Source organism: Ascaphus truei, chromosome 4 (genome assembly GCF_040206685.1).
Source record: "Ascaphus truei isolate aAscTru1 chromosome 4, aAscTru1.hap1, whole genome shotgun sequence".
Taxonomy (NCBI): Eukaryota; Metazoa; Chordata; class Amphibia; order Anura; family Ascaphidae; genus Ascaphus; species Ascaphus truei.
The window spans coordinates 405,543,229-405,615,317 of record NC_134486.1 but is presented as its reverse complement, the minus strand read 5'-3'; the positions used below and the strand labels follow the sequence as shown (position 1 = coordinate 405,615,317).

Below are 72,089 nucleotides of genomic sequence, written 5' to 3'. Positions count from 1 at the left end.
ACGCTGTCACCAGACAATCCAGGTACATCCCAGGCTCCAAGCAACGGAGGTTCAGGCCTCCTGTGAGCCGCAGGTAAAGCACCACACATACTTACCCGCCATATCTCCCCTAGGGTGGGGGAAACTGCGCCACATGTATTTAACTAGTGTTTGTCTGTTGGTGTAACTCAGGGGAGCACAAACATTTGCAGCTGCGCCCTTCTGCCTTCCCTCCGCTGGTGTTCGCGCCCCCTCCCTTACCTTGATGCGGCGTCAAATGACGTCGCGGGCTCGTGTGATATTATGTCACCCGTAGCGTCATTTGATGCTGGTGACGTCACGTCACATTACCCCGCGGCGTCATTTGATGCCGCGTTGCCATGGACACAATTGACGCCAGCAGAGTCAAGGTAAGTAATAGCGTTGCAGAGGCCTCATGTGATCCCCCGGCATTTAATTTTAATGCTTCGGGGAAGAGCGCGGGGCCCCTGCAATGGTCTGCGCCCCCCCCCCCCGAAAAATCTCCTGCCCCCCACTTTGCGCACCCCTAGTTTAACTAACCATACGGATTTGTATATATAATTTTCCCCTGCTGGATGCTGGATAACATGGATATAGTCAGAATCTCAATGTTGGTATAACTACATAGGGATTTGTATAAGCTTGTGTAATAAGTGAATGTTATAATGTGTATGTTTTTTGTATATTTTATATAACATTTTCTATTTCATGTATACATATTTCTATTATATACCGAGATACACTCTTTATACGTTTGTGTAATCTCTCTACAGTACCACTCTGTGTAAATATGTGTAGTGTATTTCGAGACACACTTAACTTGTTATATAATATGAAAAAGAGAGGAGAGAGCGCACGCCCCATAGTGTAAAATCGTATATTTAATGTTGGGAAGGGGGGGGGGGGGGGGAAGGGGAAGAAAATCACTCACAAGGGTAAATGAATAAAAGGCAATTTGTGAATTATCACCACCATCCGGTGTCCGTAACAGGATCCGCAATCCAACAGCCTCAAAGATGTAGAGGGGCAGTGATCCGTCAGGAATCCAAAGGTGCCTCGGATATTTCACAAATAACGTCCTAGAAGTCCCAGAGAATGTCTCCTATGCTGGATGGCCGCTTTGCTGTTCCGCGCTCGATCGGGCCTGTTCTCGCACATGCCATCCAGTATAGGAGACATATATAGTATGTATAGGTTTGGTTTATCCCCTGATATTAATATTTTATTTATAATTTGTAAGTACAATCACTTAGGCGCTACTTTATTTCCCCCTTGTTATATAATATACCTTGTACAATTTATTTATAGTACTACTCTGCAGACATTATATATATATATTATGCTCCTTATAAAATGCCTATATGCTACACACAGACCTACTAGGTACATATTACGGTAGTGGCATCGTTATATGGGTATATATATATTTATATATATCTATATGTATAGATACTGTGTGTGGTGGGTGTATATATAAATATATATATATATATATATATATATATATATATATATATATATATATATATATATATATATATATATGAGCCTTAGATACCATACGTGAGAGCCTATGAGGAAGCTAATTGTTTAGTGAAACGCGTAGGGCGGACGATCGCCTCGGGGTTTTGTAAACTGTACTCCTATGCTTATACTTTCATCTTTTCACTTGCATGGAAAAATCTATTTCTGCGAGCTCAGAAAAGGATGGCTGGCATTATAACAAGGCTTGTGTGGAGTAGTGTAATGAATCAAAGAGACAGTGGTGCTGCTCCCAGTTAGACCCACATAGACAGGTAGCTCAGCAAACAAACAGAAGAGCTGCAGGGTCAGTTTGGATGAAAAATGTATATCTTTTCTCATCAAAAAGAAGGGCAGCTCTTGGTTAAAGTTCACGCGAATAGCCTGTGAGAAACGCATTAAATTTATCAACTGTTTTTTTCTTTTGACAATGCTTTTCTGTCACTCTCTGGTGACAAACATACTAAAAAAAATAAAAATTAAAAAGTTGTGAATTATGTTAAAAATATACTTGAGACGTGGCCAGCAATGAACAGGACAACACATGTAACGCCAGAGCTCTGGGCAACAGAAACATAAAAACACACATTATTAAGAAAAAGGGATAGAAAATAAACCCCAAACATTGTCTGCGAGCTGCTGAGCAAGAATATAAAATAAAATCCTGAATAAAAAGAGGAAACCAGGTGGCCAGGACCGTGAAGAGAAGCTGATGGCCTGGACAGCCAGGAACCAAAATGGCGCAGACCAGCTCCTGATACAGTAAGCCCTCACAGCAAGCGAGAAAGAAACGGGCAAAAAACTGGACCCACGATCGACAACGGGGAGGAAGCGAAAGATCACCGGAGTAAGCCGAGGCAAGCACGAACCATGGCGGAGCAGCGGCCGCGGGGTCGAGAGACTGGATTACGGTAACAGATGGAGAACTGCCACGGATTGTTGAGAACCATAGCGCCCCCTCCCCCCCCCCCCCGGGTGACAAAATGGTCGACTCAGCCAAGACCACCTAAAGCGGCAATGGGTCTTCCCCTTCTCAGCTCCCCCCATTTGCCTGAAGGCAGTGAGTCCAAGATGGCCGCTGAGTAGCTGAGGCCTGCAACCCAGCAGAGGGGAAGCAGGTGAGCTGCAACAGGGAGAGACAGTAACCTGAGACACCACAGCGGGAAGCTAAATAACCCTAGAAACCCACGTAAATCAGGGCACACATTAAACAATAAAAACTGTGGACTGGGAGGGGTGAGTAAAATTAGGAGGACATCAAAGATCAAGGAGACCTGTACTTTCTACCTATGGGAGGCCCTCTGAGAAAATAGGCAAAAGAATAGCCAAGAATAGCTAGAATTCTCATAGAGAAACAAGATTTTCACAACGTGCAAATCCAAAACAAATTTGGAACTGGAAGGCAATTAAACCCTGATCCTCCAGGATAATTCAGTGTAGGGGGCGAGAAAAAGGAAGGAGTTTTCCAATGTCTGTACCCAGCTCTACCACAAAGGCATCAAATTTGCCCTGACGTATCCGGCAAAGCTGGGAGAACCGGTGTTCTTGATCACAATATCGGATATTTAATCAGATGGCTGACATGATACTTCATTTCTAGACACGCAGATACATTCAAGTTTTTTGAAAATAAGTAACAAAATATATCAATGACAGATTGGGAATGGACCTAGAGACCATCCCGCTTCTTTTTGACAATGTGGATAAGTGGCAGCAGGGGGGGGGGGGGGGCAAACAAAAATATCAGAAATAGTGGACATAATCCTAATGGCTGCAATAAAATGCACAACGATCCCTTGGAGAGAAAACAGGGCCCCAACAATTCAAACCCAGGAATCCAAGTTAGTACAGTAGAATTTTTCAAAATAGACAGACTGGATACAGGCATACCCCGGTTTAAGGACACTCGCGAGTAAGTACATCTTGCTCAATAGGCAAACGGCAGCTCGCATATGCGCCTGTCAGCACGTTCTGAACAGGAATACCGGCTCCCTACCTGTACCGAAGCTGTGCGCAAGCGGGGAGACTATAGAGCCTGTTACACATGGGTTATTTACATCAGTTATGCCTGTATATGACGATTGCAGTACAGTACATGCATCGATAAGTGGAAAAAAGTAGTCCTTCACTTTAAGTACATTTTCGCTTTACATACATGCTCCGGTCCCATTGCGTACGTTAATGCGGGGTATGCCTGTACTGTTCTAGGGAATGAGAAACTCAGAGCCACGTGTGGGAAGGTTGTCCCCACTGTTTTCAAGACTGCCATGAAGCTCACGGGAGGAGTGAGAACAGAGCCTTAAAACACATTCTTAAACAAAAGAAGGAACGATCCAATGGAGACAGTAAATAGCTGCATATTTATTTATTTTGGCTACTTTTGCAATCCGAGAGCGTTAGTAGATGTTAGATAATTACTATACTTCCTTGTGCAGCTCTCGTATGGATGTAAAGTCACACAGTGAGAACTACTCTTCAATGCTTAAAAAAAGAATAGTAGGTTTGAAGTTATATAAGAGGTGTTCAACTGTCAAATGTATGGTAATTCCTGTGAATATTTGTAAAAAAAAGAAATAACAAAAAAAAAAACAATTGTAACGCAAAAAGGAAAGTCTATTATTATGACAAGTAAAACCTGAAAAAAAACAATAAATATATATTAAAAATACATACTTGCAAACGTCAGCAATGGCGTGTGCCAGACACTCTGGGCCAGACACTCTAAGCTCCACTAAATCAGGGCAAATAACATCAGGTTACCTAAATTAGTGACAGATGGTATTTCCCCCGGGTTTAACGGAAATCCACAAAGCGAATTATATGCACATGATTTTCAGAGCTTCACAACACACAAAGTAGGCTAATTAACACAGGGTACAAAAGGATGAGTAACTAAGTGCCATGAAGAATCGAATCCATGGCATGAATCCAGCAGTAGTCTGTATGGAGGGGTACACAATGACAGTCTGTTGGAACCCTCCCCAAGAACAGCAGCAGGTCGGAAGGAAGGCACACATGACATGTAAGTAAAGATGTGACATCATAGAACAAATGGCAAACATATGGCTAAAAGGAGGACTTTCACTAACGGTGCTTGTCACGGGAGAGCAGGACAATTACACCAGGGATCAGTACACTTGACAGAACTACAGAGAAGAACAAACGTGAATTTATTGGAAAAAGATTCCACAAACTTCCAGTACATAAGACAAACACACAAATGCACGTAACTGGGAGAACGACCTAAAGTCATACGTGCCGGGACCACTCTCCGAAAGCTTAGCCCGATACACGTTCCCAACTTGCGCCGCTGTCCTGTTAGCCAGCAGTTTTAAATTCCTCACCGTTGCTTCACTCCAAACAGCTCAGGCCAACGCCGCACACACAGACTGCAGCTCAACCGGATGCCCAGACCCTTGCACTGGGTCTCCTTGATTCCCTTCTGCTGACTCCATGTCAGCACTTTCAGCTCTGTTAGCATACAGCCTTCACAAAGGCAATCAGGTCAAGAATGACTCAGTTTAGGCTGGGGAGAAGGAATCCCAATCAGGGAGATGCCAGCCAGCCTGGGTAGGAACAATTGTCCTGGCCTGTGCCTCTGGCCCTAGACCAGGTTGATGAGGTTACTGGGGTAGAAGGTGGGCCAGGAAGCCCAAAATGGCATGCCCAAATATGGTTATCTTATCCTTAATATAGTCCGCAGGGTATAGGCAGGCATAGGACAATGCCCATACAATCTCCTTCCACAGGCCTACAATATAGATCCAGTCCCAGGTCTAAGGTGGTTGACCTCTCCCTGGTTCCTCAAGAATGGGCCTAATCCCATCACAGTGTCCAGGCCTACAATACCAAACTCTGATGTCATTACAGCTCATTTTGCAAGACAGAATTAACCCCTGCAGGTCCATCCTTTTGGACAGTGCTGTACATCACTGTTTTACATACTTTAAGAATAACATATATAGGACTGGTACAATAAACTGTGCATACATAAATAAATACATTGCATCATTGACAGGTAGGGGTAATGGCGGGGTTAACCTATATTTAAAAGCAGCCAATCGTCTATTTTGGACACTTGCAGGACTTATTCTATATCTACCAAAGCAGCCGATCAGGCCACCTTTAGGTAAAATTCCCCCCATCGACTACAATGGGAATTTCCACTGAAATTGGTCGCTTCAGCAGATATGGAATAAGCCTCTTTATATTTCAACTATTCATCTCCCGAACAAAGCATTAGATTTTTAAAATAAATACATCGACTGAAAAGACCATTTAATAATAATAGTTGTTTTTTTCTTGTATAGCGCTGACAGTGTACTCAGCGCTGTACATAGAATTTTTGCAGGCACAAGTCCCTGCTCTGTAGAGTTTATAATCTATTTGTTGTGCCTGAGGCACAGGGAGATAAAGTGAGTTGCCCAACATCACAAGGAGCAGACACCAGGAATTGAACCAACTTCCCCTGCTTCAAACTCAGTGTCGTTGTCATCAGAGTCAGTGTCATTCAGGGTTTCCACCTCTCCGGGTTTGACCCGGAGTCTCCATTTTTGACCCAGAGACTCCGGGTTTCAGGCCCTTACCTCCGGGCTGCCGGTTGCCGTCGTCAATCTCCAGTTTGAGGGGTGCGGTGTGATGCGGCGGCGTCATCTCTGGCATTCTCCAGCATCCTGCTGCAATTTCCCCCTCCAATTGCAGTGAAGTTGGCTGCGCGGCGTCACATGGCTTTGCAGTGGAGGTGAGAGGGACCACCACCTCCTTGTCACAAGGGTTGACAACATACTGTATTGCTGTCTCTCCAGAAATGGAAGGGGTGGAGGCATCGCAATATAAAGCCCAGCACCCAGCTGAGAGCAGCGTTTGCTGCAACATGTAGTTCTGAGCCGTGCCCGCCTGCAGCAATATTGAATGAGTGTGTGTTTGACAGGTGAGGCATTCAGTCGCTCTCAGTTTATTGATTCCTTTTTAGGAGACTGCAGACTGTGATCCCAGTGAAGCCTCTGGGGGCAGCTGAAGTGTGTAAAACTGATACTTTTCGGAGGATTATATAATTTAAATCTATGGCGGCAGGGGATGTTTGTCAGATTGTGTGCGTGGAAGGCGACACTATTAAAGTCTTAAAGGAACAGTTCCACGTTGCAGGCAGAAAAAAAAGAAATCATTTGTAAACAACACGTGGCTCGAGGAAATAGGTACATTTTAGCTCCTCTGTCTAATTCCTAGACAGGGAGAACGTCCTATGGAGACATTTTAACCTACTTGTCATGAATGCTACACCTGTGTGCACCTGGCTTGCGTATGTGAAAGGGGTTAAAACATCCAGCTATCCAACCGAGTCATTTACCTCCCCGTAGGGCAGTAAAAATGAGCAATTTCTCCCCAAAAACTGCCATACTGCACCCCAATTATACTGACAACGACAAGAATAATTGAAGGACTTCACCTCAGGAGTTCCTGGTCCTGTTACTGGAAAAAGATGTAATTAACATAAAACCGTAATGCAGCCAAATGTGTTTCCAAAAATACGGTTAATCTCTTGAAGATGGCACTGGGTTCAATTGGAGCCGAAAGACAGTGTTTATTACATTTTAGATTTAATGTACATGTAACACTGTCCCCCCCCCCCCCCCCAATCTCATATAGGGACCATTACTGGGGACTCTACCTGTGTTACTAATGTATGTGTGTATGGTGCTGAGGCTGGTTCAGGAGAGCGGAGTAAAGCCGCCATGGTAAGGGGCAACAGGACAGGCTTTTGGGGTTCTCTGGTTCTTTTGATCGTCAGTGCTTCAGCGCCTCCAGCTGTGATGGGTTCCTGGGATGCAGGACGTCAGCTCCCACCAAAACACTCCTTACCCCTCCTACCCAGGAACTGACACCCAGGCAGCGGTATAGTGAACAGATAGCTTTATTGTGCATCACTGCAGCTCTTTATTGCAGCATAGGTGTTGATGTCCAAAGTCCCAGGACTTCTGGATGGTGCCTACCCTGATAGTATGGGGCCTTGAGTCTTGATGGTCCCCAGGCCTTTCGGCCTGGGGTGGGCATGCTTTCCCCCGATGGGGACTGATGACCCCTGTGCTCTCTTCTCTTCCCAGGACAAGACTGACTGATTTTGCTACTCTCACTTGGAAGTCTCTGGTAGGGGCGGGCTCATGGACTGTACCCATGTCTGATAGGCTATACACAGGCCATGAGTCACCACCTTACTTCCTTCACTTACAAGTGAAGCTCAAGGGGTGGGTCACAGGCCCATAGATTAACCTGCTCCTGCCTGGAGTTAACAGGACTTACATAACAGATACACTATGTGGGGAAAGAAAGGTATTATGGGACATACCCTGTAACATACAAAAAGAGGTACCGGCCTTTTTTACAGAAAAGGAATGTTACAAAGACATATAATATATAAATGCAGACATGGCATGTTAAGAGACCACTTATCCCCCTCAAATAACGAGACACATTATTTGGGGAAAATCAGGGCTACAGCTTTCTTTATATTTTTAAAAATGGAGAAGGGCAGTGCATTGCCAGAAAAACAGGAGGAGGCTCACAGTAAAATAAATCCTTTATTCTTGAAATGGATCCAACATAGCCCCTAGAGAGCTCAAAAAATCCCCACACCTACGTGTTTCGGGCCGTGTGCCCTTTATCAAGTTGTGTATATACGCGAAACGCGTAGGTGTGGTGACTTTTTGTGCTCTCTAGGGGCTATGTTGGATCCGTCGTTGGAGCTTCTCCGCAGTGGATGTTGGTGAAGGAGGGGTGCCTTCACATTACAGCAGCAGTAAAAGGAGAGAGTAGATCTACTTCAAGATCTTCATTTTAGGAAGCATGAGCGCGGATTGACTGACTGTTACTGCTATGTTGGATCCATTTCACGAATAAAGGATTAATTTTATTGTGAGCCTACTCCTGTTTTTCTGGCAGTGCGCTGCCCTTCTCCATTTTTTCTCCTGTTCATCCTTCTGGTGGATCTGCACGCCGTCTGAAGCCGCATTTGGACTGCACTGAGGACCTGGGAACTACAACAGTGAGTTACCCCTGTGGGTTTATATATTCATCAGCTTTGTATGGGACATTATCTGTACTACATGTGTGTGCTAGTGAGCACTAGGTAATAGTCCCCTATCCCCTGCCAGGGATGCTGTACTAATACCCTATACAGTTGAATGGTCCAAGCGGAGACTTATACTTTTATGAAAAGGATTCAATCCATTTCTGATGCACTGGTCATCTATATTTATTTATATTTTTAACCTGAGTTTTAGCAACTCTTTTTTACCAGGCAGCCCTATTGTTGTTCAGAGCCCACAATGGCATCACCGTGGCTCCCACTCCTACCCTTACTAAGGCGTAGCAAAATTATTCCAACAAGCCCCAATGAGGGCGTCATTATATCCGCTATCCTTATACCTCTTGGGCTCTCAACATTTATTCCCTAAATTGTTCTGGGCACCGCCATGGCGACAGCCTGATCTACGCCCTCCTGCAGGTCTATGTTAACCACATAATTCCCTCTATCTGACATTCTGTACCCCATCTTTCCAAAACAATCCTGGTATAGCCTCTCGTAACTCTGAGTGCCTTACCGGGTATCCACCCAGCCCTTTTATAAATGTTACCATGGCCTTGTTGATCTTGTACCTGTACTGACCAATTGCCCAATGGTTCTTGTCATCATGCCACAACGGCCTCGGAATAAATTCCATCCAGACATAATATCAGGCTGAAATAAATTATTCCATCCTTCTGTTATTGCCACCATGGTTCATAAAACATGATTGCTATTTATTAAATAAACTGTGGACATAGTTTTAGATGTATAGATATGTGATCAATGAAAGAGTCCTGAGTATGAATCCTGCTGCATTAATGCCACAGAAGTGACCCCCATATCTCTCATATTCAGATGATATAACAACTACATTATTCTTCTGTCAGATTTCAAGTAATGAACAGTAATACTTAGGATAGGTTCAGGGGACCACGACCAGGTTTTTACATATGAATTGAAGATTAAATCAAATAGATTTGGAAGAAGGAGTATTGTGCAGACTAGTTGGCCAAAGCCTCCTAATTCCCTTCCGCCATGCGGCCCCAGCCCAAGAGCATGGGCCAGCTATACAAACTATTTTTTAACCTTTCAAAATATGTGAGTGGTACAAAGCTATTTTATTATAAAATAATTGCTGTATGCAATGATGTATTTCGGGAATGAGGCAACACAGCTCAACCAGGGCAGAGGCCTCTTGTTAGTCAGAAAACTAATTTTAGTTTGCCAAGATACAAGCTTCATGTAATGTTGCCAAGATACAAGCCCCATGAAGAGGTGCTCCTTCCTTCCTCATGACTATCTACTACTTTCCAAGCCTGCCCAACTCATACATTTACTTAGTAATTATAACGCCTTTCTAAGAGAAGTTCCAGGTTAACCGCCGAGTGTCCACAACTTCCCAAACATCCCTGTATTAAACATTTTAACATACATAAATACAAAGGCATCAGCCCTGTGCCCAATCTTAAACCCTTGGCTGCCCACATAGAAACTGTTGAGAATGGGCAGCAGGACAGGGCTCAGCCTTTATTTTGGGAGCCCTGATGCTCATTAAACATATCGTATGTCATCAGTTTCCATCTACTTCAATGACTGTAGCTGAAGGTTCTGAGTATCAACCCATGTGTGCAGGAGAAGCTAGCACCTGCTTTCTCTCACTGGCCGAGGTAGGTACCATACGGTAGGTACATCTGGTCTTTGATTGGACCAGTCCAATATGTACGTTCGGAGGCTGTGTATAATTTGCTTCCTTATAAACACCATTCGACCTGTACTTTTCTACCTTTAACTATGTGTGGAACCATCTATAAATATATTGTGACCCCACAGGACCCCATTTCTACATTACAAAATATCAATGAATTGTGTACTGAATTTCTAAGGTTAAAAATAATTTGGTATCTTTACTTTTATACATGTCATTATAAAATGTGTGCCTGGTCTCTCCTCCTACATCTCTCCCCCCGAAGCACAAGCCGAGTCACACAGGAAGAACGTGGTGAAAATGACCTGATTACAATTTTACTCAGACGCATGGTTGGAATAAGTCTCTAAGCGCCAATTTTCCGGCAAACCGTTTACCTGCATCCCTTGTTATATGACCCCCATGGCCTGCTTAGATATCTCTGCTGAAACATTGATGCAATAGCCAAATAGGCCTTTTCATCAGCCTTAACTAGTTAAATAGACCATATGAATGCGTAATGCTAAAGACCACAACAGTGAGATGGGTAAATGGATGAATAACCAGATAATCGTGGGGGGACCCCTAAATATAAACTTGATAGAAGACAGGTACTGGGTTACAAATCCTGGATAATGAGCTCACTAATAAGTGACGCTGATGTAAACAATAAAACCAGGAGCGATGAGCATAATCACACCCTATGATGTACCAAGTGTCAGAATAAAGTCCTGAACAGGAAAACATGTAGCAAGCAGTTAACTCACTCCGAGTGCAGCAACGTCCATGCGATCCGCAGGTAAGGGGTCCCCAGGTGTGCCTCCATCCAAAAGGTAAGCTGGTATGAGAAAGCGCTCTGAGAAGCGTGAAACGTTGGTGCGGCTTTCCTTTGCCCTTTTTTCCTTGTCCAATAAATAGTTTTTTATGGGATACGCACCTTCTTCTCTTCTATTTTCTGGATACTTATAGTAGTGCTCTGCCAGTTTTCGTCCTTTCTACCAACTTAACTAGTTAAATAAATGGGATAATCTCAGCCCTTGGGAGTTTATTGAGTAATGTGCAAGTGATCAATTTTTGAAGATGACTCATTAGCGAGTACATGCTCATTATAATAACCAAAAACCTTTTTTTCTGCATTTATTAACAATGCAGTTTTGCATACTGTATCTTTTCACCAATTGTACAGGGGAATGGGCTTTCGCACAAACATTTTTAACACCTACGTTTAACCTATCAAAAATATCCTTACCATAAACTCCTTTGTGGTCCCTGGTGGCTCTGCTTTTAAAGATTCAACGGTTGAGGGGTGTGTTGAAATATAGGTTGACAACCTCACATAAGGGCGATTTATGTATTTTTGTATAGCATCACCATTGTTCACAGCCCTTTACAGAGTTAGAATACAGACATTACAGTACTAAGAAGTGCTAAGATTTAAAACAGTTTACGGCATCATGTACAGTATGTATGTATGGCTTTATTTATATAGCGCCATTAATGTACATAGCACTGCACAGCAGTAATACACGTGACAATCATATAAATAACAAATAATATAAACAACACATGAAGGAGAGAAGTGCTTTAGACATAAAAGTAACATGCCCATCATACTCATAATCCTCTGGGCTTCACGATTACAGTTACTCGTTACGATGAGATAAGTGTACAGCATAAGCCTATTCTCTCCAGTAAGAAAAGAATACAGCTCATGCGCTGCACATCATACTGAGGTGAGATGATTCGACTTCACTGTCATTTTCATACAATCTTTTACGTTGGACACGATGTTCCCGTTTGGATTTCCAATGGTTGGTTGGTTGGTTGTTTCAGATTTTGCCCTATAGAAATGTACCTTTCTCTTCCCACAACTCTTCCCAGACATGAGTGTAAATGTGAAATAGCTCTTGTATAATTATCTATCATCTCACATTAGGCACAGTTTCTTTTCATATATATGTTGTAATGTTTTCCATTCACTGCAGTATGTTCTTAATTGTAGATATGTTTAGAAACTGCTGTTCTAAATTCCTTCGAATAGCTTCACATAGCTGACCAAAACCTAATTGTACAACTTATCAGTGTAATTGATTTAATCGCCCTTAAAATAACTATTTTACCTACAGTGTTTGTGTCCTGTGAAAAGTAATGATTTTCTTCTTTTTTTCCCCCGGGTGCGTGGAATTGATGCTGATAATGTTTATCTGTTTAACTAAGGATACAGCTGCATCATAATTACTTTACAACCGGAGAACAAACAAAAACAAACTAGCTACAGATTTGAAGCTTGACAAGCGGAGATTAGATACCAACTGTGAAAATCCTCAAAAGCCTTTGGTTAACATGGAAATACATTTTACATTTCAGTTGGTAAAACAACATGGAGGTTAGTGACCCCTCCTCCCTGTTTCCATGCTCACTCATCCCACTTTCTTTATTGCAGTATTTGCTAAGCACCTATAAATGACCAGTCTATTACAGACATCTCTCCCTCCATTAGAGAGGTTATGAGAGCTTTTGGCAGGTGCAGCATTGTTAGAACCTACAGATGGGCCGAACCGTGAAGTGGTTGTAAGCTTAACATACATTAGCCAAAGAATTGAACTAAATAGCTTATGAGAAGATAAACATATTTTAATATATCTTACTATATATTTCTGAAAGCGTCCTATGTGTCTGTGTCTGTACAGTATGTGTCTCCCTGTGTCCCTAGCGGCAATCACATTGGACCTTGGGCCAGGCCAATGAGATTGCTCCCTTGGCCCGCCCGCCCCCGCACACCTCTCATTGGTCTGAGGCAGAGTGACGGGCCAAAGGACACACACACACACACACACACCCTCTGTCCCTCCCCGTCCCCCCCATCACGTGCGCCGCCCTGCACCGGCTCCCGGACGGAGGGTAAGCGCGGCCCTCCTACCCCAGCCGCCAACGCTCCCTTACCTCCCCGGCGCTACCTCCCCGGCGCTAACTCCCCAGCCGCTAACTCCCCGGCGCTTCCTCCCCGGCCGCTAACTCCCCGGCCGCTAACTCCCCGGCGCTACCTCCCCGCCGCTACCTCCCCGGCCGCTAACTCCCCGGCCGCTAACTCACCGGCGCTACCTCCCCGCCGCTAACTCCCTGGTGCTACCTCCCCGGCTGCTGGGGGCCAAGCAGCCTCCTCGGATCTGCGCCAGGCCCACTCTCCACCACCTCTCACTCCCGTCGTGTGTGTGTGTGTGTGTGTGTGTGTGGGTGTGTGTGGAGAGGGACATTTTACTCCTGCCAACAATTTGTGCCTCACTTTCACCCCTACCCCTGCCCTTCACCCCCCCTACCCCTGCCCTTCAGCCCCCTACCCCTGCCCTTCACCCCCCCCTACCCCTGCCCTTCCACACACACACACTGACTGACTGCCGCACGCACGCACACACTGACTGACGCGCACACACACACTGACTGACTGAGGCACACACACACACTGACTGTGTGTGTGTGTGTGCATCAGTCAGTCTGTCTGTGTGTGTGTTTGTGTTTCTGCATCAGACTCACTGACGCGTGCGCACACACACACACACACACAGTGACTGACTGACGCACACACAATGACTGACGCACACACACACTGCATGAAGCTGTAAAGGGGGGACAAACAGAGCTGTAAAGGAGGGAGGGGGGGAACTGGATTGATGTGAATGGGGGACAAACAGAGAGAGGGGGAAGGGGAGAGGAGAGAGAGAGGAGCGGGAACATTACATCCCGGGCAACGCCGGGTCTCTCAGCTAGTATATATATATAATAATATGTCAAGTTAGATGTAGCTCTAGGCCATTTTGTCCTTTAAAACAAATACATAGGCATAAAACTGATGCAATGCTATTGAGCTTAGATGCCAAAAAAGCGTTCAATCAGATAAAGTAACAACTTTTGAATGGAGAATTGGATCTAGAGGCCTGATTCACCAGGGAATTCAGGCTCCATACCAATCACCCAAAGCCACCTTGAAACTACCAAGAAGAGAGAATTAAGTTATTGACATATCTAATGGAACGAGTCAAGGCTGCCCATTATCGCCTTTGTTATTTGCTCTAATGATTGAACCCATGGCCTGTACATAAGGCAGCATTTTATTATAAAGGAGATACAAATTGGTAAATTGACATAAATTATCACTCTTCACAGACGTCATCCAGACACTATCAAACCCAGACGCATAAATACAGTATATGTTAAGCTGGGAGAAAGATGTACAAATGGAAATTATGGCAGATGACTGGCAGATATTTGTGAGAACACCTCTAAAACATCCATGTGCACACTAATAAAATTAAATATATATAAAATCCTATTTGGATGGTAACTTACACCCAAAAAATTGAGTAAATCTACTCGGATTGTACAGACAGATGCTGGAGGGAATGTGGGGAGTGGGCGATTTGGTCTATGTATGGTGGTCATGCCCTAAGATTGGTAGATTTTGGAGGGGTAATCAGGACCTAATAGAGGAGACAGTGGAGGTGAAAATACTTCTGGATACGCTGGTCCTAATCCTAGCTAAGCCTAAGGGCTGGGACCCGCTGCGCTCGGCGGCACGGGCGGCGGGTCGGGCGTTCCCCACCAGCAGGGGAATCCCCACCGAGCCGATCCCGGTCCTTCCTGGCTGCACAGCTCGCTACAGGCTGTGGCGTGTCAGCCGCTACGGGATACAAGAGAATTGTATTCCCTAGCGTCGATGCGTCACGTCGTGTGGCTGTGAGCCAATGAGGAGGGGAGGCTTCGGGAGGAGGAGAGGCTTCGGGGAGCGGGGAGGGAAAGCAGTCTGTGTTTGTGTTTGTCTATGTGTGTCTGAGTGCCTGTCTGTGTTTTGTGTGTGCCCGAGTGCCTATCTGTGTTTGTGTATGTGTGTGCCTGAGTGCGTGAGTGCCTGCCTCTGTCTGTGTGTGTGTGTGTGAGAGTGCCTGTGTGTGTATGAGTGCCTGCGTGTGTGTATGAGTGTGTGTGTGTGTTGCTTGTCAGCTCCAGCCCGAGCCCGTGGAGGAGGGGGGGGGAAGAGTAGCGGGTCCCTCCGGTCAAGCCACGCCCGCCCTCCCGCTCAAGCCTCCCACTCCCGCCCACCTCCCGCTCCCTACAGACCGCATATCGCGGTCTGTGTATGTCAGCGCCCCGCCTGTCTGCAGCGCGGGAGCGCTGACTCTGGGAGCGGGGCCTTAGCCTAATGGGGGAGGTAGCTCACACAAACACAGGCTTATCTCCCATATACGAACGTCAGCAAAGTGTTCCATAGCCGACTCCTGGAAAAAACAACAGCCCCACCCAGATTGCAGTGATTAACAGAATTAAAGAAAAGATGTTGTGGGAAAAGCTCTTTTCTAAAACACACTACAACAAATGTTTATAGGATTTGGGACCCGTGGATCCACGGGTGGACTATAGGTCTCAGAGGAATGTGGATCTGGTGGTCGTCATAGGGGGAGATTTTTTTTTGTTTAAAGAAGATTGTATAAATATATCTAAATGTGTGATTCATGCGAAATGTCAGAACTTATCGCTTTCAACTCACCCATCTCCCCATCCAAGTTTTTATTTTTTTTATCCCTCATAATCCCATCATCCCATCATCCCATCATAAAACTGGAATAAACTTTAAGTGGAAACAAAAGACATTAATCACTTAGAATTAACACATGCCATTCTCGTTCGTTAACTTCGGTCTTAGAAGAAACTATTCCTTTAGGTTTTGATTGGTCACATTCATTATAGACAAAAAATAAGGAATGTGGGGAGCATTTAAGAAAATAAAAATAAAAGACATATATAATGTGAGGTGCAATGCAATGTGGCACATGCACTCAGTGCATTTAAGTCACTGTCGTAACTGGGGCAATAACACGTACCGGCACATGATGCACGTGCCACAATGTCTCAGAACAAGGAGGGTGACATAGCCTCGCTGGCACGAATTACAAAGGTAAGCCCCCATAATGAGACCCAGGAAAAAAACAATGCACACTCAGAAAGTAAAAATACAGAGAGAATAGGTAATATCCATCAGAAAAAATATGAAAAATCGCACATACAAAATCAAAGAATAAAACATACATGTAACTTAGAGGTGCACCACCAGAACAATATAAATTAGCAGGAGCACTGGGGTGCGGTCACTCACTATCAAGCTGGTTCTGTAGTTTCAGGGGCAGTCTCTAGTGTCACTGTGGCTGTACTGGATCACTAGGATGTGTTCACTAGCCACTGGGCTACTCAGTACTGGTGCAGGCAGGTAGGATCACGGGTGTGTGGTCACAAGCCATCCACCACTACACCGTAGATTTGTGGCAGGGCAGCAGTAGGAGGTGGTCTCAGGCAGTGATGGCGCATGGGGCTTTTATATAAGACAAACAATCTTTATTAAACATTAGAAGCAAACAGTAATTTCTCCTGATAACTCACTCTCGGGTCTAGCTATGTGACAAAAAGAATGGGATGGGCGCTCCTTGGTGATAATATGAAAACTGATATACAGTAGTGTTAATTCACAATAGATCGCAAAAAGAGGTGTGCTCTGTGAACAAATAAATAGATACGTGTGAAAATGAAATATTACTAACAAATAAACGTGAAATATATTGACAAAGTGAGAAATGCAGCTCAAAACCCTAATTGATGTGGGAAATGCTGTATGTTCTAGGAAAATGTGAGTCCCCATTCCACAGAACCTGCTAAGATATTCAGACCCATTGAAGCATATTGCACTATGTAGTGTTTCTTTATGTTTTCTTTTTATGGTGATACCTGTGCTCCCCAACTCTTCGTTACACTTGGGTCTAGCTAACCAGGAGTACAGTCCTTAGAGCAGTGTTTTTAACTAGGGTTCATTGGAGCCCTTGGGTTCCCCGGGTATCCCTAAAGGGTTCCCTGCAATTTTCTGGTCATTTGAAAATTGTACCAAATACAGACGACTTTACAATCCATGTGATCCCAGACGCGTTATTAGAAAGGGTTGGGGTTCCTTACAATGCATCTGATCTCAGACGCGCTATTAGAGAGGGTTGGGGTTCCTTATAATGCATCTGATCCCAGACGCGCTATTAGAGAGGGTTGGGGTTCCTTATAATGCATCTGATCTCAGACGCGCTATTAGAAAGGGTTGGGGTTCCTTACAATGCATCTGATCCCAGACGCGCTATTAGAGAGGGTTGGGGTTCCTTACAATGCACCTGATCTCAGACACGCTATTAGAGAGGGTTGGGGTTCCTTACAATGCACCTGATCTCAGACACGCTATTAGAGAGGGTTGGGGTTCCTTACAATGCATCTGATCTCAGACGCACTATTAGAGAGGGATGGGGGTTCCTCAGAATTTCACTTAACCAAAAAAAGGTTGGAAACCACTGCTCTGGCTGGTTGGTTGTTCCAGTCATGAAGTGCACACGGTAAGTACTGAAGCCCTCATTTATTGTGCACTTTTGCAACTGGACAAACAGCTACTGTATTTCTATTTAATTAATAAAGTAGGAATGCAACCGAGCAGAAAATTGTGGCCAGGACACTGAGGTCACCAGTGGCATCAGAATGGGAGGATGTGGCCAAGATGCAGCTGCTGCCATTTGCCTGATCAAAATGCTGTCTGGCTTTAGACAGTAGTGTGAGGTCACGTGAGCTCATCGAGACATCATAATGCACTGAATTTTGGTGTGCTATAAATGCTGAAGCTAAGAGGACTTATCATTCATTCATCAGTCTGGAGCAAAGGAGGAGCTCTTCCCTGTAACAGCATCAATAACATCCTGATGACCAATGAGGCACAGAGAGATGTGAGTGCAGTTTATTCTAACAAGGGCCAATTGGGACAAGTGATGGACGACGAGTCCAAATGTTGCATTTGAGATAGTTATTGAATTGGCTGAACATTCTCCTTAAACGCAGCAATTTCCCTGTGAAAGACTCGAGTTAACTCTCTCTGTTCAGGCACAGGAGTCAGCACCCTAGTGTCAGGTCTTCTAAGCTATTTCAAGTAATCTCCCGATTGGAAGGGATTTTAAAGGCAGTCGGCAGCCTGCCAGAACCGAGTTTTTCTCCAACTTGTAAGGATGCGGTTTGGAACGGTTCCCCGGGCCTGACCGGACACACACCCAGCAACGGAAGTTGAACAAGGCTGCAAGGACACAGGGTTTGTCTACAGGGCTGACCTATCTGCAATGTGTAACAGTCCCCAGAGGGATTACCTGGAAACTCATGGGACGGATTCCCAGCACCTCCGATAAGAACTTATGTTGATTACAGATGTAGTGTATTAAGCTGTGACCTGTTTGAACTGGTAATTAGCTTAGCTAACCAGTTGGTTAGTCAGGGCCTGTTCTGTTTAGTCAGTCTCCCTAACGTGGAGTAGGCTTTTCTGTTTATGGTTTTGTTTTGCCTTAAAGGGACAGTGTACCTAACTTGCGTTCTACTTGTGTGGAAAATAAATCAGCAAACAGATTGTTTCAGCACAAGTGCAGTTGTGTGGCTCTTTACTGACCTCGCCCACAAAGCCGCTCCGTCACATTCCCCCGCAAACAAATGGATTTGTTTTTGGAGTCCAACCATCTTCCTCCACACACAGTTCAAAGCCTCTTCCCCCCTCACACCTGTATCCTCCCTGAAGATGCCCCTGACACAGGGGCCTGCGAGAGTGCCCGGCTGAAAACACAGGGCCTGTGAGAGTGCCTGGCCAAAAACAGGTCCTGTGAGAGAGTGCCCATCCGAATACAACCTGTGTGTCAGAAATGCTACCGGACGATGTCACAGAACCTTATAAAGTGGATAAAACTGTCCATCTGATAACTCTACTCAGGTGCAGCAAGCGCTCGAGAAAGCAGGTGTGGAAGGAGAAGCTACCAGAACAGGCAGAATCTATAGAGAAGGAGCTCGCTCAGGAAGGTGCTGCAGAGATGAGATGTTATATTATTACAAATAAAATGGTAAACCTTACAAATGTGTGAACAGCTTCTTATTGGAAGGGGGAGAGAGATTGAGCCCACCCCTAGGTCATGTCCAACAGGCAAGCCCTATTAAGGACCCCCCTAGGTAGGAAACAGCAGTCTTCAGAGCTCAACCACATTAATTTCGATGTCCCATCACATGGGCCAATAGGAAGCCGTGACATCATTGGCGGCTTCCTATTGGTCCATGTGACCAGAGGCTTTAAAGAAGCAGTCAAAGCTTAACAGGGCAGGGAGAGTCCTTTCCTTTGACTTGAACCCCAAGGTTTCAGCTGGCGGCCTTGTGTATATGTATGGTGTGTGTCTATATCTATATATATCTATATATATATCTGTCTGCATGTATGTATATAATACATGCATAGTATGTGTGGTGCTGCATGCTGCATGTATGATGTGTGTAATAGGAAAATACATAGTGTGTATGTTCATGCATGCGGTGTGCATCTGGTCTGCATGTATGGGTGCCTGATATGGGTACATATGTATGTAGCACCTGTTCCCCCCTGCCACTGAAGATCTTGCCACTACATGGGCGTTTCCCTGGTGCTGTCGCTCACCTGCTGGTTCAGGAGGTCAGAGTTTACCCAGTGGATTGGAAACCTTTGCAGATTTATTCCCAGTCAGTGCAAGAGCGACATGCAAATGGGGGTTGGGGGGGAGAGACGGGGCGAGGGTTGGGGTTCCCCATGAAACCCTTGTTCCCCCACAACTAAAGGGGCCACCGGTACTGCAGTTACCTGTAGGCTTACAGGAGGCTTGAGCCTCCACCACTGGGAGCCTGGCGTGATTTTGTGTCCGTCTCGGTGCAGCGCCTCCACCTGAAAGGGATCCTAGCATAGCAGGATAAGCCCCTCCCAGGAACAATCCCAGTAATACACACACTCAGGTTTATATATGTAGCCCCCTGTAAACAGCACAGGCTATACCGATCTTCCTTCTACTGTGGTAAGTCCTGTTAAGATCAGGCACCAGTAATCATCATGGCTTTTCCCCGCTTGATAGCCCTGCCCTGAGTCCTGCGGATCGGTCCACGGAGTAGGAGGAGACCGCGGCCTCGGCGGCGCAGCCGTACAGGAGTGGATAGACTCAGCCACTTTGAGTAGAGCTGATAGCGTTATAGACCTGGTGGAACAATGCCCCTCACCCCCCTCTGCCTGGGGTGATGGGGAGAATCCAAGCCCCACCACGAGGATAACCTCGGAGGTGGGCCACAGGGTATTGAAGCCCAAGCCCAGACCATCCTGTCGGAGGAGTGACTTGGAGGGAAGGAGAGGAGGAAATATCTGTGTGGGAGGAGAGCGGAGTAACTAACCAGGCTTTGCTGTTGTTGTTGCGGCTGCTGTATGCCACTACATTTTGGGAGTCGCTGATCTGCCAATAAAGAGACTATCCTTTGTACCAAAGACTGTGTGTGAGTTGGAGGTTATCACCCTGGGACCGAAGGGGTTCTTCTATACAGGTCCTGTCCCATATTCCTGGACGTATAGAAGATGGAGGCGCTGCACCACTAAGAGATCATGGAGGCTACCACCCCAGAAGCCGGGCCCTGGCTCCCCAATAACATCGCAGGAAGCTCAGGCCCTCCTGTTCCTCACAGGTACACACCACCACACCGCATGTAATCAGCCCCCATGCACCCTAGACACCACCGTAGAGTCTGGGAAGGGGGGAAGCAGGGTTACACATATATATATATATATTTATTAATTTTTTTTAAAGGTTTTACATATTATAACTTTATGAAAATACCATATAACCAATCATACAAGATAAGAACCATAGACTTCAAGATTCTTTCATCTCATTCTTACAACCGAAACCTTAAAACTCAAAACCTTTTTCCACTCTCAAGTAATGTGATCATCTGTTTTAATTCTTCCTCCATACATTAATAATAATAATAATAATAATAATAATAGCATGTTTTTGTATAGCGCTGCTAGTTATACGTAGCGCTTTACAGAGACATTTTGCAGGCACAGGTCCCTGCCCCGTGGAGCTTACAATCTATGTTTTTGGTGTCTGAGGCACAGGCAGATAAAGTGACTTGCCCAAGGTCACAAGGAGCCGACACCGGGAATTGAACCAGGCTCCCCTGCTTCAAACTCTCAGTGCCATTCAGTGTCTTTTACTCACTGAGCCACTACCTCTCCCAAACTTCTCTTATTTTTCTCTATCCAGTCCTCACATTATATTCATACGAGTCCCTTAACTCTTTCAAGACCCAATATTTCCGCCAAAATCTCCTCCCAAGTCGTTTGTGCAAAACCACTTCCTTTGTGAGCCCTACCTCATCCTTTCCCTGGGTGCTCCTTCCCTTACTATCTCCCGCAGAATTTGCCTCTTTTGCCTGTGCAATCCCTTTTTTTGCCTGCCTTTTCTTCACTTTCGTTCCCGCTTACTCTTCTCTGTATTTTAGTTCCCTCCACACCTATCTGACTTTTTTGTGAGGACGAGCTATTGCTCACACTTCTCTCCCTTTCCCTCGCCTCTCCCCTAGCCTCTTTTATTTTAACCCACTGTACATGCTCCTTCTTTAATTCTTCATATTGCTCTTTTGTCAGCTGTTTTCTTTGATACATCATTTCCTCTAATCTTTTTATTATCTGTTCATCACTACTTCCCCCATGCTGCTTTCGGAAAATACCCACCCAAAATAGAACATCTCCCACTGCATCCTCAAAATATTCCATTTTCTCTTTTAGGGTTACTTTCCCTGATACTTTTCCAACTTTATCCTCTACACCCTTCTCTCTCGGCTCCTCTTTACTCTGGCTATCCTTATCTTCCTTTGTTTCTATCCCTTGCAGATTTTTACGCTTTTGAGCTTTTTTCCCTCCTATTTCCATTTCCTCCTCCTAAACATCTTGGGGACCTTCCCTCTCCCTCTGTGCATCTTGAAACTCCATACTTTTTGCCCAGCTAGGTTCCACCGCACTCAATGACTGTATTTCCGCCTCCCCTGCATTTTTCTGAGGGACTGCTCCCGTCTCCTCTCTTCCCTCCCCCTCCAGTTTCTGGGCCAAGGAGTCCAGGAAGAGATCTTCCTCTTTTTCCCTCAAGCTCTCTTCTGTCAAACCCGCCAAAGTTTCTTCCATTTCTTCTCCTGGAGTTTCCTAAACTACAGTAATCCCCAGAAATCCCTCTGTTCCCTCTGACGTCACTTCCACCCTAGACACTTCTGGAGTCTCCAACGCCACCCGGATTTTGTCCGTCTCATCATCATCCTGCAACACTCCCGAGCTCACTGTAGAAAATCTTTTGCTCACGTCTTCTGTCATCTCCTCTTCGTCTGGAGGATCTCTTCCTGGGCCGCTGCCCATGTGTAAGAGCGTTTCTGGCATTGCCTTACCAAATGTCCCTCCTCCCCGCATAGATCACACTTACGAGGGGCTCTACAACTGGCTGCCGGGTGCCCCTCCTGCCCACACACACTGCACACAACCGAGAACTTGTCGCATGTTTCTCTTAAATGTCCATACTTGAAACAGTTCCGACAGTATTGCGGTTGCCCCAAGTAGGTCAGGAAGCCCCTATCCCCTCCAATACTGAAACTGGCCGGGGGCTGCCTCACCCCCCCGCCCCTTCCCCCGGCGCAAGAAGGGTCTGGTCTAACACGCACCCAGTATTTCCTTTTGCTATTAAACACTCCATATGCATTCGTTTGCTCTGAACAACCCTTCACCACCGTGCAGTATCTCTCCAAAAATTGGGATATGTCCTGTTTGTGTGCATAAGGATTATACATATGCACAGTAACTTGCCGTTCTTCCATCATAAAGCATGGAAGCACCGATATTCCCTTGAGGCGCTCGTCGTTCTTCTCCTCGCATGTTTCGTACACTCTGTAGGCATCCTGTTCGATCAAAAAAGTGACATCGAAAATTCCTTGCCTTGGGATGTCCTGTAGGCAATACAGCTTTGCCGTCCCAACTTCGCAAATTCCTCGTAGGATTTTCTCCACGATGGTCTTAAGATTGACCCAGGAACGCGCCTCTTCCTCCACCAGGAAACGGTGTTCCTCAGACGCACCTCTACCGTGAAAGCCGCCATGATCGCCCCCCAAACATCTCGGGATAGCGTACCCCCCTAATAGCAGCACGTGGCTTTAGACTCCCGGAGGAGCCGATGCCACAGGGCCAAGGGGGCACAGTCCCAGCTAGTACCCTGCAGCGGAGATCATGGCTTAAACTCCCCTGCCAGGTAAACCCACCCACAGACTGTTTCGACCTTGATGGGTCTCATCAGTGTGAGGTTGGTTGCTGGCTGTGCTGGTTTGAGACTAGACTAGGTATTCACCACAATTATTAAGGTTATGGTGGGTAAAAAAAGCGACGAAAACCCTCCACAGTAAAGCATATAGCAACTGTAAATATTACTGTATGTTCATTTGCATGTCTTAGACAGGTCTGCAACCCTGTCTTTCCCCATTATCGCCCAGCACACAGCGTTTCCACTGCAGCAAGGGATTCTGGGAAATGAGTCTAGTCTGCTGTTCACACTCCTATTGAGATCTTTGTTTGGCGAATCTGCGGAGGCGGTTCCTCCTGCTCCTGAGCTGACTGCGCACCGAGGTCTGTGATCACGAGACCGGGAGAAGCGAACAGCACGGAGGGGAGAGCCGAGGAACAGAACATCTGCCGCAAAGAGGAGACGCCACGAGCCGCACAAAGGAGACACCATGAGTCGATTTACACGAGAGGGGATACTCTCAGATTTATCCACTGCGCAATACCATTCTATGTCTGGTAAGCGGTCACTTCAGCTTTAGCAGCAGCATTACTAGCAGACCCATTTCAATTTTTGTTTTAACTATGATTATGTCCTATTATTGTTTATCATATTAAATGTGTTTTATTTTACCTGTTGTTCTCTCCCAGCTAACTGTTGTAGTCCTGTTTTAGTTATGTTTTTTTATTTATTTTTTACACTGCATTGATTCAGTGGATATTGTATAACAATATTACGCTATATGTTCTCATTTTGTCTTTATTTATATGTGAATCTTCCTCGTTGTGGAGCACATCCCTACACCTGATCCAGTACCTGATTCGGGTTGTATATATCCTTTTATATTTGAGGTTATGTGCGGGGCGCCAGAGATATAATATTTCACATCAAGTGTTAAAACTCAAGTACCCATGTCCTAGCTTGGAAGGGGGCTATCCGGCAACCATTTGCCCAGCCCAGACTCTGAGGAGCCCAGCACAACAGGAGGGTTCCGCATAGTAATTGGCAGATGTGTCAAGTTAGCGCATGCCCATGGCAGAATCCAAATCGGTGCCGCCGTCTTCAGAGTACCGACAAATCTGTGATAGGCTGGTGAGGAAATTCCCACGCGCTGATTGGTTAACGGGTTCGGTGAATGGGACTGAGAATCCTATAAGAAACCCTGCAGCCAATCACGTCAGGAGATTCTACGCGCCAAGAGAGCAGCGACAGATTTGAACTGACCAAAAGATGCTCTGGGAGAGATAGACGCGAGCCGGCTTCAGAAATTTCAAGGCAAGAAAGTCCCACTTTTCGGGGCCAAGTTTTGAAAAGCAAACGTAGCGGTTGCGGCTGGAACTACAAGCCAAAAGGAGTACTAGGATGTTTGGTACTCGCTTCCGGTCCAGGGATTTCAGCACCTCCACTGTGGAAAGCGGTGGCGGCAGGAACTGCATGCCGAGATCAGTTCCAGGACTTTTCGGGCTTAGTCCTGGTCATCTAAAGGACTTTGTAAAGACTTTATTTTCTGTGCTATTGCAACTAGGATATGTTAGTTTTGTAGCCCAGACCCTCAGTAAGTGTGTTTTCCTCTGTATAATTGTAATCCACTGTGTGTACGTCTGTTTCAACGGAATAAATGACAATTTGTTTTACTTCTTGGTTTTGCTCAATGAATGATCCCGGTTTAAAGGTGTACATTGCTGGTCTCCCGTGACAGCCGGTGGGAATGCGCATCTCATCACAAGACCCAGGACGCCATGGTTTAAAGTAAGAGACAGCTGTGGAGCAGTGTTGCGACTGCTGCCCACAAGCAGGAGTCTGCAACCTCCAAGCGACTACGTATCTCAATCAAAAGACCATGCTAACACCCAGTGGTCACCGAGGAGACACAGTCCCACAACAGCCCAGCTGAGAGCAGGAGGAGAGTATCGTGAGAGTCTCCCAGGCGAATATAGCCTCATTTATTTCATTTTATCCAAATTTATTGTGTTAGTGCTGTCACGATCGTGCTCGCCACAAACCGGGACCGGACCGTGGGGCTGAGGTGGGGATAGATATACACCGACCTTAGACCACAAAGCCAGGTCCAGAGTGCTGATTCTGAGGTTAAACGTAGCTGGGTCAGGATTGGAGAAGTCAGGGGTAACTATATCCAGCCCGGGGTCAGGGCAGGTGGCATAGGAGCATAGGTTAAGGTCACAGACCGGGGTCGGCATCAGGAAGAACTTCTGTGTAGGTTCTTCAGCAAAGGAACGGTCTCCGGATGGAGGAGATCCCAGGACACAGGGCACAGTAACCCTTACCCACCATTGTGGCCAAGCACTGCCATCTACTTCACTTATTCCTTCACATGCTTTCTCTGTCTCTCATCATACCACAAATTGTAAGCTCTGCAGGTAAGGGATTTAGTTCCCTCTTGTCTGATTTTTGTATTTGTTGCACTTACCATACATAACAGGGAATTATAATACTGTATCTTTTATAAAGCAATGCGGACAGTTATGGTGCTATATAATTAATAATATACATACAATGACATTAAAAAGCACTGGGATTTTTTTTATTGATAAATCTGGTGTTTTTGCGCAGTTTGTTTTTAGCTTTGGCAAATATCCCCTTTATAGGTCTGGAGAATATGACCTTTTAGATTTTCTTCTATAATAACACGTGGCTACTATAACTGTGACGACTCAGGAGATTCCTTCCCTTCCTGGTCCCTCTCTCCCGTCCCGTTGCCCTTCCTGCTCCTTCCCAAGCCTCTCCTTTACCCTCCACCTCTCTCCCTTTGCCGCAATGCGTACCCCGCAGGTCTCGCATACCCACGCGGTTCCTGAGTCCCTGCTACGATCCTCCCCGTTCCTTCTCTCCCGCAGTGCCCACATCACCTTCCCCTGTGGCGGTATCCGTCCCGTTGCCTCCTCCCTGCGTGGTACCTGCAGTACGGCGTTCCGCGCGCCTGGTGATGCCTCCGACTCGTGCGCTCCCGCAGCCCACGGGGGGCGTGCCCACGAGTCCCTCCGCTGACTCACCTGACCCTTCCACCCTACCTTTGCTCGCCATCGAGCGGGCGCAGCGCGCGTTCCCCTCCTCTTGGCTTACTTCCCCTCCTGCGGTCTTCCCTTGCTCCGTGCGGGCCGCTCCTGTGTTGCAGCCGGTGCACGCGCTTCCCCAGCTTACAGGGGGTGCACACACTGACTCCTCTTATCAGGCTTCCCCTGTCTCCGCCTCCCAAACCTCACAGGCCACTCCTCTGACTGCCCCTTCTGTCTCCTCTTCTCACCCTGACCTATCTCTATCTTCTCCCACTTCTCTCTCTACTCCTCCCCTCTCTGTCATTGGAGCACCTTCCTTTATAATCCCTGTCTGTCCACTTCTTCCCCGCTCTGCATAGTTCCTGTTTCCCTGTGTGTACCTGACCTATGCTTTGCTCTCTCCGTGTACTCCCTGCTTCCTGCTCCAGTGTTATATTGGATCTCCCTGGTTTTGACCCCTGCTCGTCCTGGACTACTCTGCTGTCTGGTATCCCTGTGAACACTGCTACGCCTTCTACTACGTTAACCTCTGGACTCCTGAATCTGGCACACGAACACGACTACTCTCTCAGACATTCCCAAGCGTTGCAAGTATACCCTAACAACTCTTTCTACAGGCCCAGCAACACTATACCACACTCCGGGCTCGCTCCCTTTTGCTGTGGGTGTGTGGTATCATACCGTTCCCACCACAGTACTGGGGTCTAGCTTGGTCTGTGGGCATACGGGCGTGACAATAACATAGCCTTCCGGCAGTTACTTCTTTTCACTGGGCCTTTCCTCTGTCAGTCCTGTTAGTGCAGGCAGTGGAAAGGTTACTTTCTGCTTTAGGCCTGTGTGTGTGTATTACAGCCTTGAATGATGTATCAGTATTCAAGGGCCGGCCTGGCAACTTCTGAGGATGTCAATCTGAGGGGTGGATATTGGTTGGAACGCCCCCCCCTGATGTGCATGGGCCAATCTGTATCCGGCTCTGGCTTGCTATGAGTCAGAGTTAGAGACACTCCCCAAAGATACTAAATTGTGACATCCTCCCAAATTAAGTCAGTTGAGTTCTGGAAGAGAGTTCAAGGAAGAAGTCTGTTATAACAGAGAGAGAACTGTCTCTCCCTCCCTCCATGAGGGAGGGAAGGGAATTATGCTGCCTGAGTCAGGGCTCTGATTTAAAAGAGAGGCATGATATAATCCTGAAATAAGAAATGCCTGTTCTCTGCACTTTGAGCTGACTGCCAAATAAAACCACCCAGAAAAGACAATGCTGTGTGTTCCTGTCTCTGTTGAATGGAGGAGTGTCAGTGGGGTCCCATCCCCTGAATATTTGCATGGATTCCTGCTGGCTGGAGGCGTTGCACCAAGTGAGATCAAGGTACCTGTCCTTCCTGTCCTGCTTCACCCCACACCACCGCGGAGCGCTCAGCCCTCCTGTTGCCTACAGGTACGCAGCCCAACACCTAGAAGCCGCTGGAGAGAGAATCCCCCCCCAATCTCACTTAGGGGCGGGGGTAGATGGGCTACACTACATTCAGATAAATGAACATTCAGCATCCTGGCTGGGTGGCATCTCTGAATATTCTTACAGATAACAGTAAGCAAATAACGCCACACACACATTCAAACTGTTAGTTAGTTAATGAGCTGATAGCTCTCTGGTACTAGGAAGACTAAACACATATGTTTGCAAATATGTTACTCTCCCGTCTGCACCAACTTCGATAATTAGAAAACGGAGAGACTGTTTTCTGAAATGTAAACACTGCTTCTGTCTGTTTGTACTACTCATTAGAATACAAAGGCACCCCGGGATGAAGGTAGTGATTGTGCACGTGCTACATAATGCCGACTCAACAGAATCATTATCCTGTCATTCTTTTGAACATGAGATCTGAATTTATCTAAACCAGCTGCGTAAATTGTATGCAATGATCAAAACCGCACGTATTTTATGTCCATTTAGGGACTTCTGTATCACTGCGTGGAGGAAGACTCTCGTAACTGCAAGTTGTGTCAATCCATGTCTAAAGAGCCCTTTGCAATGGGATTGGGAAGCCTTGCTATCCTCTCAGCCACTCAAGTCCAATCCGTGCAGAAAATAGTTTTTTTTTCACTCTCATGGTTTCACTCCGGCTCTGCCAATCCCATCGGTTTGTCCGAAAACCGTCAACTCGCATTTTTTATGATAACTGGAATTTTCGCAGCTGCGTTATCCAAATCGATTCTAAAAACGCACATTTATTTTTCATACCACCGCAAGGCTGGGTAGACAGTTTTGCATCCTTAGGCCAGGTCCCCGCTGCAGCGCGCGCTATGGCGTGCGCTACCGGGACAAGAACCGCCCCTCTATGGGGCCGGGCCCGCTACCTACCTTGGCTGCCAGATTTTTCTTAAGATAGTAAAACGTTTTTCAGAACTGATGACGGAGCGCTGGCCACGCCCCCCGGTGGTCCAGCCAATGAGAGCAAACCTGCTGGGTGACATCATGGCTGCGTGCCACTCCCCTCTCCCGTCTTTCCCCCTGCACAGACCAGGGAACAGAGCTGCGGGCTCCGCCAGCCTGGCAGGCGCGCGTGTAGCGCCGACACCGGGGCCATAGCCATACAAGCAATTTCTGGACTGCAGAATTGTTACTGACAATTAATTTGTGATTAAGCAGTCTATATTCATTTTAGCCATTTTACACTTAAGTTAAAGGCATGATAAACATTGAACAAATAAGGAGGTCACCTAAAGAAATATCAATACACAACAAAACAGTACATAGAAACCATCATCCCCACTATTAATAATAGCAATTAATATCACCAGCAAGTAATCATTAATAGCAATTATTATAAATAACAGTAATTTATCTTGTATAACACTGACACTGTTTGCAGGCATGAGTCCCTGCACCGTAGAGATAATTTTTCGGGGGGGGGGGGGGGGGGGGAGGGGGGTTGTATAAAGTGACTAACCAAAGGTCACAAAAAGATCACCCCAGGATTTGAACCCACACCGCTGCAATGTAATTGTTTGCAGAGCTCATGCATTTACTCACTGGGTCACTCTTCCCATAGACATAGCAATTTGAAAGCACCTCATTAAAAGGGGCATGTCCGAATTAGTTGCCTATTGACACCCCCCATGAAACATACATATATATATATATATATAAAAAAAATGAAAATTGTTTGATTGTTAGTAGATGTGGGGATTCTCATTGGTCCGTCAGTCCGCCCGCCCATGCCCAACAGCTCTCATTGGCCAAGAGGTACGCTGACATCACGGACACACCTACTCCACTGTGACACACACAGCCACAGAGTCTCATCCCTGCAGATTCACCATATCCCCTGAGACTGTCACCCGAGACTCTGAAGCCTAAAAGCCTCGGAGACTCTCTCCCTGCAGACTCACCCTACACACCAGGGATCACCCCTGCGGAGTCACACACCCACCTTGGTAAGTTTAACCCACTTATCACACAAACCGCCCCTATTACCCGTCCACGCTCTCACAAATGACGACCTCAGCACTCCCCTTACCGCTGCACGCTCAAAATTTCCGCCTTCCCGCACGCTCCCCACTCCCTCCGCCTTCCCGCCCGCTTCGCACTCAGCGACCTCTGCACTCCCCTTACTGTCACAAATCACTCCCTCCGCCTTCCCGCCTGCTCCGCGCTCACCAGCCCGATTACTGTTTGCACGGCTACTGCCCACATCTGGCCCACATCATCATCACCCTGTCTCCCGCTCCACGCTCAAAATTTCCGCCTTCCCGCACGCTCCACACTCCCTCCGCCTTCCCAGCTGCTTCGCGCTCAGCAGGCCGTTTACTCTCTGCACCACGGTGGCACCGCTACTCTGCCAAAATGGGCGGCTTCACGCCCGATACAATATGTTCATCACCCTGTCGGCCATTACCCAAAATAGCCACCTTACCGCACGGCTAAATATAAATTGTCCCCCTTCATTAACACACTTCATACATCAAAATGCTGCTCAACGGGCAAAAAATTCTGCTTTCACGCCCGCTAACAAAATGTCCACCAATAACATATTAATTGTCAACCTTACTTACCACACTTCATGCATCAACATTTCAGCCTTCCCAGACCCCGCCCGCTCCCAAAATGCCAGCCTTCACGCACGATACAATATTAATTGTCCATCTTCCATGCACCTGTGAAAATTTCTGCCTTCCCACCCGCTCAGCGTCCGCTTGGCGGCACCACTACTCTGCAAAAATGGCCGCCTTCCCGCAGCCGACACAGCCCCGCGCAGTGGGGGGGGGGGGGGGAGAACTACTATGCCACCTCACACAGTAGTGCACAAGCACGTCCCCGCCGCCGTGCACCCACTGTCCTGGGCGGGGGAGGGAGTCACGAGAGAGGGTGGGCAAGCCCACACATACACACTGACTGACTGACTCACAGACTGAAATACACACACACACACACACACACACACACACACACACACACACACACACACACACACACACTGACATACAGAGACACTTCCCCCCTCAGTCAGTTCAGCTGCTAAACACACAGGGGGAATCCCAGCTGGCAACAGGGGGGGGGGGGGAGAAAAAGAAAGAAAAAAAGAGAGAGAGAAAAAAAAAAAGAGAGAGAAAGAAAGAGAGAGAAAGAGAGAGAGAAAGAGAGACAAAGAAAGAGAAAGAGAGAAAGAAAGAGAAAGAGAGAGAAAAAGAGAGAGAGAAAGAGAGAGAGAGAAAAAGAGAGAGAGAGAAAGAGAGAGAAAGAGAGAGAGAGAGAGAAAGAGAAAGAAAGAGAGCGAAAGAGAGAGAAAGAGAGATAGAGAGAGAGAGAAAGAAAGAGAGAGAAAAGGAGAGAGAAAGAAAGAGAAAGAGAGAGAAAGAAAAAAAGAGGAGAGAGAATTAAACCCGGGCAACGCCGGGTATATCAGCTTGTACTTCATAAACTAAACCCTGCATGTTTGTGCCAACGTGGAACACAAATGTTCATAATTGCTAATCAAAAACATTTGTTTAATAGTGCGTACGTTTTTTAACCCTCCCACATCCCCCCTCCCCCCATCTCCCCTCCCAAAGTACTAATATCTTATAGGTAACAATCGGTGCATACATGGTATATTGAGGTTACTATACAGCAGCTGCATATTATGTTAGAAGATTTTTCCTACCTCATCTTTCAAGATAATATGAACGGTGCACACTGTTCATATACCAGTAGAAGGAGGAAACTTCTTCCTTGTCAACTTTTTAAGTATTGTAATGGGGTATGTGGCTTATTTGTAATGCTCCTCCTTTGGGAGAACACTATGGTTACCCACATATTTTTTTGACTTATTTTGTTCTGCAGCTTTAATGATAAATATGTATCTCTTCGTGCTCATAATCCTATTGAGAACAAATGTGATAAATTATAAAATCGACTCAAAATTTTGCATCAAACATTTATTGTGTGTTCGTGACCTCCACAAATGTGACGCTCATATGTTTTGACCGCTTTTGGATCTGGTTTTAGGGCCAGTTGGCTTTGCTGCTACATCTGGGGGGACAACAGTTGTTGGTGGGACAGCAGTTGTTGGTGGGACAGCAGCCGTCGGTGGCACAGCAGCCGTCGGTGGGACAGCAGCCGTCGGTGGGACAGCAGCCGGTGTCTGCTGAACTGGACCAAAAATATTTGCCCTATTTTGCACCGACCCAGTCATTATCAGGGATTCATTTGAGTTGGACGCTTCCCTGCTTGGACCTGCTCCACACCTCCCAGCTTGTCCTTGCTCCAAAAGGCAGCTGATTTTGAGTAAACTGGCAGCAATGCTCTCTGTTGCTGTAGTTTGTCTCACCAGTTGTTCCTTTATATCGTGTATATCTTGTGCCACCCCTTTTTTAATTTGAAGGCGTTCTTGGTCACACACATTTTGCTGTTCCAAAAAACATTCTTCTGTGTTATCTATTGAATGACTTTCCACTTTAACAGGTTGTACAGGGACACAGGGTGGAAGGGTTGCTTCCACGATTGGGTCCGCCCTCGGCTCATCTTCCGCCATACTTTCAGACCCCCTGTCGAGCATTGGGGACATTTTTGGCAAGGCCAGTAAGGGGGTGTTATTCAATGGAGCTTCCCATGATGCATCTGGTCAATCAAAAGTAGGACAAAGTCAGTTAATGTTGGCAGACAATGGACTATAAACATTGGGTAGCATTCAATTATCACATGGCTTATGCTTTTTGGACAGTTAAATAGGTCATTATAATGTTAGAGAAGCTCATTGGAAGAACAAATCTGGCATTCGAGTTTCCATTTAGGGCAAAATCATGCAGATGCCACCAATACTACGAACATCCACGAGCTAGGGCCTATACACCAAACAGACATATGTAGCTTCACGCTTTGCTAATACTGATGTGTTTGTGTCATGCCAATAAAGCTTATTTGATTTGAGAGAAGGCGAGGAACGCAGAGAGTCCCCGGAGCGGAAAATAATGAGGTTCAGGTCCGGACACCCCCCTGCTTCAAACCGATTTTTTTTTTTTAACCGCAAATATAGGTCAACGGATTTGAACTGCGCCGCCAATCCCTAGTGATGTGTGTTGGTGAATGAATATTGCCGATTGGTGTTGGCGCGCTGTTTGGGACTCGCTTGCCTTCTGGAACTCTTTTAGTCACCGGATTCAGTTTTCTCCACGGTAAGTATGACGTATGAAAGTAGACATTTTGTAAATGGACTTATTTTCTAGCCAGTAATTTCTAGCCGATGGCCCTGTGTACAGGTAATATTTTAAATAAGAATATTGCTACTTCGATGCGAGTACTTGAACATAGCATTACCTGTAATATAATCAAAGTACTTATTTGACCATTGCATGGTCTAAACATGTATCATTCCTGAATATAGGGCCGTGATTTCTTCAGGTGTCCAAAGACGGACGTTGTACAAACTAGCAGTGTAATGCAAGTTGGAAACCTTAAAGTTTTTTTTTTTTTAATCATAGGACTGAAGAAGGGGTCTCCGGAGCTGAACCTCATTAATTTCAGCACTGGGGAGCCCCCGATTCCAGAGATTCTTACCGCCTTAGGGGGCACCGTAGTACTGTACATCATTGAACATTGTGATGACCCACTACTTTTAGTCACGGTATTCACCCATAATGCCTTGTTATCTTCATTCAGGTAATAGTACTAACCTTGCTCAAGCTCTGACTTCCTGGGCCCAATGTCCTGGTCTCCTGGTAATGCAAATCTCCCCTCTGGGGTCACAGTTGACAGCAGCAGCACCTCCATTGGGCTCAGACACAGGGTCTGGTGGGTACCCCAATTGCGAGCCACCTTCTGCCACACCTTCCTCTTCACATCCGAGAACCGTTTTTTACAGTTCCTTGTGGACCGGATTGCCACTCCCACAGCAGAGATCTGGTTGCAGATCTCCTGCCATAGCCGATTCTTCTCTGAAGTCTTTGTCTTGGCTGCAGATAGGAGCACAAATGTTGAGATGTTGGTATATGTAACACACCCGGTTCTGGTGTTGGTTACTAATGTAAGCGAAGGAGTTAATGGTAAGAAGTGAATGATGGGCTCCACCCTGTGATGACAGACCTACATTGCTGGGGGTATAGGAGAGATGAATGTTCTAGAGGAGTCTCAGCATGAGAGAAGGAGTAGGGGATATGTTCCTGCAGTTATAGTATATATCAGGCTCCCATTGTATTGTGTTTCAGTGAGGGACATTACCCCAGCTGTGAGGATTCCATAGTATGGCTATAAGACAAGCGAATGCTTGTCCAGCTCAGCAAGCGAATGCAGACAAGCGACAGTGGGCAAAGCAGAGAAGGCCCCAGTATGTAAGGGTACAGCCCTACAAGCGGATCCCCAATTACAGTATTCATTACCCCTGAGGAAGTGGCAGGGCTGAAGTGTAATAGTAACGTACACAGAACAGGCCAGGACCTCTGCAGGGTCCCACAGTGACAGAGACCACAAGGAAATTGCTAAAAAGGGGGCCCCGGTCCACAAGATGAAGTCAGAACAGTAACAAGTGAATGCACATCCCAGGAGGGTTAAGAGTGGTCACCTAAGAAAGATATCTATCAGGAGTGATTAGCAATATGTATGAAATAAAGTACAACCACGTCAATCTAACCAACTGTGACGGCAGCGTTCCCAAGTCTGGAAACATGATTGAAGGTGTACTATAATAACTCCTGGCGCCCACTGTTTTTCTATCGCCCAGCCAACCCCAGACAGCACCCTGAGACAGGGTAAATGTATGTGGATGTTCAATATACAACCACACCAATGTAACCGGGAGCCGGGAGGGCTACATATCATTTATTATAGTTGTAGAGAGCGAAATGTTTAAAGAGTAGAAAGGCCAGAACTAGTCAAAGTATGTGAGCACTGTGGGGTTTACAGTCCCCATGCCCTTTACTAGATTAATTGGGTACGGCTTCCTAAAATGTGCCATGTCTCCCAAGCAGGGCCGCCAACAGGGGGGGACAAAGGGCACTGGTGTTAAAAAAAACAGCGGCGATTCACCGCGGTCCCGGCACACATGCACAGGGCCCGCTCACCCCCCCTCCCGCACCCACCTCCCGTGCCCCCCCCGAGCCCACATCCCGTGCGCGCCACCCCCCCCTGAGCCCACATCCCGTGCGCGCCCCCCCCCTCTGAGCTCACATCCCGTGCGCCCCCCCCCCCCCCGAGCCCACATCCCGTGCGCCCCCCCCCCAAGCCCACATCCCGTGCGCCCCCCCCCGAGCCCACATCCCGTGCGCCCCCCCCCCCGAGCCCACATCCCGTGCCCCCTCCCGTCCCGGGCAGCTTCTGTGGGGATATCGGGGGCAGGAGCGGGAAGCGTCTGGCGGCAAGCTGCACCCACCTGGTCAAGGTAAGTCACTGCCACCCACTGTCACCGTCTCCCAACCACCCATTCACCCACCCACCGTTATTTGTTCACCCACCGTCATTCGTTCACCCACCCACCGTCATTCATTCACCCACCCACCGTCATTCATTCAACCACCCACCCACATTCATTCAACCGTCATTCATTCAACCCATCGTCATTCATTCAACCGTCATTCATTCAACCCACCGTCATTCATTCAACCGTCTTTCATTCAACCCACCGTCATTCATTCAACCGTCTTTCATTCAACCCACCGTCATTCATTCAACCGTCTTTCATTCAACCCACCGTCATTCATTCAACCGTCTTTCATTCAACCCACCGTCATTCATTCAACCGTCTTTCATTCAACCCACCGTCATTCAATCCACCGTCATTCATTCAACCCACCGCCATTCAACCCACCGTCATTCATTCAACCCACCGTCATTCATTCAACTGTCTTTCATTCAACCCACCGTCATTCATTCAACTGTCTTTCATTCAACCCACCGTCATTCATTCAACCCACCGTCATTCATTCAACTGTCTTTCATTCAACCCACCGTCATTCATTCAACCGTCTTTCATTCAACCCACCGTCATTCATTCAACCGTCTTTCATTCAACCCACCGTCATTCATTCAACCGTCTTTCATTCAACCCACCGTCATTCATTCAACCGTCTTTCATTCAACCCACCGTCATTCATTCAACCGTCTTTCATTCAACCCACCGTCATTCATTCAACCGTCTTTCATTCAACCGTCTTTCATTCAACCCACCGTCATTCATTCAACCGTCTTTCATTCAACCCACCGTCATTCATTCAACCGTCTTTCATTCAACCCACCGTCATTCATTCAACCGTCTTTCATTCAACCCACCGTCATTCAACCAACCGTCATTCATTCAACCCAACGTCATTCATTCAACCGTCTTTCATTCAACCCACCGTCATTCATTCAACCGTCTTTCATTCAACCCACTGTCATTCATTCAACCGTCTTTCATTCAACCCACCGTCATTCATTCAACCGTCATTCATTCAACCGTCTTTCATTCAACCCACCGTCATTCATTCAACCGTCTTTCATTCAACCCACCGTCATTCATTCAACCGTCTTTCATTCAACCCACTGTCATTCATTCAACCGTCTTTCATTCAACCCACCGTCATTCAACCAACCGTCATTCATTCAACCCACCGTCATTCATTCAACCGTCTTTCATTCATTCAACCGTCTTTCATTCATTCAACCGTCTTTCATTCAACCCACCGTCATTCATTCAACCGTCTTTCATTCAACCCACCGTCATTCATTCAACCCACCGTCATTCAACCAACCGTCATTCATTCAACCCACCGTCATTCATTCAACCGTCTTTCATTCATTCAACCGTCTTTCATTCACCCACCCATCGTCATTCATTCACCCACCCACCGTCATTCATTCACCCACCCACCATCATTCATTCACCCACCCACCCACCGTCATTCATTCACCCACCCACCGTCACCGTCATTCATTCACCCACCCACCGTCATTCATTCACCCACCCACCGTCATTCATTCACCCACCCACCATTCATTCACCCAGTCATAGTCACCGTCACCCAGTCACAGTCACCCAGTCACCGTCACCCAGTCAGTCACCCAGTCACAGTCACCCAGTCACAGTCACCCAGTCACAGTCACCCAGTCACAGTCACCCAGTCACAGTCACCCAGTCACAGTCACCCAGTCACAGTCACCCAGTCACAGTCACCCAGTCACCGTCACCCAGTCACCGTCACACCGTCACCGTCACCCACCCACCCATACACCCACCCACCGTCATTCATTAAAACCGTCATTCATTCACCCACCCACCGCCATTCATTCAACCACCACTGTCATTCATTCACCCACCCACCCTCATTCATTCACCCACCGTCATTCATTCACCCACCCACCATTCATTCGCCCACCCACCAACCGTCATTCATTCACCCAAACCCGTCATTCATTCACCCACGCACCCACCGTCATTCACCCACCCACCCACCGTCATTCACCCACCCACCCACCGTCATTCATTCATCCACCCACCCACCGTCATTCATCCACCTACCCACCCACCGTCATTCATTCACCCACCCACCGTCATTCATTCACCCACCCACCGTCATTCATTCACCCACCCACTCGTCATTCATCCACCCACCGTCATTCATCCACCCACCCACCCACCCACCGTCATTCATCCAAACCGTCATTCATTCATCCACCCACCCACCGTCATTCATTCAAAACCGTCATTCATTCACCCACCCACTGTCACCGACTGTCACCCACCCAGTCACTGTTTCCCACCCAGTCACCGTCTCCCACACACCCAGTCACTGTCTCCCACCCACCGTCATTCATTCATTCACCCACCCACCGTCATTCATTCACCCAAACACCGTCATTCATTCACCCAGCCACCATCATTCGTTCATCCACCCACCGTCACCCACCCAGTCACCGTCACCCACCCAGTCACCGTCACCCACCAACTGTCACCGTCACCCACCCACTGTCACCCACCCACTGTCACTGTCACCCACTCACCTAGTCACTGTCACCCACCCAGTCACTGTCACCCACCCACTGTCATTCGTTCACCCACCCACTCACCGTCATTCGTTCATCATTCGTTCACCCACCCACCCACGGTCATTCACCCACCCACCCACCGTCATTCGTTCACCCACACACCGTCATTCGTTCACCCAAAACTGTCATTCGTTTACTCACCCACCCACCGTCATTCGTTCAACCGTCATTCGTTCACCAATCATTCACCCACCAACCGTCATTCGTTCACCCACCGTCATTCGTTCACCCACCCACCGTCATTCGTTCACCCACCCACCGTCATTCATTAAAACCGTCATTCACCCACCCACCCACCGCCATTCATTCACCCACCCACCCACCGTCATTCATTCACCCACCCACCGTCATTCGTTCACCCACCCACCCACCCACCCAGTCACCATCACCCACTCACCGTCACCCACCCACTGTCACCCACCCACCCAGTCACTGTCACCCACCCACTGTCATTCGTTCATCATTCGTTCACCCACCCACCCACCCACTGTCATTCACCCACCCACTGTCATTCACCCACCCACCATCATTCGTTAACCCACTCACCGTCATTCGTTCACCCAAAACAGTCATTCGTTCACCCACCCACCCACCGTCATTCGTTCAACCGTCATTCGTTCACCAATCATTCACCCACTGTCACGGGAGGGCAGGCCCAATACACATTTATATTTAAGGGATCAGTCACAAGGCAAAACAGGCAGTAAAATAAATTGCGGTTTATTCGGACAAGACCTCGGAAACACACAGAAATACAAGAAACAGAGAATATACACACTTACAGGGGTCTGGGGAAGAGATCTACCCTATCCTAGTTGCAAGGCGCCTGTTCAGCAAAGGTTTACCTTGATAGGACCTTGGGCTCCTGGACCAAAATCCAGCCTGCTTGCTAGGCCTCCCCATGCTTCCAGGTGTGAATAGCTCTTTCACAGAAGCAAAAGGAGAGAGGCCTGCCAGCAGCTGCTTGTCTTCAGATCTCCAACAGGAAAAAGAGAGAGAGAGCTGCTTTGACTGCACGCTCCTATATAGGCTGAAATCCTATCTAAATCATTGAGGAGTGTAATAGCCAATTAAAGCAGGGATTGAAATTACGCATTCACTGATAGGAGGGATAAATTCAAAACTTGCCAATAGAAACCTTGCTTATCAGTTCTGACATCCAGAGCCGTTTTTTCCCTGGCTCCGCTGTGTCTACCAACAGACATCCTAATCTGAACATCCTGCTCACCAAATGGTTTCCCCCTCTGTGAACTATGGAATCTATGCAAACTAGCTAGCATCTTCCATATGCCTGGGCTTTCTGTATAGAACCTTATACAGTAGTAAACATTAAAACACAATATAAAGTACACTTCCTTACAGAATATACTTTGGGGGAGCTTATACTTATAAGGGAAATAAAGTGAGGAGATTTGGGCTTTGAATCCCTATCTGAGCTGGGGCATGGAAATGCTGATCCACATGTAATTCACATGCTAATTCAGACTGCCTTTTGTCACCAACCTGGGTTTAAATCACAGGACAAACGCAATGCATTGCAGTTTTAAAAAACAGATAACCAATATTTAGACACAAGAGCTTGCATCCCCCCATCTGCACCTATCATGTGGGGTTCTAAAACCTTCTCTTTAAGACACCAGCTAAGAATACCTTGCTGGCAGGCAAGACAGGTTAAAATATTCCTCCCCCTTTCCCATCATGTTCCAGACATCCCTGCCCTGCAGCTATTTCTTATAAGAGGCCACCCATACAAGGCAATCCACTTACAAGCTGACACAGGCAGTCGCAGGCCCACGAGGCAAAGGGAATACACAGATAACGCATTAACTAGCCCACTGGGTTTACACAGTTAACCCCACATACACAGTTCCTAGTTTATAACCCTATGGGGGGCAGTATAAAAGGAGAACAAAAATTACAGGCAACACAGTAAGGTACAATATTAGACCCAAGAGCTGACACTCTCAGCCCATACCATATGGTTTCTGGGGCAGCCAGCCGGACTCCACCTTTATTAAGGAAGGCCGGCTACGCCTACCGCCACACCTCCCCCCTCAATTATGAAGGCGTCAGAACAGTCACCATCATCAGGTGGCTTGCTGAGCCTGAAAAAATTGAGGTTGCCGGCAAGAAACGGAGTCCATCTGGCTGTTTAAGTCCTCCAGCATGGTGGGACCCCTTGCCTCCTCCATAGTCCAAGTTCAACAGGGCAAGGATCCACTGCAGACATTGAAATGCTGGTCCACATTCTGGGGCCCAGGCGGCCAGCACCAATGCCCTCTGGTCAGTCACCTTAGTCCGGGGGTCAGTTAGAACACGGTAGTGGGTCACTAAATCCCTATAGTACCCTTGTATGTCCCTGACCTCCCCCTCTATCCGTTCCCTCTCCATCAAGACACTGTACTCAGTCTGATGGTGGGGCTGCTGACCCCCGGGGTCTACCGGGCGATCAGTACACTGGGTCCTGCTTGGCTCATCCTTCGCAGGGACCCTCGGTCTCCCTAACGCCTCTCGCTTCCACTCCCAGAGGAGAGCTGCGAGCTGGGGAGCTGTCTCCCGTTGCTCCACGGAGCCTGCCCCAAACCTCCAAGGAACCACTAACTGGCCCCTTGCTGTCTCTGAACTAGCAGGAGTCCCAAGGGCTGGTACCCAGGCAAAATGCCTACTATGGTCCGCAGGCAAATCAGCATCTGCCTGCCCCATCTCTTGGTACCACTCACTGAGCTCCAGTAGTTCCCTGTCTGTCACACAGTCAGAAAAAAGGTCACAGTGGGGAACATTATACACATGGGGACACTGGTCGGGCATGGTCTGACTTACCTGCCTGGTCCCTTCGAGGTCCTCCATGCATGTGGGCTCCAAATGTTGGGGAGCATAAACAAATTTGGTGGGCATCGGTGCCGACTGCACCTCTGCCTGGGCAACTGCCCAACGGTGGCTCTCTGTGACTGCGGTCACAAGAGCATCCTCTTTATGTACCATCACCGGTCTCCCTGTCTCGGGGAACCGGTGCCTGGGCCAGACCCTATCAGGCTGCCCAGGAAGTACCTTGTTGCAGGGGACCCCCAGGCCGATCGCCTGCCGATTGCCTGGGACCCCTGGATGCAAAAACAAATCTTTGTGGACCGGTTGGTCCTCCTGCCTGATGGCTGTAGACTGCTGCTCATCTGGAAGCTCCATAGCTGTGTCGCTGGCAGGGGCTGCAGGGATCGCTGACTGTGCCTTTTCCTGTAGCTGCTGGCTGCTTGAGTTCAGTGGACAGCATCTCACCGGTCGTCTTCTCTGTAGCTGGGGAACGTTGCCCTAGACCAGGGTTACTGGATCGGGGGGCACCAGGAATTGCAGTGGGGGTCACTACCCGCTTCTCTGCCTGTGGCCATGCTGGCACACAGCTGATCGCCATTTTGGAGGCCATGAGGCATGGCACCCGAGTGGCACCATCCTCCGCCATCATGGTGGCTGGCAGGGAGGCACGATCCCCAGCATCAGCTTGGCTGATCTCTCCCTCAGCCACATCGGTGTTCACTTGACACTCTGGGAATAGAGTGTCAGCTCTGGGGAGTGCCTGAGTCACTGGCACTCCGGCGGGGGTTGGGACCCGCTCCTTTTCCTGTGGCCATGCTGGCACACAGCTGGTCGCCCTTTTGGCAGCCATGAGGCATGGCACCCGCGTGGCACCATCCTCCGCCATCATGGTGGCTTGCAGGGAGGCATGATCCCCAGCATCAGCTTGGCGGATCTCTCCCTCAGCCACATTGGCATTCAACTGACACTCTGGGACTAGAGTGTCAGCTCCTCGGACTACCCGGCTCACAGGCGCACCCGTGGGGGTCAAGACCCACTCCTCGGACTGTGCCCATGCCGGCACACAGCCCTCCACCACTGGGGTGGACATGAGGCAGGGCCCCACGTTGGCTTTCATGGGGATACACTCTCCGGCGTCAGCGCGGCTGATTTCTCCCTCGGCCCCTTTGGTTCTCAGCTGACTCTCTGATACTAGAATGTCAGCTCTTGGGAGTGCCCGATTCACTGGCACTCCTGCGGGGGTTACGACCCGCTTCTCTGACTGTGCCCATGCCGGCACACAGTCCTCCACCACTGGGGTGGACCCAAGGCAGAGCACCAGAGCGGTACCCTCAGCCTGCACAGAGGCACTCCTGCGGGCAGCATCATTGGACTCAGTGCAGCTGCCCTCTCCAGCAACTCCCTTGGCGCTAAGCTGCTCCCTCCCCTGCTCTGAGACTAGAGGGGGTGCAACTACCGATGGCACTAGCTCCACCGGCACACCTGCAGAGTTCTGGACCTGCTGCTCGGGCTGTGTCTTGTGGGACACACAGCCCTCCACCATCTGGGTGGATGCAGCACCGGTCGCCCTTCCGGGGACCACGAAGCATGGTGCCGGGGTGGCACCATCCTCAGCCAGCACAGTGGCTTTCAGGGAGGTAAGATCCCCAGCATCAGCATGGCTGATCACTCCCTCTGCCACCTTGGCCTTCAGCTGACTCTCCCGGAGGAGAGTGTCAGCTCTGTGGAGTGCCTGATCCACTGGCACTCCTGCGGGGGTTACGACCCGCTTCTGGGACGGTGCCCCCGTGGACACACCATCTGCCGCCTGGGCGCTCAGTACCACGGCCCAGGTTGCTCCAGCCCTCTCCCCAGGGGGGAGGAGGGCAATGCGTCCCGCAACGCGTTCTACTACTGGGCAGAACTGCATCCTCTGCTTTACCGTCGCGTTCGGACGCAACCGGGCATAGAGTGTTAGCAGTTCGCATACCGTGGTAAGAACGGCTTCAGGGGGAGCCACAGGAGGGTTGAGGTCCCCCTCCAAGACACTCTTGAGGGGCTCGCTCTCCAGGCTCACGGTCCCGCCGGTAGTGGCTAAGACAACTACCTCAGGAGTGCATTCAGCCCCGTGGGCTTCATGCCCCTCCAGTTCCTTTTCTAGGGACGCCCTAGACTGCCTATGCACTGGCAGCATATAGCTTTTACATCGGGCAGTCACGGCTGCCCGACTCCAGGACCCGTACCGTCCAGACCGAAGCACCCGGGTAGTGGCCGCAGCTACTACCCCAGGAGTGCACTCAGCGCCGCGGGCTTCATGCCACTCCAAGTCCTGGCATAGGACTACCATGGGTCTGCCATGGGTAGGCAACACATACTTCTCACACCGGCCAATCACAGATGCACGGTCCCAGGACACATACCTTCCTGTTGGGGACCAAATCTTCTCCTTTCAGGCACTAATAACCTAAGTGACACTGAACAGTGTGATTCCCTGCTTTGTATAGCGTGTTTTCCGAAACTACTTGTTTTGAGAGCTTGCAATCCACAAGCTCACTTTGTCCTATAATTCCCCGCAGGAAGTTATAGTGCAAAGCCCTATGATCCCACCAGCTGCCACCAGAAAATAAGCCTGTCACGGGAGGGCAGGCCCAATACACATTTATATTTAAGGGATCAGTCACAAGGCAAAACAGGCAGTAAAATAAATTGCCGTTTATTCGGACAAGACCTCGGAAACACACAGAAATACAAGAAACAGAGAATATACACACTTACGGGGGTCTGGGGAAGAGATCTACCCTTTCCTAGTTGCAAGGCGCCTGTTCAGCAAAGGCTTACCTTGATAGGACCTTGGGCTCCTGGACCGAAATCCAGCCTGCTGGCTAGGCCTCCCCATGCTTCCAGGTGTGAATAGCTCTTTCACAGAAGCAAAAGGAGAGAGGCCTGCCAGCAGCTGCTTGTCTTCAGATCTCCAACAGGAAAAAGAGAGAGAGAACTGCTTTGACTGCACGCTCTTATATAGGCTGAAATCCTATCTAAATCATTGAGGAGTGTAATAGCCAATTAAAGCAGGGATTGAAATTACGCATTCACTGATAGGAGGGATAAATTCAAAACTTGCCAATAGAAACCTTGCTTATCAGTTCTGACATCCAGAGCCGTTTTTTCCCTGGCTCCGCTGTGTCTACCAACAGACATCCTAATCTGAACATCCTGCTCACCAAATGGTTTCCCCCTCTGTGAACTATGGAATCTATGCAAACTAGCTAGCATCTTCCATATGCCTGGGCTTTCTGTATAGAACCTTATACAGTAGTAAACATTAAAACACAATATAAAGTACACTTCCTTACAGAATATACTTTGGGGGAGCTTATACTTATAAGGGAAATAAAGTGAGGAGATTTGGGCTTTGAATCCCTATCTGAGCTGGGGCATGGAAATGCTGATCCACATGTAATTCACATGCTAATTCAGACTGCCTTTTGTCACCAACCTGGGTTTAAATCACAGGACAAACCAAATGCATTGCAGTTTTAAAACACAGAGAACCAATATTTAGACACAAGAGCTTGCATCCCCCCATCTGCACCTATCATGTGGGGTTCTAAAACCTTCTCTTTAAGACACCAGCTAAGAATACCTTGCTGGCAGGCAAGACAGGTTAAAATATTCCCCCCCTTTCCCCTCATGTTCCAGACATCCCTGCCCTGCAGCTATTTCTTATAAGAGGCCACCCATACAAGGCAATCCACTTACAAGCTGACACAGGCAGTCGCAGGCCCACGAGGCAAAGGGAATACACAGATAACGCATTAACTAGCCCACTGGGTTTACACAGTTAACCCCACATACACAGTTCCTAGTTTATAACCCTATGGGGGGCAGTATAAAAGGAGAACAAAAATTACAGGCAACACAGTAAGGTACAATATTAGACCCAAGAGCTGACACTCTCAGCCCATACCATATGGTTTCTGGGGCAGCCAGCCGGACTCCACCTTTATTAAGGAAGGCTGGCTACGCCTACCGCCACACCCACCCACCGTCATTCGTTCACCCACCCACCGTCATTCGTTCACCCACCCACCGTCATTCGTTCACCCACCCACCGTCATTCGTTCACCCACCCACCGTCATTCGTTCACCCCCCCACCCACCGTCATTCGTTCACCCCCCCACCCACCGTCATTCGTTCACCCACCCACCGTCATTCATTAAAACCGTCATTCACCCACCCACCGCCATTCATTCAACTACCCACCGTCATTCATTCACCCACCCACACTCATTCATTCACCCACCCACCCACCCATCCTCATTCACCCACCCACCGTCATTCATTCATTCATTCACCCACCCACCCTCATTCATTCACCCACACACCCTCATTCACCCACCGTCATTCATTCATTCACCCACCCATCCACCCACTGTCATTCATTCACCCAAACCCGTCATTCATTCAACCGTCATTCACCCACCCACCGTCATTCATTCACCCACCCACCGTCATTCATCCACCCACCGTCATTCATTCATTCACCCACCCACCCACCGTCATTCATTCACCCACCCACCCACCGTCATTCATCCAACCACCCACCCACCGTCATTCATCCCACCCACCCACCATTCATTCATTCATCCCACCCACCCACCCACCATTCATTCAAACCCACCCACCGTCATTCATTCAGAACCGTCATTCATTAACCCACCCACCGTCATTCATTCACCCACCCAGTCACTGTCTCCCACCCAGTCACCGTCTCCCACCCACCCAGTCACCGTCTCCCACCCACCGTCAACGTCTCCCACCCACCCAGTCACCGTCTCCCACCCACCGTCATTCATTCATTCACCCACCCACCGTCATTCGTTCACCCACCCTCCGTCATTCGTTCACGCACCCACCGTCATTTGTTCACCCACTCACCGTCATTCGTTCACCCACCCATCGTCATTCGTTCACCCAAAACCGTCATTCGTTCAACCGTCATTCGTTCAACCGTCATATCTTCACCAATCATTCACCCACCAACCGTCATTCGTTCACTCACCCGCCGTCATTCGTTCACCCACCCAGTCACCGTCACCCACCCAGTCACCGTCACCCTCCCAGTCACCGTCACCCACCCAGTCACCGTCACCCACCCACTGTCACCCAGTCACTGTCACCCAGTCACTGTCACCCACCGTCTCCCACCCACCCACCCACCGTCATTCGTTCACCCACCCACCGTCATTCGTTCATCATTCACCCACCCACCCACTGTCATTCACCCACCCACCATCATTCGTTCACCTACTCCCCGTCATTCGTTCACCCAAATTGTCATTCGTTCGGCCACCCACCCACCGTCATTCGTTCAACCGTCATTCGTTCACCAATCATTCACCCACCAACCGTCATTCGTTCACCCACCCACCGTCATTCGATCACCCACCCACCGTCACTCAGTCACCGTCACCCAATCACTGTCTCCCACCCACCCATTCACCCACCCACCGTCATTCATTAAAACCGTCATTCATTCACCCACCCACCCACCGCCATTCATTCAACCACCCACCGTCATTCATTCACACATTCGTTCAACCATCATTCGTTCACCAATCATTCACCCACCAACCGTCATTCATTCACCCCCCACCCACCGTCATTCGTTCACCCACCCACCGTCATTCGTTCACCCACCCACCCACCGTCATTCGTTCACCCACCCACCGTCGTTCGTTCAACCACCCACCGTCGTTCGTTCAACCACCCACCACCCACCGTCATTCGTTCACCCACCCACCACCGTCATTCGTTCACCCACCCACCGTCATTCGTTCACCCACCCACCGTCATTCATCCACCCACTGTCATTCACCCACCAACCCACCCACCCACCGTCATTCATTCACCCACCCATCGTAATTCATTCAACCATCATTCATTCACCCACCATGAATCATTCACCCATCCACCGTCATTCACCCACCCACCGTCATTCACCCACCAACCGTCATTCATTCACCCACCCCCTGTCATTCATTCACCCATCGTCATTCATTCACCCACCCCCATCATTCATTCAACCGTCATTCATTCATCATTCGTTCACCCACACACTGTCACTCACCCACCCACCGTCATTCGTTCACCCACTCACCGTCATTCGTTCACCCACTCACCGTCATTCGTTCACCCACCCACCGTCATTCGTTCACCCACCCACCGTCATTCGTTCACCCACCCACCGTCATGCGTTCACCCACCCATCATCATTCGTTCACCCACCCACCGTCATTCGTTCACCCACCCACCGTCATTCGTTCACCCACCCACCGTCATTCATTCAACTGTCATTCACCCACCAACCCACCGCCATTCATTCACCCACCCACCGTCATTTGCTCAACCATCATTCATTCACCCACCCACCCACCGTCATTCATTCACCCACCGTCATTCATGCAACCACCCACCGTCATTCATTCACCCACCCACCGTCATTCATTCACCACCCACCGTCATTCATTCAAACCGTCATTCATTCACCCACCCACCGTCATTCATTCACCCACCCACCGTCATTCATTCACCCACCCACCGTCATTCATTCACCCACCCACCATCATTCATTCATTCACCCACCGTCATTCATTCACCCACCCACCGTCATTCATTCACCCACCCACGCACCCTCATCCATTCACCCACCCGTCATTCATTCAACCGTCATTCATTCCCCCACCCACCGTCATTCATTCACCCACCCACCGTCATTCATTCACCCACCCACCGTCATTCATTCACCCACCCACCCACCGTCATTCATTCACCCAGTCACTGTCATTCATTCACCCACCCACCATCATTCATTCATTCACCCACCGTCATTCATACACCCACCCACCGTCATTCATTCACCCACCCACGCACCCTCATCCATTCACCCACCCGTCATTCATTCAACCGTCATTCATTCCCCCACCCACCGTCATTCATTCACCCACCCACCGTCATTCATTCACCCACCCACCGTCATTCATTCACCCACCCACCATCATTCATTCATCCACCCACCCACCGTCATTCATTCACCCAGTCACTGTCACCCACCCAGTCACACTCTCCCACCCACCCAGTCACACTCTCCCACCCACCCAGTCACTCTCCCACCCACCCAGTCACTGTCATCCACCCAACCGTCATTCACCCACCCACCCACCAACTGTCATTAAAAACACCCACCCGGGAGGCGCATGCGCGACGGGAACGGAGATGGAGGTCTAAACTGAGAGCTCCGTAACCCGCCGGCAAGAATTATATAAACTTTGATCGCAAAACTCAATTTAGCCGCAGCAAATTAACAGCAAGCAATATCGGAATACCCACAGCATAAAATTCCATGGCGGCCACACGAAAAAAATCAAAACAGAAGGTAGATGTCCGCACTTACTTCGTGGGGGCTAAAAAACCTAGGGAAACAGACAGTATGGCGGCATCAGACTCTGACTCCGCACCGGAGATAGAGGTAGGGACGGATGACCCGACAGGCGCTATGAAGCGGGAGATAGCGCAGCTTCTCTCCGATTTGAAAACCTTTTTCAGAGGAGAGGTGGAACACCTGCGGAAAGACATTTTAAATATCGGAAACCGCACGAATGACCTCGAGGAAAAAATGGAGGAATCCACAAGAAGCCAAAAAGAGACAGACTCCAGGGTCACCATACTGGAACGGAAAGTGGCAGAATTGGAAGAACGCCACGAGGATAGCGAGAACCGTGACAGAAGGAACAACCTCAGGGTGAGGGGGATCCCTGAAGAGATACAAGACCCTGAAGCAATGCTAAATAGATGGATGACTTCCATCATGCCAGGAAAGACAGAGGCAGAATTGGTCATGGACCGGTGCCACCGAGCACTGAGGGCACGTCCCTTGCCTAACAATCCCCCCCGGGATGTAATCCTACGTTTACACCACTTCACCACAAAAGCGGAAATCTGCAAGATCACCAGGGCCACCTCTACAGTGAAATTCGAGGGAGTAGAGATGGCCATTTATCAGTCATATGTAGAAGCACATGCACACCGCTGGTAGGTGCTGGAGGGGGGTACTTATCTGCCGGTGCGCTGTATCCAGGGAGGTCCAGACATCCCAGAGGTACTTGAGCAAAGGAATGGAAGCAGGCACACGGTCTTTCTAAAAATGCAGTTTATTGTGCCACCACAGGTCCAACGTTTCGGCAAATAGATTGCCTTTATCAGGACATTTCCCCGATCACGTTATCCAGACGCCAGGCCCTCCAACCGGTCACCAGAATTTTACGAGACAAAAACGTAAAATACAGATGGGCCTTTCCCTTCGCCCTGATTGTGACGCAGCATGGACGGTCTCATGTCCTCAAACATATATCGGACGGCCAGGAGTTCCTGAAAAGACTGGACATACCGAACATGCTGCAGACCGAACCCCCAGTAGAACGCCCCCCAAGGCAGGCAGATTGGGAGAAGGTGGGCCCCCCGGCCGGCCATCGGCAGGATAAAGCGAGACCTTCAAGACCTGGCTGAAAAAGGAGTCCCCTGACTGTTTTCTAGTTTCTGCAGAACTAGGCGTTACTGTTATCACCCCGGTTGTTCCACAAATAAAGAGACTATCACCCTTACTATAAGCTGCCTGACGACTACGGGCTCCGGTGTTACCCTCTAGCCCCCACCGATGGTTCGGGCCCAAGCGGTAAAGTCCCTGCTGAAACACACGGAAAATCTGGGGAAAAAAAGACTAAGGGAAGAGAGACTCCATATACTTACCAAAATGGCGTCCCAGCAAGATCCGCGGGAAGAGTTGAGGAAGAAGCGCCAATTCAGAATGTCGGATGAAGTTTGGGCGCGAAAGCTGGGAGCTCCGGGCAGCTCCACCCCGGAGACACACCTCCTTCTTCAGCTGCGCGCAGGCGGTTATGCGCACTAGATCCGGCGGATGTCAGGAGGCGGCCCTTCGCTGAGCCCCGTCGCAGGGGAACTGACGTCAGAGACAGCGCCTACCAGGAAGAAGAGACAGCCGTCTGATGCGGCAGATCGAAGGAGGCAGATGAAAGACACGCCGAGCAGAGAGGGGGGTCTCAGCAAAGGGGTGCGCGCATTCCCCGGCTGAGGAGCAGAGGGGACACCTTAATGAGAATCATAGCATAGATAATACACAGTAGTCCTGAAAAGTCAGACAGCTACATAGACTAAGATCAGGAGATAATCTCTAGTTAGTTAACCAATTATACAGTTGAGTTTGTATTTTAGATGATTAAGGAATATTGTTATCATAAGGCAATGTTAACACTGCCGGCGGGGGGGGCTGGTGATTGCCTTTATCCCCACCCGTTGGCATGTGCCCCTGGGGCTGGTCTGCGGCCTTAAGCTGCAACCCGGTCAAAGACCTGGGAACCCGTGATCTGGTACACATCCCAAAATCCAGGACAGAAAAAGAAGAGTATCCAGAGTACTGGCGGATTTCCCAGGCAGCAAACCACAGGTCAGCTAGGACCAAGGTGGTTTTACCTGTACTTGTTACAGGATTATATGTTCCCTGTCATTTCCTTTTGTGTTTTCCCACCCCTTCCACAGATACCCCACCAGGAGGTCGTACGACGACAAGAGGTCAGCAACACAGCAACTGGCAGTCGCAGAAAATCCAAGGTACGGGTAGGAGGCAAAAGCACCGCACCCACAGAGACTCACTACACACACAAGCATGGCTCTAAGATTCCTATCACAAAATGTTAAGGGTTTCAATTCCCCCCAAAAACGCAGAATCGCCTTTGCAGAATTCAAGCGTAGGAAAATTGATGTTCTGTTTCTTCAAGAGACGCATTATTGCTCTAACAAAAACCCAGGGTTTATAGACAAAAACTTTAGAAAGTTTTACCTCGCCTCAGCCAAAGAAAAGAAAAAAGGAGTTGCCATTTTACTCCATAACAAAGTCCCGTTTGAACTGGAAAAAATAAAACGTGATCCAGGAGGCAGATATATAATACTGGTGGGCCAGATACAACAATGTAGAATCACGCTGGCATGTATGTATGCCCCATGTGAACACGACCCTCAGTTCTTTGAGGGATTTTTTCTCAAACTCAAACAATGGGCTGTGGGCAATATAATACTGGCAGGGGACTTCAATAAGGTCCTGGACCCGCGAATAGATAGATCCCCGAGACAGGAAAAAACAAGACAAATAGGGGCAACAGCTCTTATAGAAGGGTTACGAAGAGGATGCCTGGTAGACATCTGGCGGGAACAACACCCGGGCGAGCGCACTTATACTTTTTACTCACACCCACACGACAGTTATAGTAGACTGGACCACTTTTTTGTATCGAGCAGAATGGTCCCACAAATTACCGAAACTCTAATCCATGACATCTCATGGTCGGACCATGCATCGATCGAGCTACGATGCACGCAAATTAGGCCAGTCAGCCCAGGGGCAAACTGGAAACTAAACGAATCCCTGATCAAGATCCCTGAATTAGCCCAGACAGTTAAAGATGAGATCAGGCAATTCTTTGTTACGAATACAGGCACAGTGGATTCCCATATAACACTGTGGGAGGCCCATAAGGCCACGATGAGAGGAACGCTGATTAGCCTAGCAGCAAGACAGAAAAAACAGAGGGAAATAAAATTGACACAGCTATATAAGAGGTTACATGAGCTCTCTATACTACATAGCCGATCAGGTAGAGGGGACATTCTTAAGGAGTTGAAGGATGTAAGGATAGAACTTAACCTCCTCCTCACATCCCAAGCTGAGAGAGACATGAGTTGGACTAAGAGGAAATTCTTTGAGAAAGCCAACAAACCGGACACCATGCTAGCTAACAGGATCAGGAATAGGCAACCGAGTTATAACATACAGGCCATTAAAACTAAATCGGGGGAGATGTCCTCCAACCCTAAACGTATAGTGGAAGAGTTTAGACTTTTTTATGAACAGCTCTATAATGGGGAGAAGGTAACACACAACCCTAAAACGAACAATTTATTACAGTCCTTCTTAAAGGAGGCATCCCTTCCTAGGCTGAACAGATTGGAGCGCGAGGCAATCCAGACTGATTTCACTCTGGAGGAACTGACCGCGGTCATTAAGAATCTGAAAACCTCTAAGGCCCCAGGACCCGACGGGTTCTCGAATTTATATTACAAAAAATTTGTCGGGGTTCTGGCAGCGCCCATGCTCAAGTTATTTAACGGAGTTTTGGCGGGGGAACCCTTTTCGGAACAGATGCTCCAGGCGTCGATATCTATAATTCATAAGAAGGACAAAGATCCCACAAACTGTCAAAGCTATAGGCCGATCTCCTTAATCAATTCGGATGTTAAGATATACTCCAAATTACTGGCCAATAGATTGAGCGGGATCCTGCCAAGGCTTATCCACCCGGACCAGGTTGGCTTTATTAGAGATAGACAAGCGGCCGACAACACTAGAAGGATAATAGATATAATTAACTACATCAATGCCAACGGGGTCCGCGGAATAGTGTTAAGTTTAGACGCAGAGAAGGCCTTCGACAGGATTGATTGGCCATACATGGAGTCCACGCTTGGAGCATTTGGGTTCGGAGGTAAAATCTTAGGGGCAATAAAAGCATTATATACAACTCCGACTGCCAGGGTGGTACATCAGGGTTTTCCATCAGAGTTGTTTAAAATTAAAAGCGGGACCAGACAGGGATGCCCACACTCGCCCCTGTTGTTCGCCTTATGCGTGGAACCGCTAGCAATCCCGAATACAAATCCACTCCCAAGAGCATAAAATAGCTCTATATGCAGATGACATCATTCTGTCTCTGACGAAACCGCTTACCTCGCTGCCTAATCTGTTTGCTCTACTGGAAAAATTCAGTAGAATCTCCGGTTTTAAAATAAATCAAGCCAAATCGGAGGCACTAAATCTAAACATCCCAAAGGAAACAGAGAAACTATTGGAAATTAACTTCCAGTTTAAATGGCAGTCCAAGGCCATAAAATACTTAGGGATCTATCTCACCAACCGTAGCTCCAATCTATATCAAGAGAACTATCCGAGATTATTAAGAGCCCTCACGAAGGAATTAAAGGACTGGTCCGAGTACGGTATATCCTGGATTGGCAGAATCTATTGTGTGAAAATGAACCTCCTCCCTAGGATACTGTACCTGTTCCAAACTCTTCCGATACCCGTAGTGCGATCGGACATTAAAGACCTGCAGAATGCAGTTACTAGATTCATTTGGAAAAACAAAACACCGCGGGTAAAAATGTCAATTATGCAAAGACCTAGGGAAACTGGAGGCTTAGCGGTTCCGAGTTTGATGGCATACTATAAAGCGGCACAACTATGCCAAATTACACAATGGCATGGTGATCCAGAGCAAAGGCGCTGGGTGGCATTGGAGCGGGAGTTATGCGCCCCGCTAGAGCTTAAGGACCTAATTTGGTACCCTAAATCTAGATTAAAAGATCTCAGAGATCCGCTGACCTCTGTGCTCAACTCGCTCTCGGTCTGGGATACGGCTAAAAATAATCACTCATTAACCTCAAAACATACCCTGATGACTCCCCTATATGGAAATCCAGACTTTGCTCCAGGGCTGATTGATAAGAACTTCATACGCTGGCAGAGATTGGGGTTGAGGAGATTAAAGGACCTGGAGGGGCGCGACACGATTAAACCATTTAACCAAATTCAGTCAGAAACAGACCTACCCAACACTGAATTTCTTAGATACCTCCAGGTCCGGGCATTCTATACCAAACACCCGACCAGGCTGCCGCTAACCAATTTTGAGAAGCTCTGTGATCGGGGAACCGATACGCGGGGACTAATTTCTGCTCTTTACAGAGAGGTGGTCAGGGTAGACATTGACAGCTCACATAAAACCAGGTTCATGACACAATGGGAGACGGACTTGACAGGACCACTAGAAGACGATGACTGGACGGCAATCTTCAAGGCTGCGGCCAGTAGCTCGATATGTACGACATTGAAGGAGAACTCATATAAGGTACTGATGAGGTGGTATCTCACCCCAGTTAGATTGGCAAAATTTGTCGCGGGCGCTTCCCCGCTCTGTCCTAGACAGTGCGGGGAACGGGGAGATCTGGTGCATATGCTGTGGTCTTGTCCACGACTCATCCCGGTCTGGACACAAATTAGAGATTGGCTACAGAGGATATTTTTAGGCCTCAAAATTCAGCTGGACCCATGGGTGTTCCTGCTGGGTAAGCCCACAGACGAGGTCTCTAGATCGGGCAACAAATTAATAGCACATTTTGCCACGGCAATGAGGTGCGAGACCGCAGCACTGTGGAACCAGAATACAATTCCATCAATAGACAAAATTCGGAACAGAATTTGGTTCGCCTGCCAGATGGAGAAGTTGACAAGTCTGGTCAACGACACTGGTACAAATTTCCAAAAAGTCTGGTCGCTATGGTTGGCGCAGACAGATATCCCAGGGATGAGCAATGCCGCCGCCTGGCTTTAATAGTGACAGATGGGTTCTCCTTCGAGGTCGGAACAGAAAAGCAGGAAATATGACGCTAAAACTAAGCTTCAAAAATAAAATAAGGCGATTTAAACGACCCTCCTCCTAAAATCAAGTCATGAGCAATACAAACACTGATCAATCCGAGTATACAGTGCCATGGAAAGACCAGCGAAGGAAGAGAACAAAGATACCTCCTCAGCGCTGCCCTCCCTCCCCCCTCCCTCCACCCCTAGTACCCCTCCCCTCCCCATTTCCCCAACAATGTCGCGTCTACCCCTCCCATGTTTGTCTAGCTGTTGTTTGTCAAGCAAATTATTGAATGGTACAAATATGATACTTGTATGTAATATCTTGGAAAAACCAATAAAAGAAAGTTATAAAAAAAAAAAAAAAAAACACCCACCCACCCACCCACTGTCATTTATTCACCCACCCACCCACTGTCATTAAAAACACCCATCCACTGTCATTCGTTCACCCACCCACTGTCATTCATTCACCCACCCACTGTCATTCATTCACCCACCCAATCTCATTCATTCACCCAACTGTCATTCATTCACCCACCCACCATCATTCATTCATCCACCCATCCACCATCATTCATTCACCCAGTCACTGTCACCCACCCAGTCACTGTCTCCCACCCACCCAGTCACTGTCTCCCACCCACCCAGTCACTGGACTCCCACCCACCCAGTCACTCTCTCCCACCCACCCAGTCACACTCTCCCACCCACCCAGTCATAAAGTCACACTCTCCCACCCACCCAGTCACTGTCATCCACCCAACCGTCATTCACCCACCCACCGTCATTAAAAACACCCACCCACTGTCATTCATTCACCCCCCCACTGTCATTCATTCACCCACCCACTGTCATTCATTCACCCACCCACTGTCATTCATTCACCCACCCACCCATCATCATTCATTCAACCACCCACCCACCCACCCACCATCATTCATTCACTCACCGTCATGCATTCAACCGTAATTCATTCACCCACCTACCCACGGTCATTCATTCATCCACCCACCCACCGTTATTCATTCACCCAGTCACTGTCACCCACCCAGTCACTGTCTCCCACCCACCCAGTCACACTCTCCCACCCACCCTGTCACTGTCATCCACCCAACCGTCATTCACCCACCCACCCACTGTCATTCATTCTCCCACCCACCCACTGTCATTCACCCACCCAGGCAGGCACTCACATGTCTTTTGTTGAAAATATAAAAATAAACAGGTTCATTGTAATGTTTTTTTTTCTGTATCACAATAAGAAAACAGTTAAGTAAAAGTTGTGTGCTAAAAAATATTTTTTCGTGGTAGTTGCGCTATGGGTTCGGGGGGGGGGGGGGGGTGGGTCGGGGGGGGGGGGGTGGGTCGGGGGGGGGGGGGGGGGGTGGGTCGGGGGGGGGCCTGCTCCTTTCATTTGTCCCGGGCCCCATGATTTCTGTTGGCGGCCCTGCTCCCAAGTGTTAAATATTTGTGCCCAGTGAGAAAATGGATGCTACAGTACATGTTAAGGTCAATATTTATTTGGACAGGTCATTCTTAATTGGGGGACACTGTACTTCTGTTATAGGTGTTCTTACCGCGTAAGTGTCCAAACAGCCAATCATAGTGCACGGCCACCTGGTCAACCAGGACCTCGTTCTCCACTTGGGAAAACCTGATGTTCCGCAACTTTTCAACACGGCGCATGCGTGCTGCAGGAGGCATGGCAACCACCGGAGCCTCTTCCTCTAAAGTGTGGCGAATTGGGAGTCAAAGTGTGGCGAATTGAGTAACCACAATATAAGGGCCGCTGGGACTCCTGCACTCACTGTGCGGCCCGCGGCGACTTTCTGCTCTCCCTCTTGAGTTCGCTCCCGTTCCCCCACGCTCTCCCCCCTCCCCGATCAGCCCGCTCTCCCCCCTCCCGGATCAGGCCGCTCTCCCCCCTCCCGGATCAGCCCGCTCTCCCCCCTCCCCGATCAGCCCGCTCTCCCCCCTCCCCGATCAGCCCGCTCTCCCCCCTCCCCGATCAGCCCGCTCTCCCCCCTCACGGATCAGCCCGCTCTCCCCCTTCCCCGATCAGCCCGCTTTCCCCCTTCCCCGATCAGCCCGCTCTCCCCCTTCCCCGATCAGCCCGCTCTCCCCCTTCACCGATCAGCCCGCTCTCCCCCTTCCCCGATCAGCCCGGTCTCCCCCCTCCCCGATCAGCCCGCTCTCCCCCCTCCCGGATCAGCCCTCTCCGATCAGCCCGCTCTCCCCCCTCCCGGATCAGCCCGGTGTCCCCCCTCCCCGATCAGCCCGCTCTCCCCCCTCCCCGATCAGCCCGCTCTCCCCCCTCCCGGTTCAGCCCGCTCTCCCCCCTCCCGGATCAGCCCGCTCTCCCCCCTCCCGGTTCAGCCCGCTCTCCCCCCTCCCGGTTCAGCCCGCTCTCCCCCCTCCCGGTTCAGCCCGCTCTCCCCCCTCCCGGATCAGCCCTCTCCGATCAGCCCGCTCTCCCCCCTCCCCGATCAGCCCGCTCTCCCCCCTCCCCGATCAGCCCGCTCTCCCCCCTCCTGCAGGCAGCAGCGCGCTGTAGCATTGAGGCACTTCCGTGCCTGCTAGAGCGCGCGCTCGCAGTCCTGCCTTCTCTGCCGCCTCCTCCGAGCAAACCGAGGTAGAGGGGGGGTGGGGGGGGGGGTCATTGGAGGTGCGGGGGGGGGGGGGTCATTGGAGGTGCGGGGGGGGGGGGTCATTGGAGGTGCGGGGGGGGGGGGGTCATTGGAGGTGCGGGGGGGGGGGGTCATTGGAGGTGCGGGGGGGGGGGGGGGGTCATTGGAGGTGCGGGGGGGGGGGGTCATTGGAGGTGCGGGGGGGGGGGGGTCATTGGAGGTGCGGGGGGGGGGGGTCATTGGAGGTGGGGGGGGGGGGTCATTGGAGGTGCGGGGGGGGGGGGTCATTGGAGGTGCGGGGGGGGGGGTCATTGGAGGTGCGGGGGGGGGGGGTCATTGGAGGTGCGGGGGGGGGGGGGTCATTGGAGGTGCGGGGGGGGGGGGTCATTGGAGGTGCGGGGGGGGGGGGGGGGTCATTGGAGGTGCGGGGGGGGGGGTCATTGGAGGTGCGGGGGGGGGGGTGGTCATTGGAGGTGCGGGGGGGGGGGTGGTCATTGGAGGTGCGGGGGGGGGGGGTGGTCATTGGAGGTGCGGGGGGGGGGTGGTCATTGGAGGTGCGGGGGGGGGTGTCATTGGAGGTGCGGGGGGGGGGTGTCATTGGAGGTGCGGGGGGGGGGGGTCATTGGAGGTGCGGGGGGGGGGGTCATTGGAGGTGCGGGGGGGGGGGGTCAATGGAGGTGCGGGGGGGGGGGGGGGTCATTGGAGGTGCGGGGGGGGGGGGTCATTGGAGGTGCGGGGGGGGGGGGTCATTGGAGGTGCGGGGGGGGGGGGTCATTGGAGGTGCGGGGGGGGGGTCATTGGAGGTGCGGGGGGGGGGTCATTGGAGGTGCGGGGGGGGGGTCATTGGAGGTGCGGGGGGGGGGGTCATTGGAGGTGCGGGGGGGGGGTCATTGGAGGGGGGGGGGGGTCATTGGAGGTGCGGGGGGGGGGTCATTGGAGGTGCGGGGGGGGGGGGGTCATTGGAGGTGCGGGGGGGGGGGTCATTGGAGGTGCGGGGGGGGGGGGTCATTGGAGGTGCGGGGGGGGGGGTCATTGGAGGTGCGGGGGGGGGGTGGTCATTGGAGGTGCGGGGGGGGGTGTCATTGGAGGTGCGGGGGGGGGGTGTCATTGGAGGTGCGGGGGGGGGGGGGTCATTGGAGGTGCGGGGGGGGGGGTCATTGGAGGTGCGGGGGGGGGGGGTCATTGGAGGTGCGGGGGGGGGGGTCATTGGAGGTGCGGGGGGGGGGGGGTCATTGGAGGTGCGGGGGGGGGGGGTCATTGGAGGTGCGGGGGGGGGGTCATTGGAGGTGCGGGGGGGGGGTCATTGGAGGTGCGGGGGGGGGGGTCATTGGAGGTGCGGGGGGGGGGGTCATTGGAGGTGCGGGGGGGGGGTCATTGGAGGTGCGGGGGGGGGGTCATTGGAGGTGCGGGGGGGGGGGTCATTGGAGGTGCGGGGGGGGGGGGGTCATTGGAGGTGCGGGGGGGGGGTCATTGGAGGTGCGGGGGGGGGTCATTGGAGGTGCGGGGGGGGGGGGTCATTGGAGGTGCGGGGGGGGGGGGTCATTGGAGGTGCGGGGGGGGGGGTCATTGGAGGTGCGGGGGGGGGTCATTGGAGGTGCGGGGGGGGGTCATTGGAGGTGCGGGGGGGGGGTGGTCATTGGAGGTGCGGGGGGGGGGGGTGGTCATTGGAGGTGCGGGGGGGGGGGTGGTCATTGGAGGTGCGGGGGGGGGGTGTCATTGGAGGTGCGGGGGGGGGGTGTCATTGGAGGTGCGGGGGGGGGGTGTCATTGGAGGTGCGGGGGGGGGGGTCATTGGAGGTGCGGGGGGGGGGGTCATTGGAGGTGCGGGGGGGGGGGTCATTGGAGGTGCGGGGGGGGGGGGTCATTGGAGGTGCGGGGGGGGGGGGTCATTGGAGGTGCGGGGGGGGGGGGTCATTGGAGGTGCGGGGGGGGGGGTCATTGGAGGTGCGGGGGGGGGGGTCATTGGAGGTGCGGGGGGGGGGTCATTGGAGGTGCGGGGGGGGGGGTCATTGGAGGTGCGGGGGGGGGGTCATTGGAGGTGCGGGGGGGGGGGTCATTGGAGGTGCGGGGGGGGGGGTCATTGGAGGTGCGGGGGGGGGGGGGGTCATTGGAGGTGCGGGGGGGGGGGGTCATTGGAGGTGCGGGGGGGGGGGGTCATTGGAGGTGCGGGGGGGGGGGTCATTGGAGGTGCGGGGGGGGGGGTCATTGGAGGTGCGGGGGGGGGGTCATTGGAGGTGCGGGGAGGGGGGGTCATTGGAGGTGCGGGGGGAGGGGGTCATTGGAGGTGCGGGGGGGGGGGGGTCATTGGAGGTGCGGGGGGGGGGGGGTCATTGGAGGTGCGGGGGGGGGGGGGGTCATTGGAGGTGCGGGGGGGGGGGGTCATTGGAGGTGCGGGGGGGGGGGGTCATTGGAGGTGCGGGGGGGGGGGGGTCATTGGAGGTGCGGGGGGGGGGGTCATTGGAGGTGCGGGGGGGGGGGTCATTGGAGGTGCGGGGGGGGGGGGGTCATTGGAGGTGCGGGGGGGGGGGGGTCATTGGAGGTGCGGGGGGGGGGGTCATTGGAGGTGCGGGGGGGGGGTCATTGGAGGTGCGGGGGGGGGGTCATTGGAGGTGCGGGGGGGGGTCATTGGAGGTGCGGGGGGGGGGGTCATTGGAGGTGCGGGGGGGGGGGTCATTGGAGGTGCGGGGGGGGGGGTCATTGGAGGTGCGGGGGGGGGGGTCATTGGAGGTGCGGGGGGGGGGTCATTGGAGGTGCGGGGGGGGGGGGGGTCATTGGAGGTGCGGGGGGGGGGTCATTGGAGGTGCGGGGGGGGGGTCATTGGAGGTGCGGGGGGGGGGTCATTGGAGGTGCGGGGGGGGTCATTGGAGGTGCGGGGGGGGGTCATTGGAGGTGCAGGGGGGGTCATTGGAGGTGCAGGGGGGTCATTGGAGGTGCAGGGGGGGGTCATTGGAGGTGCAGGGGGGGGTCATTGGAGGTGCAGGGGGGGGTCATTGGAGGTGCAGGGGGGTCATTGGAGGTGCAGGGGGAGTCATTGGAGGTGCAGGGGGGTCATTGGAGGTGCAGGGGGAGTCATTGGAGGTGCAGGGGGGTCATTGGAGGTGCAGGGGGAGTCATTGGAGGTGCAGGGGGAGTCATTGGAGGTGCAGGGGGAGTCATTGGAGGTGCAGGGGGAGTCATTGGAGGTGCAAAGGGGGGGTCATTGGAGGTGCTGGGGGGGGTCATTGGAGGTGCTGGGGGGGGTCATTGGAGGTGCAAAGGGGGGGTCATTGGAGGTGCAAAGGGGGGGTCATTGGAGGTGCAAAGGGGGGGTCATTGGAGGTGCAAAGGGGGGGTCAATGGAGGTGCTGAGGGGGGTCATTGGAGGTGTGGGGGGGTCAATGGAGGTTCGGGGGGGTTATTGGAGGTGCGGGGGGGGGGTTATTGGAGGTGCGGGGGGGGGGTTATTGGAGGTGCGGGGGGGGGGTTATTGGAGGTGCGGGGGGGGGTTATTGGAGGTGCGGGGGGGTTATTGGAGGTGCGGGGGGGGGTTATTGGAGGTGCGGGGGGGGGTTATTGGAGGTGCGGGGGGGGTTATTGGAGGTGCGGGGGGGGGTTATTGGAGGTGCGGGGGGGGGGGGGGTTATTGGAGGTGCGGGGGGGGGGGGTTATTGGAGGTGCGGGGGGGGGGGGGGGTTATTGGAGGTGCGGGGGGGGGGGTTATTGGAGGTGCGGGGGGGGGGTTATTGGAGGTGCAGGCGGGGGGGGGTTATTGGAGGTGCAGGCGGGGTTATTGGAGGTGCAGGCGGGGGGGTTTATTGGAGGTGCAGGCGGGGGGGGTTATTGGAGGTGCAGGCGGGGTTATTGGAGGTGCAGGGGGGGTTATTGGAGGTGCAGGGGGGGTTATTGGAGGTGCAGGGGGGGTTATTGGAGGTGCAGGGGGGGTTATTGGAGGTGCAGGGGGGGTTATTGGAGGTGCAGGGGGGGTTATTGGAGGTGCGGGGGGGGGGGTTATTGGAGGTGCGGGGGGGGGGGTTATTGGAGGTGCGGGGGGGGGGTTATTGGAGGTGCGGGGGGGGTTATTGGAGGTGCGGGGGGGGTTATTGGAGGTGCGGGGGGGGGGGTTATTGGAGGTGCGGGGGGGGGGGGTTATTGGAGGTGCAGGCGGGGGGGGTTATTGGAGGTGCAGGCGGGGGGGGTTATTGGAGGTGCAGGCGGGGTTATTGGAGGTGCAGGCGGGGGGGGTTATTGGAGGTGCAGGCGGGGTTATTGGAGGTGCAGGCGGGGGGGGTTATTGGAGGTGCAGGCGGGGTTATTGGAGGTGCAGGGGGGGTTATTGGAGGTGCAGGGGGGGTTATTGGAGGTGCAGGGGGGGTTATTGGAGGTGCAGGGGGGGGTTATTGGAGGTGCAGGGGGGGTTATTGGAGGTGCAGGGGGGGTTATTGGAGGTGCAGGGGGGGTTATTGGAGGTGCAGGGGGGGGTTATTGGAGGTGCAGGGGGGGTTATTGGAGGTGCAGGGGGGGTTATTGGAGGGGCAGGGGGGGTTATTGGAGGGGCAGGGGGGGTCATTGGAGGTGAGGGGGGGGTCATTGGAGGTGAGGGGGGGTCATTGGAGGTGAGGGGGGGTCATTGGAGGTGCAGGGGGGGTCATTGGAGGTGCAGGGGGGGTCATTGGAGGTGCGGGGGGGGTTATTGGAGGTGCGGGGGCGGGGTTATTGGAGGTGCGGAGGCGGGGGCGGGGGGGTTATTGGAGGTGAGGGGGGCAGGGGGGGTCATTGGAGGGGCAGGGGGGGTCATTGGAGGGGCAGGGGGGGTCATTGGAGGGGCAGGGGGGGTCATTGGAGGTGCAGGGGGGGTCATTGGAGGTGCAGGGGGGGTCATTGGAGGTGCAGGGGGGGTCATTGGAGGTGCAGGGGGGGTCATTGGAGGTGCAGGGGGGGTCATTGGAGGTGCGGGGCGGGGTCATTGGAGGTGCGGAGGCGGGGGGGTTATTGGAGGGGCGGGGGGGTTATTGGAGGTGAGGGGGGGTTATTGGAGGTGAGGGGGGTTATTGGAGGTGGAGGGGGGGTTATTGGAGGTGGAGGGGGGGTTATTGGAGGTGGAGGGGGGGTTATTGGAGGTGCAGGGGGGGGTTATTGGAGGTGCAGGGGGGGTTATTGGAGGTGCAGGGGGGGTTATTGGAGGTGCAGGGGGGGTTATTGGAGGTGCAGGGGGGGGTTATTGGAGGTGCAGGGGGGGGTTATTGGAGGTGCAGGGGGGGGGGTCATTGGAGGTGCATGGGGGGTCATTGGAGGTGCAGGGGGGGTCATTGGAGGTGCAGGGGGGGTTATTGGAGGTGCAGGGGGGGTTATTGGAGGTGCAGGGGGGGTCATTGGAGGGGCAGGGGGGTCATTGGAGGGGCAGGGGGGGTCATTGGAGGGGCAGGGGGGGTCATTGGAGGGGCAGGGGGGTCATTGGAGGGGCAGGAGGGGTCATTGGAGGGGCAGGGGGGTCATTGGAGGTGCAGGAGGGGTCATTGGAGGTGCAGGGGGGTCATTGGAGGTGCAGGGGGGTCATTGGAGGTGCAGGAGGGTCATTGGAGGTGCAGGGGGTCATTGGAGGTGCGGGGGGGGGGTCATTGGAGGTGCGGGGGGGGTTATTGGAGGTGCGGGGGCGGGGGGTTATTGGAGGTGCGGGGGCAGGGGGGTTATTGGAGGTGCGGGGGGTTATTGGAGGTGCGGGGGGGTTATTGGAGGTGCGGGGGGGTTATTGGAGGTGCGGGGGGGTTATTGGAGGTGCGGGGGGGTTATTGGAGGTGCAGGGGGGGTTTATTGGAGGTGCAGGGGGGGGTTTATTGGAGGTAAGGGGGGGAGTCATTGGAGGTGCAGGGGGGGGTCATTGGAGGTGCAGGGGGGGTCATTGGAGGTGCAGGGGGGGTCATTGGAGGTGCAGGGGGGGTCATTGGAGGTGCAGGGGGGGTCATTGGAGGTGCAGGGGGGGTCATTGGAGGTGCAGGGGGGGTCATTGGAGGTGCAGGGGGGGTCATTGGAGGTGCAGGGGGGGTCATTGGAGGTGCAGGGGGGGTCATTGGAGGTGCAGGGGGGGTCATTGGAGGTGCAGGGGGGGGTCATTGGAGGTGCAAGGGGGGGGTCATTGGAGGTGCAGGGGGGGGTCATTGGAGGTGCAGGGGGGGGTCATTGGAGGTGCAGGGGGGGGTCATTGGAGGTGCAGGGGGGGGTCATTGGAGGTGCAGGGGGGTCATTGGAGGTGCAGGGGGGTCATTGGAGGTGCAGGGGGGTCATTGGAGGTGCAGGGGGGTCATTGGAGGTGCAGGGGGGTCATTGGAGGTGCAGGGGGGTCATTGGAGGTGTAGGGGTGGTCATTGGAGGTGCTGGGGGGGTCATTGGAGGTGCAGAGGGGGGTCATTGGAGGTGCAGAGGGGGGGTCATTGGAGGTGCAGAGGGGGGGTCATTGGAGGTGCGGGGGGGGGGTTATTGGAGGTGCGGGGGGGGGTTATTGGAGGTGCGGGGGTGGTTATTGGAGGTGCGGGGGGGGTTTTGGAGGTGCAGGGTTTTTTTTGGAGGTGCGGGGGGGGGGTTTTGGAGGTGCGGTGGGGGTTATTGGAGGTGCAGGGGGGGGGTTATTGGAGGTGTAGGGTGGGTTATTGGAGGTGCAGGGGGGGGTTATTGGAGGTGCAGGGGGGGGGTTATTGGAGGTGCAGGGGGGGGGTTATTGGAGGTGCAGGGGGGGGTTATTGGAGGTGCAGGGGGGGGTTATTGGAGGTGTAGGGGGGGTTATTGGAGGTGCAGGTGGGGTTATTGGAGATGTAGGGGGGGTTATTGGAGGTGCAGGGGGGGGGGGTTATTGGAGGTGCAGGGGGGGGGTTATTGGAGGTGCAGGGGGGGGGTTATTGGAGGTGCAGGGGGGGGGTTATTGGAGGTGCAGGGGGGGGGTTATTGGAGGTGCAGGGGGGGTTATTGGAGGTGCAGGGGGGGGGTTATTGGAGGTGCAGGGGGGGTCATTGGAGGTGCAGAGGGGGTCATTGGAGGTGCAAGGGGGGGTCATTGGAGGTGCAGGGGGGGGTCATTGGAGGTGCAGGGGGGGGTCATTGGAGGTGCAGGGGGGGGGTCATTGGAGGTGCAGGGGGGGGTCATTGGAGGTGCAGGGGGGGTCATTGGAGGTGCAGGGGGTCATTGGAGGTGCAGGGGGTCATTGGAGGTGCAGGGGGTCATTGGAGGTGCAGGGGGTCATTGGAGGTGCAGGGGGGTCATTGGAGGTGCAGGGGGGTCATTGGAGGTGCAGGGGGGTCATTGGAGGTGCAGGGGGGTCATTGGAGGTGCAGGGGGGTCATTGGAGGTGCAGGGGGGTCATTGGAGGTGCAGGGGGGGTCATTGGAGGTGCAGGGGGGGTCATTGGAGGTGCAGGGGGGGTCATTGGAGGTGCTGGGGGGGGTCATTGGAGGTGCAGGGGGGTCATTGGAGGTGCAGGGGGGTCATTGGAGGTGTAGGGGGGGTCATTGGAGGTGCGGGGGGGTCATTGGAGGTGCGGGGGGGTCATTGGAGGTGCAGGGGGGGTCATTGGAGGTGCAGAGGGGGGGTCATTGGAGGTGCAGAGGGGGGGTTATTGGAGGTGCGGGGGGGTTTATTGGAGGTGCGGGGGGGGTTATTGGAGGTGCGGGGGGGTTTTGGATGTGCGGGGGGGGGGGTTTTGGATGTGCGGGGGGGGGGGGGTTTGGAGGTGCGGGGGGGGTTTTGGAGGTGCGGGGGGGGTTATTGGAGGTGCGGTGGGGGTTATTGGAGGTGCAGGGGGGGGGTTATTGGAGGTGTAGGGTGGGTTATTGGAGGTGCAGGGGGGGTTATTGGAGGTGCAGGTGGGGTTATTGGAGGTGCAGGGGGGGTTATTGGAGGTGCAGGTGGGGTTATTGGAGGTGCAGGCGGGGGGGTTATTGGAGGTGTGGGGGGGGTTATTGGAGGTGCGGGGGGGTGGTTATTGGAGGTGCGGGGGGGGTTATTGGAGGTGCAGGTGGGGGGTTATTGGAGGTGCAGGGGGGGGTTATTGGAGGTGCAGGGGGGGGGGGGTTGTTGGAGGTGCAGGGGGGGTCATTGGAGGTGCAGAGGGGGTCATTGGAGGTGCAGAGGGGGTCATTGGAGGTGCAGGGGGGGGTCATTGGAGGTGCAAGGGGGGGGTCATTGGAGGTGCAGGGGGTCATTGGAGGTGCAGGGGGGGGTCATTGGAGGTGCAGGGGGGGGTCATTGGAGGTGCGGGGGGGGGGTCATTGGAGGTGCGGGGGGGGTCATTGGAGGTGCGGGGGGGGGTCATTGGAGGTGCGCGGGGGGGGTTATTGGAGGTGCGTGGGGGGGGTTATTGGAGGTGCGCGGGGGGGGTTATTGGAGGTGCGCGGGGGGGGGGGGTTATTGGAGGTGCGCGGGGGGGGGGGTTATTGGAGGTGCGGGGGGGGTTATTGGAGGTGCGGGGGGGGGGGTTATTGGAGGTGCGGGGGGGTGTCATTGGAGGTGCAGGGGGGGTCATTGGAGGTGCGGGGGGGGGTCATTGGAGGTGCAGGGGGGGTCATTGGAGGTGCAGGGGGGGGTTATTGGAGGTGCAGGGGGGGGGTTATTGGAGGTGCAGGGGGGGGTTATTGGAGGTGCAGGGGGGGGTTATTGGAGGTGCAGGGGGGGGTTATTGGAGGTGCAGGGGGGGGTTATTGGAGGTGCAGGGGGGGGTTATTGGAGGTGCAGGGGGGGGTTATTGGAGGTGCAGGGGGGGTTATTGGAGGTGCAGGGGGGGGTTATTGGAGGTGCAGGGGGGGGTTATTGGAGGTGCAGGGGGGGGGTTATTGGAGGTGCAGGGGGGGGTTATTGGAGGTGCAGGGGGGGGGTTATTGGAGGTGCAGGGGGGGGGTTATTGGAGGTGCAGGGGGGGGTTATTGGAGGTGCAGGGGGGGTTATTGGAGGTGCAGGGGGGGTTATTGGAGGTGCAGGGGGGGTCATTGGAGGTGCAGGGGGGGTCATTGGAGGTGCAGGGGGGGGGTCATTGGAGGTGCAGGGGGGGGGTCATTGGAGGTGCAGGGGGGGTCATTGGAGGTGCAGGGGGGGGTCATTGGAGGTGCAGGGGGGTCATTGGAGGTGCAGGGGGGGGTCATTGGAGGTGCAGGGGGGGTTATTGGAGGTGCAGGGGGGTCATTGGAGGTGCATGGGGGGTCATTGGAGGTGCATGGGGGGTCATTGGAGGTGCAGGGGGGGTCATTGGAGGTGCAGGCGGGGGGTTATTGGAGGTGCAGGGGGGGGGTCATTGGAGGTGCAGGGGGGTCATTGGAGGTGCAGAAGGGGGGTCATTGGAGGTGCAGAAGGGGGGTCATTGGAGGTGCAGGGAGGGGTGATGTGAGGTGCAGGGGGGAGAGTGATGTGAGGTGCAGGGGGGGAGAATGATGTGAGGTGCAGGGAGGGAGAGTAAGCTGAGGTGCAGGGGGGAGAGTGATGTGAGGTGCAGGGGGGAGAGTGATGTGAGGTGCATAGGGGGAGAGTGATGTGAGGTGCAGGGGGGAGAGTGATGTGAGGTGCAGGGGGGGAGAGTGATGTGAGGTGCAGGGGGGGAGAGTGATGTGAGGTGCAGGCGGGGAGAGTGATGTGAGGTGCAGGGGGGGAGAGTGATGTGAGGTGCAGGGGGGGAGAGTGATGTGAGGTGCACGGGGGGAGAGTGATGTGAGGTGCACGGGGGGAGAGTGATGTGAGGTGCACGGGGGGAGAGTGATGTGAGGTGCACGGGGGGAGAGTGATGTGAGGTGCACGGGGGAGAAGGATGTGAGGTGCAGGTGGGGTGTGTGTGGTGTGCAGGGGGTATTGTGTGTTTGATGTGGAGAGGGAGTATTATGTGTGTGGGTGAGGGGGAGAGATAGGTGGGGGAGTATCGCAAAGGTTGATAGTGAAGGGTGCTGGGGGAGATATATGAGTATGATGATGATGATGATGATGAGAGGTGCTGGAGGAGAGATGATGATGATGATGATGATGATTTCTCCCGTGCGGCCCAATTTTTTTTCCTTGGAGCAGTTCGGCCCTTCTCGCTTTACGAGTTGTGCAGGCCTGATTTACTTGGTACGGAAGGAGCGCGCTCTGGCTGTGTGGCACGCTCCCCTTCCTCCCAGCCCGCTTCAGTGGTGTGACGCGCTTCCTCCCCTCCAGCACCAGAAGTTGATGCGCTGACACGCTCCTCCCCATCCCCTCCCTCCCCTGGCCAGGCCCGCCACCACCGCTTCCTTCCCTTTCTTTCTCAGCCGCCGCGATCTGGTTAGGAGACAGGGCTGATGCGGGGGACGGGGGCTGATGCCTGATGCGGGGGACAGGGGCTGATGCCTGATACGGGGGCTGATGCCTGATACAGTGGCGACGGGGGCTGATGCCTGGGATGGGGGGGAAGGGGGTTGATGCCTGGGACGGGTGGTAGGGGGGCTGATGCCTGGGACGGGGGGAGGGAGGCTTGGGATGAGGGACAGGGGCTGATGCCTTGGATGGGGGGGGGGCTGATGCCTGATACGGGGGAGGGGAGCTGATGCCTGATGAGGGGGACGGGGGCTGATGCCTGATACGGGAGAGGGGTGGGGGCTGATGCCTGGGACGGGGGGTAGAGGGCTGCTGCTGCCTGATGATGAGGGGGCTACTGGGGGAGATGATGAGGGGGCTGCTGGGGGAGATGATGAAGGGTGCTGGGGCAGATGGTGAAGGGTGCTGGGGCAGATGATAAAGGGTGCTGGGGCAGATGATGAAGGGTGCTGCGGCAGATGATGAAGGGTGCTGCGGCAGATGATGAAGGGTGCTGGGGCAGATGATGAAGGGTGCTGGGGCAGATGATGAAGGGTGCTGGGGGAGATGAGGGGGTTTACATGAGATGATGATGGGGGAAATGAGATGAGGAGGAGGATAGTGGTGGTGGCATGAGGGGGTGAGAGGATGAGGGGGGTGAGGAAACTTGAGGGGGGTTATGGTCTGAGAATTTATAAACTTTTTCAAACCGTGTGTTTAAAATTTTCGCATGCGGAACATAATATCTACATTTTTACATGGTGTGGCTATTTTCACTTCTAATTCACCACACCTGTGGCTACATTGAAAAATAGGTTGCCCACCCTTGCACTAGAGGAATACTGTATGTCAAGCATGTCAAACTCAAAGGCTAACATGGGCCCCCCTCCCTCCAGTCCCCCACCGTTGCCAGCTACTTACTTAAAAATAGATAAAAAAGTAAGTAGCTGGCAACGGTGGGGGAGTTGATGTTTGACCAGAAGTACTGCGCAATGGTTGTTCTGTCTTTTATATCATCACAGATTCGATTCAACTACCTCTAAGGACCTCCAGTACGATTGGATTTCGGATTTAATATCCCTGTCATCAAGGACAATTGGACTTCTTTACTGTCAGGTTATATACCAGATAGTGCGCCAAGGACATTTATGTTAATTGTATGTTTTGTATTGTCTGTATACCATTGTGTTGCATTCCTTGTGGATAGGTGTGCCATTCTCGTCCCTAGGCAGCCGCTTCCTCAGTCTAATAACTAGTCTGCAGGATTCAGTTCTATCATATCGTTAGTTCTTGCAAAGAGGAATTAATATTTAGAGCACTTATATATCACAATTAGATTGTTAAGTTAGGTTAATAGGTTGAGCCCTTTAGTATATGCTTTAGTTTAGTTTAATTTCACCATCACCTGTCTTTCCAGACATGAGTGTAAATGTGAAATACCTCTTGTATAATTATCTATCTTCTCAGATTAGGCACTGTTTCTTTTCAATTACATGTTGTAATGTTTTCCATTCACTGCAATATGTTCTTAATTGTAGATATGTTTAGAAACTGCTGTTCTAAATTCCTTCGATCTTAACTTAAAAGTTTCACATAGCTGACCAAAAACTAATTGCACAACTTATCAGTGTAATTGATTTAATCACCCTTAAAATAACTATTTTACCTACAGTATTTGTGTCCTGTGAAAAGTAATGATTTTCTTCTTTTTTCCCCGGGTGCGTGGAATTGATGCTGATAATGTTTATCTGTTTAACTAAAGATACAGCAGCATCATAATTACTTTACAACCTGAAGAACAAACAAAAACAAACTAGCGCGCTACAGATTTGAAGCTTGACAAGCGGAGATTAGATACCAACTGTGAAAATCCTCAAAAGCCTTTGGTTAACATGGAAATACATTTTACATTTCAGTTGGTAAAACAACATGGAGGTTAGTGACCCCTCCTCCCTGTTTCCAAGCTCACTCATCCCACTTTCTTTATTGCAGTATTTGCTAAGCACCTATAAATGACCAGTCTATTACAGACATCTCTCCCTCCATTAGAGAGGTTATGAGAGCTTTTAGCTGGTGCCGCATTGTTAGAACCTACAGATGGGCCGAACCGTGAAGTGGTTGTAAGCTTAACATACATTAGCCAAAGAATTGAACTAAATAACCCTTGCTTATGAGAAGATAAACATATAAGTATTTAACTATATAATAATATGTCAAGTTAGATGTAGCTCTAGGGCATTTTGTCCTTTATAACAAATACATAGGCATAAAACTGATGCAATGCTATTGAGCGTAGATGCCAAAAAAAAGCGTTCAATCGGATAAAGTAACAATTTTTTAATGGAGACTTGGATCTAGAGGCCTGATTCACCAGAGAATTCAGGCTCCATACCAATCACCCAAAGCCACCTTGAAACTACCAAGAAGGGAGAATTAAGTTATTGACATATCTAATGGAACGAGTCAAGGCTGCCCATTATCGCCTTTGTTATTTGCTCTAATGATTGAACCCATGGCCTGTAACATAAGGCAGCATTTTATTATAAAGGAGATACAAATTGGTAAGTTGACATAAAATATCACTCTTTACAGATGTCATCCAGACACTATCAAACCCAGACGCATAAATATATGATAAACTGGGAGAAAGATTTACAAATGGAAATTATGACAGATGACGGGCAGATATTTGTGAGAACACCTCTAAACCACCAATGTGCACACTAATAAAAGGAAATATATATAAATCCTATTTGGATGGTATCTCACACCCCAAAAAACTACTCAGATTGTACAGACAGATGCTGGAGGGAATGTGGGGGAGTGGGCGATTTGGTCTATGTATGGTGGTCATGTATGGTCTAATTATGGTGGTCATGCCCTAAGATTGGTAGATTTTGGAGGGGTAATCAGGACCTAATAGAGGAGACAGTGGAGGTGAAAATACTTCTGGATACACTGGTCCTAATCCTAGCTAAGCCTAATGAGGGAGGTAACTCACGCCAACACAGGCTTATCTCCCATATACGAATGACAGCAAAGTGTTTGATAGCCGCCTCCTGGACAAGCAATAGCTCCACCCAGAGTGCAAGTGATCAACATAATTAAAGAAAAGATGTTGAGGGAAAAGCTCTCTTTTCTAAAACACACTACAACAAATGTTTATAGGATTTGGGACCCGTGGATCTACGGGTGGACTATAGGTCTCAGAGGAATGTGGATCTGGTTGTCGTCATAGGGGGAGATTTTTTTTGTTTAAAGAAGATTGTATAAATATATCTAAATGTGTGATTCATGTGAAATGTCAGAACTGCACGCTTTCAACTCACCCATCTCCCCATCCAACTTTTTATTTTTTTTATCCCTCATAATCCCATCATCCCATCATCCCATCATAAAACTGGAATAAACTTTAAGTGGAAACAAAAGACATTAATCACTTAGAATTAACACATGCCATTGTCGTTCGTTAACTTCGGTCTTAGAAAGAAACTATCCCTTTAGGTTGATTGGTCACATTCATTATAGACAAAAAATAAGGAATGTGGGGAGCATTTAAGAAAATAAAAAAAAAAAGACGTATATAATGTGATGTTGTAGACGGACGTTCACAGAGGTACACAATTGGAGGCTTTTATAAGGTGAAATTATAATAGGCTTTATTGTGCCTTTTCCTTTTTCATCAGGAAATCATCCAAACACAGGGGGGGGCGGGGAACAAAGCTTCTATTCACTTGGGAGTATTTCTAGTGAAAATACCATGCAATTAATTCACAACTCCCCAAGTCAAGCATGTCTCGCAGCCCCAAAACATATAGCATGAAATAAGCAGATATAAGCAGTCTCTTAATAATGAAAGTCTTATCTGTTCCTTGGAGGGAAAATCTTCTCTGGTTCAGCTCCCTTCCCTCAGGGTGTGTCAGCATTCAGGTTCAGAAGTTTTCCCTGTGTCTTGTAAGCAGCTCTGCTGTTTCTTCTGGCAGGACTTAAGACTGTTGTGAGAGTCAAAGACAATCTCTGCTCTCTCTCCCAAGTTCAGCTCTCAGTCAGAGCTAAGGCGTTACTTCCTGTCTCAAAGGCAGGCTTTTTCTACCACCTCTAATCAGGCAGGTGGTGTTAGTTAATTTTCTACCAGCAGTTAACCACCACACTGCTGGATTAGAGGCACATTTGTGAACAGGGATAAGTCCCCTGTTACATACCTCCCCTGTTTGTGGGAAGATCGGGCTTACCACGGCCAAAGCCCATCCTTCCACTCTCTTTCGAGATCTTTCTGTGACATGAATGAGAGTGGATGGAGGAAGAGAACCCTCTGTCCCGCTGGGATTGGAGCCCTTTCTCCAGTTTATTTTTGTCTCCTCCCGAAGGTGCTTGAGATCAGCACTCAGTCGCTCGAGGAGGACTTTTTCCACGTAAAGTCTTTTTAGCGCGTGCGCGGTCATGAGATTTCTGTTGCGTCGGGCACTCCTCTTTTTGTAGACAAAGTGTATGGCAACAGTTGTAGAGCAGTTAGGACTAGCCCTTAGAGTTTTCTGCTCTTGAAGCGGTCTTTCTGCAGTTTCTCCACACCACAGAGTCGCCAGTTCAGCTTCTTTGGGACTGAGTTGCACCTCCACCTCCTTTTCCAGAGAACGTCCTATTTCTTCAGCTTCCTCAGCTAAGGATTCTTCTGGCTTTGATTCTGCACTCCTACCTCTGTTTGTTGCCTGTTGGGCAGCTGTAGGTTTGGCTAGTGCTTTCTTAGGTGGCTCAAACTTCGTAATTTTGTTTTGAAGTTGCGTGGAGTCCCCAACTCTCACTGTACCCTTGTCCTCACGGGCATTAGTTACTGTGGGATACTGGTGCTTGGGCAGAGCCAATACCTTTTTCCGTATTGGAGGAATCTGTAAGTTACTGGCCTGCAGAGTCT

At 51.0% G+C, this 72,089-nt stretch overlaps 1 protein-coding gene across 1 annotated transcript; it reads right to left on the bottom strand.

The window, feature by feature from the left end:
* Positions 1 to 31,875: 31,875 nt before the first annotated feature.
* Positions 31,876 to 56,185, bottom strand: LOC142493935 (uncharacterized). The gene is made up of 3 exons (XM_075598700.1): positions 55,878 to 56,185; positions 33,625 to 33,903; positions 31,876 to 32,572 (listed from the first exon to the last, which is right to left on the bottom strand). The coding sequence occupies exons 1-3, from the start codon at positions 56,002 to 56,004 to the stop codon at positions 31,926 to 31,928; spliced, it is 1,053 nt and encodes a 350-aa protein (XP_075454815.1). The 5' UTR covers positions 56,005 to 56,185; the 3' UTR covers positions 31,876 to 31,925.
* Between the last annotated feature and the right edge of the window lie 15,904 nt (positions 56,186 to 72,089).

What these genes read in the sequence shown, in the direction of transcription:
- LOC142493935 (XM_075598700.1), bottom strand. Translation starts at nt 56,004, where the DNA reads ATGCCTCCTGCAGCACGCATGCGCCGTGTTGAAAAGTTGCGGAACATC. An exon ending in GCTGTTTGGACACTTACGCG is followed by an intron (nt 33,904 to 55,877) that starts GTAAGAACACCT and finishes TCCTATCTGCAG; the next exon opens with CCAAGACAAAGACTTCAGAG. An exon ending in GAAGTCAGAGCTTGAGCAAG is followed by an intron (nt 32,573 to 33,624) that starts GTTAGTACTATT and finishes TTGATTGACCAG; the next exon opens with ATGCATCATGGGAAGCTCCA.